At 44.0% G+C, this 72,089-nt stretch overlaps 1 protein-coding gene across 4 annotated transcripts; it reads left to right on the top strand.

Annotated features, from left to right (window-relative positions):
• The first annotated feature begins 25,652 nt into the window (after positions 1-25,652).
• LOC147451987 (histone-lysine N-methyltransferase SUVR5-like) lies at positions 25,653-65,791 on the top strand. Of its 4 annotated transcripts, none has more exons than XM_086517834.1 (12): positions 25,656-25,895; positions 26,056-26,414; positions 41,356-41,658; positions 41,745-41,855; positions 42,645-42,755; positions 42,835-45,555; positions 45,636-45,797; positions 45,884-46,000; positions 46,078-46,181; positions 64,304-64,435; positions 64,517-64,604; positions 65,286-65,791. In XM_086517834.1, exons 2-12 carry the CDS (start codon positions 26,085-26,087, stop codon positions 65,391-65,393), a joined length of 4,287 nt encoding a protein of 1,428 aa, XP_086373960.1. In that variant the 5' UTR covers positions 25,656-25,895; positions 26,056-26,084; the 3' UTR covers positions 65,394-65,791. The 4 variants fall into 4 exon arrangements, 3 of the variants coding, with proteins under 3 accessions (XP_086373960.1, XP_086373962.1, XP_086373961.1); XM_086517836.1 differs by having other exon boundaries at positions 26,012-26,414; XM_086517835.1 differs by having other exon boundaries at positions 26,006-26,414.
• Positions 65,792-72,089: the final 6,298 nt, after the last annotated feature.

Here is a 72,089-nt window from a genome sequence, read left to right as displayed (position 1 = left end):
TCGTTCAGAAAAATCTGCAAAATAGGCTTGGGATATTCTAGCAGGTCATTATGCAAGCCACAATGAGGCTAAAATTGCTTTGCTGCGTAAAGAGCTGGAGTCGAAGATTATGCATGAGGAAGATGATATGGACACTTTTCTTGTTGGTGTCAAGGATATCAATGAGCAACTTATTTCTGTAGGTGAAGTCATTTCAGACAATTCCCTTGTGCAGACAGTTCTTGATGCCTTACCAGATTCTTACCAGACTTTTGCAAGTACTTGGAGACTTATGACCCAAGGAAATCCTAAAGTTTTCAAGTTTGATGCATTATGCACATTGCTGTTGCAAGAGTCACTTTCCAGAAAAAACAGAACTAGGCAGCGTGCAGTTCAACATGCTTTTATTGCTTCTCGAAGAAAGGGTGGTAATAGCAATGCGGCCACTTCTTATGGTTATGTTGCGAGTGGCAAAACTTCTATTCCTAATGCTTCTGCTGGCAACAATTCATCTAGAAATTCTGGTTGAGTCTTATGTGAAAGGAGACCGTGTTGCTGATGTTGATGCAGAATGGGGTTTTAGCGCAGGGTGCACTTATAATCCTGTTGTCCATGATGCATGCTTGTCAGTTGCAGATTCACATGTGTGGTATTTTGACAGTGGTGCTACAAAGCACATTACCTAACATCGTGAATTGTTTACCTCTCTCTCGTCTGTCCCTCATGGGAATTCAGTCACTTGTGCCAACAATACCTCTTATCCGGTTCAGGGAGTTGGAAAGATTGTGCTTACTACTGCAAATGGCAGTTCCTTCACACTTGTTGATGCACTTTATGTACATGGGATCGAGAAGAATCTCTTGTCTATATCCGCACTTGCTAGACTTGGACATGTAGTCAAATTTGTGGATGACAGATGTACAGTTCATGATCTTAGTTTTGGTGATGAAATTGTTGCATCTGGCCTTTTGTGCCGTGGGCTGTATAAGCTCACTTTGTATGACAAGTGTGGACAAAATTTGCAAATGTTGTTGCAGATTCAAGGGCTATTTCAGATGCAAAACTTTGGCATGCACATTTTGGTCATCTGAATTTTGCCAGTTTGTTGCGTTTGCAGAAATCTAATATGGTTGCTTCTTTGATGCCTCTTGAAGCACCTGTCAAACATGTTTGTGAAGGCTGTATTTTGGGTAAGATGCAGCGTTCTAAGTTTCCAAAGGATGGTTCAATTCGGGCCACATTGCAGCTTGTGCATAGTGATGTTTGAGGGCCCATGCAAACTCCGTCCTTGGGCAATTACCTTTACTTCGTGACTTTCATTGATAATTACTCCAGGCATGCATGGGTATTTCCGCTTAAAGCGAAGTCCGAAGTTTTTATGTGCTTCAAACAATTTCTGGCTATGGCTGAAAATGTCTCGAAATGGACTATGGGCACCCTCCGTTCCGATCGAGGGGGGGAGTATATGTCTCATGAATTTAATGCATTTCTGGCTAGTCGTGGGATAAAACACCAATGTACAGTGCCTTATACAGCTCAGCAAAATGGTGTTGTTGAGAGGAAAAACAGGTCACTTACGGAAATGGCACGATGTATGGTCAAAAGTCAAGCTTTGCCACATTCTTTTTAGCTTGATGCCATCATGTGTGCCACTTATATACTTAACAGGTGTCCTACAAAAGCTTTGCAGTCTCTTACTCCATATGAAGCATGGCACGATAGAAAGCCTTCTATTGAGCACATGCGTGTTTTTGGTTGTTTGGCATATGCTTTGGTGCCACAAACACAGTGCAAAAAATTGGATGATAAGGCTGTCAAATGTATTTTTGTTGGTTATAGTGCTGAAAGCAAAGGTTGCAGGTTATATCATCCGCAAACAAAGCGTATTCTGGTTTCACGAGATGTAGTGTTTGTGGAAGATTCTGTTCAGCCCTTGTTGTCATGTACTAGAGACAGTAATGTAAGCTCACAGGACATTTATAACACTTTGTTGCCTCTTTTCAGTGGTGGACATACGCATGTAACTTCCAAGGAGGCAAATGTACAGCCTATGGGAGTTTCTGAAAATGTTACAGATCAACCTATTACTGATGCAGATGTACATGATGTACTTGATGAGGAAAGAAATGAAAATGACCAGGCTAGAGGTATGCCAAAATGGCTGGTGCACACTTTGCGTGAAGTAAATTGGATGGACCTTTGTCTAGTCGTACTCGTTCAGGCTCTCGCCGTGCATCTTATGCATCATATTGTTATGCTTTGGCTGTGTCTAGCTTATATGATGTTGAGGAGCCTCTGTCTTCTGACGAAGCACATAATTCAGAAAATTGTATGGCTGCCATGCAATTAGAATATGATGCACTTATAGAAAATGACACATGGACTTTATGTGATTTGCCTCCTGGGAAAAAGGCCATTGGTAAGAAGTGGGTTTACAAGTTGAAACACAAGACGGATGGTGAGATCGATCGCCATAAGGCTCGACTGTTGCAAAGGGTTATGCACATAAAAAATGCATAGATTATGAAGAGACTTTTGCTCCCACTTGTCATATGACTACTGTGCATTTTCTATGTGCATTGGCAGCTCGTTTTGGTTGGGATGTACATCAATAAGACATTGTTACTGCTTTCTTGAATGGTGATATATTTGAGGAAGTTTATGTAACGCAGCCTCGCGGTTTTGTCATAAAAGGACAAGAGGACAAAGTGTGCAGATGTAAGAAGGCTTTGTATGGGTTGAAGCAATCTCCTCGTGCTTGGTATGAGAAAGCTGACACTCATTTGGTTTAACGAGGCTTTCGTAACAGTCCAACAGAAAGCACATTGTATGTAAAGCGTGAGGGTGATGTACTTCTCACTGTGGTTCTTTATGTCGATGATTTGCTGATCACTGGACCAAATGAGAGACATATTGCTGAATTTAAGGCTGATTTGAATGCTACTTTCAAAATGAAAGATTTGGGGATGTTGCATCATTACTTGGGTATACAGTTTAAGCAGTGTGATGGTGGTATTGCCTTGTGTGTCAGAAAAGTTATATAGAGACATTGCTATGTAAGTTTGGACTTGAGGATTGAAAACCTATTGCCACTCCCATGGAAACAGGTTTGAAGTTGAGTCTACATGATGCTGGCGATCGTGCTGATGTCACTCTTTACCAAACTGCTGTTGGCTGCCTCATTTATGTATGCAACACGAGGCGAGATATTCAGTTTGCAGTCTCGCAGGTCAGCAGATTTATGCATAGCCCAGGGTCCAAGCATTGGCAGGCTGTCAAGAGGATTTTCCGCTACCTTAGTGGCACTTTACATCTTGGCTTGTTTTATCCCAAGGGGGGGTCATTGCCGCCAGACTTACATGCTTTTTCGGACTCAGATTGGGCTGGTTGTTTTGACACGAGAGTGTCCACAAGTGGTTTTTGTTTCATGCTTGGCAGTTCATGTATATCATGATTGAGCAAGAAGCAACCTATTGTGGCCACTTCAAGTTGTGAGGCTGAGTATAGGGCACTCTTCATAGCTACAGTTGAGTGTGTATGGCTTAGACGCCTTATGGATGATTTGGGTGTTGGACAGGACACTGCCAACACTATCTACACTGACAGTCAGAGCACATTGGCAGTTGCGAGAAAACCCAGTTTTTCATGCTCGCACAGTGACAAATACAACGGATGAGGCAAGTGACGGGTTCCAGCTTAAAACATTGGCAGAAATGGGTAAGGACTGTAACGGTCTAAATGATCTGTGGAAGCAAATCCGTGAGGCCAACGAAGCTAACAGGGCAAGTTCCCACATAAATAGCACGAGAAAAGAGAAAAATGATATATTACCTCCTATTGAAGAATTTGAGGCAAGATCGTAAGTGAACTTTGATATACATTCACAAGGGGGAGACCAGGGATCAATTAGTTCGGGGCATAGCCAACCAGACTCGCTAAAAACTCTACCCTCTTATCAAGGAGAGTATGAGGCCAAACCTGAGGTGAGAGCAATCCCATCTCAAAGACTTTCTTCTAACAAAGTGATGGATTCATAAGGGTTGATTGAGTTATTGTCCACCCCGGTGGCATGCACAATCACATTAGCCGAACTCCTAAGGTTACGACCAAACATGTGGACCACAGTAGGTAAATGCCTAGAAAAATTTGGAGTGAAAGACCCCACCTCGAAGCTTCATGAAGGGATCAGAGAATTGGACAGGCCTCAACTAAACACTAGGCCAGTACCATTAAACAAGGTTGGAGAGTATTGCGAGGGAGAAGATGGAAACACCACGCTACCAGTAGAATTTCAAGGAGTAGTGTCAAAAGCTATTCTTGACAGTGATGCAGGAGTTGCTATCGCCACCAAGGAAATCTGGAAAAAATGGGGAAAACCAGCTTTAAGAGCTACCAGAATGAAATTGTAATTGGCAGATGGGTTCATGGAAAAGCCTCTAGGACTTTTAGAAAAAGTGATTGTCATTTCGTGTGGAATCGAGTATGAGCATACATTTGCAATAGTCGATTTCGACAAAAAGAACAATTATGAGATCATCTTGGGAAGACCATTAATGAGACAATTGAAGATGGTTCAGGATTGGGGTTACGATCACATATACCTCAGACATGGTGAGACAACAACCAAAATACACCTGAAAGACCATAGTTACAAGGATGTGAACCAGACACCAGTGGAAGAATTTGATTCAGCTACAGTAGCAGGATCGACTCCCAGCATGGTTAGGGCAACAAAAAGAGCTATGGATGTGCGGAGCTTCACATTGTGGGAGCTTAAAAAGAGAGGAATGCGTCTTAGAAAGAGCGATTGAGGACAAGGATTATATTCCTGAACCTTTTCCTGAAGATGCCTTGGAACCTTTAGAATGGGAACACATACTAGCAACATTGGATGTCTGTACCATTACAGATAGTCCAACAACAAAATTTTGCGATAAGGATGGCTATGATGTGCTACTCTACTACATGGTAAGCATTATACCAGGAGGAGATGAGACAATAGAAACACCAGAACAAAAAGAGTTTTATAACTCCTTTGAGCGTCTGGAAGTAAATAATGATGCAGATAATGAGTGTTCAGACGACTCAAGTGAGCGTAGGGAGAAAACAGAGAATATCAAGTTTTATGATTTTGCTAATCACACCCTAGAAGCCAGGAACGCTATAGGAGAAAACGAGCAGGAAACAAAGCGAGGGAGAACTTTATGCCCAGGATAAAAGGTAAAACTCACTATTTGATGCTTGTAAAAGCAGTGGATTGTGTAAAAGATCAAATATCAGGAAGATTCTCAAAAGTTTGAAGGGAAGGAATGCGAGAGGAAATAAGACAAGTACGAAAAGCTAAAGCAGAAACAAAATCACAAAAATCTCAAAAATCAAAAGAAGAAACAATGAAAGACCAAGAGTGGACCAAACTAGAGCGTAAACAAAAATACCAAGAACTGAAACGGTCCTTACGAGAGGTATGGACTATTGAGGGAGATAGTGATGATAAAGGGGAATCAAAAAAGGGAAACATGAATGTACCATCACACTATCGAAAATTCACCATCCAGGACAGAAAAATCATCATGACACCACCAGTCAGGGAAAGAACCAACCAGGAATCTTATGATGGGCCGGAAAATGCAAAAAGAATAGACCTCGCGGAACCAGGTGAGAAGCCTCAGTTGGTCGATATAGCAACCGATTTAGAGCCTGAAGAAGAAGAACGGCTAACACAACTTCTCAAGAAGTATAAAGATGTGTTTGCATGGTCCTATAAAGACCTCAAAGGAGTTGATCCATCGATATGCCAACATACAATTCCTTTGAAAGCAGATGCAAAACCTAGCAAACAACGTCCTTATACATATAATAACACATTTGCTAAACGAATCAAAGAGAAGATTGACAAGCTGATGGAAGCTGAATTCATCTATGAAATCGAGCATACAGATTGGGTGTCACCCATTGTGGTAGTCCCTAAAAAGAACGAAAAACTGTGAGTGTGTGTAAACCTCAAAAAGGTAAATGCAGCCACCATGAGGGATAATTATCTCTTGCCAATCACAGAACATGTACTTGAGAGGGTGGCCAGGAAATGGGCTTATTCCTTTCTGGATGGATTTTCACGATACAACCAACTGGCAATTGCAATGGAGGATCAACACAAAACAGCGTTTGCCACAGAATGGGGAATATATGTTTATCGAGTTATGCCATTTGGCTTAACTAATGCCCCAGCTACTTTCAAAGGTTGATGACGCACGCGTTCCAAGAATACCTTGGAATATTCTTAGAAATATACATGGATGATCTTTGTGTACACTGTCTTTTACGAGAGGAACATATTGACCATTTGCAAAAGGTATTTGAAAAATGCAGGACATATCGAACTGTCTTAACCCGGAAAAGTGTATTTTTATAGTTAGACAAGGCCGCATCTTAGGACACATTGTCTCAAGAAATGGCATAACCACGGACCTAGACAAAGTCAAAGTCATAGTAGACCTACCCAGGCCTACTAATGTGAAACAAGTGCAATCCTTCATGGGACACTGTGGGTATTATCGAAGATTCATATATATGTATGCAGTCATCGCATAACCTCTGTATCGTTTGCTAGTCAATTTCGACTGGACCGAGGAGTATGAAACTTCATTCCAAAAGCTGAAGGAAAACCTTGTATCAGCACCTGTACTTAAAGCACCGGATTGGGAAAAGATATTCCATGTTCACATTGATGTTTTTGCATATGCAATCCGGAGTATTCTAGCTCAACCTAGAGACGGAACAATGGATTTTCCAGTTTGTTATGCAAGCCGACAGTTAAACAGTGCAGAAAATAACTACACAACCACTGAAAGAGAGAGTTAGGAATGATTTATGCTATAAAGAAATTTCGGCATTATTTGCTCGCAAACAAATTTGTGTTCTTCACAGATCATCAAGCTCTTTTGTATCTGGTAAATAAACCATGCAATACAGGGAGAATTGTACACTGGTTTATTATATTGCTAGAGTTTGATTTCACAGTGGTGGTAAAAAAGGGTAAAACCCATCTACGAGCGGATCATCTTTCAAGGATACACAACGGGGAAGCTCCTGAAGGAGTAGATGATGACATACCAGATGCTTATCTTTTCAATATTAAAATGATACCCAAATGGTCTAAGGAAATTGTTAGCATACTTTCCTTTGGAGGTAGGTTTGACAACACGGAAGACAGATCCAAACAACAAACAATCCGACAAACAAAAAACTTACAGTTGATTGCAGGACGGCTGTATCATCTAGGGTCGGACCAAATTCTACGATTATGTATAAATCCGGAGAAATTCGAGTGTTACCTTGAAGAAGCACATGTCCAGGATTGTGCATTTCATTGTTCAACAGTGAAAACACACCAGATACTGAAACAGTTAGGGGTTTATTGGCCAACTATGTACGCGGACACACATGCTTATGTTAACAATTGTACTATATGTAGTGCCAAAAGACCAGTGGATCACACGATATTGTTTCAGGTAAACATTGCACCTGCATGGAGTCAATATATCATTGATTTCTTAACCACAAGGACGTTTCCTGAAAACATAACAAGAGCACGGAAAAGAGCTATAGAGCTGGAGGCTGGTGACTTTCAGTTAATTGGGAACCAACTCTATAAGCGAGGAAAGGACAATCAACTTAGAATCTGTGCAAGTGAAAGTGAATACCTGCTGATTCTAGAACATGCACATAGCGGAATAAGTGGAGGCCATTTTTCAGGCGATAAGATGGCAAAAATTGTCTTAATCGCTGCAGGAATATGGTAGCCTACATCATATATGGATGCAGAAGAGTTTGTAAAGCGTTGTGACGCGTGTCAGCGCACCAAGGTGTCGATAAAGAGAGATGAGATGCCACTACGGCCAATGATGGAAGCAAGGGCATTTGCAAAATGGGGCATTGATTTTGTGGGGCCTATTTCTCCTCCCGCATATCGACCTATACCCAATATATCATTGTGGATACGGACTATCTCACAAAATGGACGGAAGCCAAGGCAACACAAAAAGCAGATGCACGGACCACTGCACAATTTTTGTATGAGAATGTTTTTGTACGATACGGTTTGCCAATAGAAATTGTCAGTGATCATGGAACACATTTTCTTAATGAAGTCATTGAATATGTGCTAGAGGAATTCATGGTCATACATAGAAAATCTGCTCCATACCATCCATAGGCAAATGGACAAGCTGAGGCCACAAATAAAACACTCTGCACGGTTCTCACTAAAATTGTGTCAGAGACCAGAACAGATTGGGATCAGCAGCTACACTCAACACTATGGGCATAGAGGATAGCTTACAAAACGTCGATAGGAATGACACCGTACAACATGGTGTTTGGCCTAAATGGTATATTACCCATAGAGTTTTTAATTCCAACTCTACGAGTAGCAAAATGCTTAGAATGGACAGGGCATGAGCTCTCTTCAAGAATAGATGACCTTGAAAAACTAGATGAACTTCGCTTGAGAGCTGTAGCTTCGATCTATGCTAAAAAGAGAAGCCAAAAAGAGTTTTTTGACAAGCATGTGCGCACGAAAGAGTTCAAAACAGGTGATTATGTACTTGTTTATACTTTGAAGCAACATGCCAAGAAACTTAAAAAGCGAGGGATGGACTCTTTGTGATTAGTGACCTATCACAAAGCGGAGCTGTTAAGCTTGCTACATTAGCAGGTGAAGAAATGCCAAATTGGATTAGTGGATGTCGATTGAAGAAATATCATTTACCACTAACACATGATATGCTTCAACAAATCCATCAAGAAAAACAACGAATGAAGGAAAAGCAGAGGGTACGAGAAGAAGCTCAAGCAAAAGCACAAGAATGCATTGCAAAAAGAAGACTTCTGCGACAACAACAACAATGTGGAGCACCATTGCGAATCAATGCCATCCGACTAACGAAGTTTGATGAAGACACAGTGGAGCCAATAATTGCAGTCAAAGTGGGTAGTAATCAAGTTGAATCGATGGCATTGCTTGATTCTGGAGCTCAAGAAAATTTAATCTCTTATAGATTATACAACCAGCTCAAGTCCACAGGTCAACTTCATCCTACTCCACAAGTGCTGGAAAGTAGTATATCACACTCGTTGCAAACATTGGGCTGGACTATATTGCATGTACAAGTACATCAATATATTTACCCACACAAGTTTTATGTGGTCAAGGATGAAAGCACACAACACCCCATGTTGTTAGGACAACCTTGGCAAAAAGAGTACAATGTGCAGATAGATTGGAATGCGAATGCAGGCAAAATTTAGCATGCACAAGAACAACAGGTAATAGCCTTTGCTCAGCAACCCCGGAATACTAAGATGCCAGCAATGCAATCACTGGAAAAAGAGCCAAAAGCAAGGGTGTCACCAAAGAACAACATGATACCCAAGGCTAACAAACAGGTAAAAGCCAACCATGCTCAGTACATACATACGAAGTCACCGACCGCAGTGCAAAGATCGAGGTTACCAAAACAAGAGAAACAAGTATGGATGCGGAAGGATAGAAATGACATGGCAGCCAAAAAACAATACAGCGGAAGAATTCAACCGAAGCAGATAGTTCAACCTAACACCAAGGAAATAACACAGATATGGATCCCAAAGAAAATGCTCAGCAACAACTCAAATGCAACTCGCATTTGGATACTGAAACCGAAACAAAAGGAACTCCCTTCAGTATAAGCAACATCGGCAGGCAGACAGCAGCATATGAATCCAACAAACCAATTTATGTGGGTGCCAATCAGCCACAAAACAGTGGCACCCAATGCAGTAGCAATAAACCCTAAACTGGCCAATACAAGCTACCAATGGAAAGCAAAAGATATACGATTTACGGCCATTCCGGCCAAGCCAATTCTCTCCAAAGAGATAACTATGGCCATATCAACAGTAGTGGCAAAGCAAGTGAGTTTTGCAAGAAAGACAATCAAACAAAGAGCAGTAGAGTTACGGTTGTTACTTGCAAAGAAAACAGGAAACCTCGACGGCGAATGCCAATAAGCATCTTGCTTGCCAATAAGCATCTTGCTTATACCCTTCTCTTGCACAACATTAATTTTTCCATGCATTGATCGAGTATGCATAAAATAGGGCCACATTACACGGCCAAGCATTAGCACAATTTTTTCAACCTATGCCTGGCACATACTCTGAGGCGATACCTTGTCGTCCGGGAGGACTCCGGCTAGGAGGGGGGGAGGCATTCTCAAATGCGGACCCAATAGCAGAAAGAGCAAAAAAAAGGGCATGATTTTCGACTATTTTTAAGGGTTGTTGTTTGATTGCAAAATTTTCTGGACTAACCCAAGTACATATGCCCTTATACAACATGAATCTACAGGTATATGGGGCCAAACGCCAAATCAAGCCCCTAGGTGTGTGTATATAAGTAGAAATAGCCATTTTTCGGGCAAAATATTGATAAAACGGAGAAATCCGGCCATAAAAATTGCATGTGAGTGTATATAATGTTTTGCGGTGATGTTTTTGATTTATTATGACTTTTGGGGATTTTTTGGGATTGATTTACTATTTTTATTTTAATTTTGCTAATTTTCGGCAGAAAAACTTCAAAAATACAAAAAGCAAGTGAAAAACGGTCGTAATGAAAAACAAAAAATATGGGGATGGTCAGTGACTATATGACAACCTATGGTACAGTGGGGGTACAATTATGAGACTGGAGCGTAAAGCGTGTTTTAGCCAGATTTTGACCGAAATGCCAAATTTCTGGTAAACAAGGCAAATGAAGTCCAAATCAAGAAATTTTTGAGCCTAAACCGCATCTCGCAAGAAGTTGGGAGCACATGTCAAATTTCATGAAAAGTGGTTCGGGGACCCCCATTATAAGAAATTTTCACTTCATTTTTATCTCATTTCCACTATTGACCTTTGAGAGAGCTTCTGTCACCTAGAGCGAGCGAAACTTCCAGCAGCTTCTATGACACGCACGACTACCCAACATGCTTCATACATGAGAGGTAGGCTCACCACCTTGAGCTTTTCGCGCATGTTTGTCGTTTTGTCACGAAAACTAGCGTAGGGTTCACACAGAAAGCAGGCAGTAGTGACCTACAACTAGAAGTGGCCACCTAACGGCTAACCCAAAAGCAATGAGACTTCATCGGCAGCTTACCCTAGCATAGGAGACCAGTCTTGGATGTCCAAGGGCAGTAGAAAACCATCGGGAAAAATCCTAATTCCTAGAATCCCGCAAGAGGCCACTAAATGGGAAATCGACGAAAAGGCGCCCAAATGCTACCAAAATTCATGGGTAGGAGCATCTCGACATGCTCGACAAGTCTATGTAGCCCACATAACCAAAAGGTGATCTGAAGCGGCACTAAACTTCAGAAACGACATTAGGCACACAAAGCGTCAAATAGCTCTCGCGACCAAACCGCATGTCCGTTTGCCACCAAACTTCACAAGCGGCTGTCCTAAACCATCAACAACCAAGTCCTATGGTGGTAGACCACCACAAGTCATCGAAGACATGTAAATGCAACCACGGGTGCTTCTAGAGCGACAAATTGCCAAATGGAGCTCCGGTGAAGCCAAAGTTGACAAAAACCATACGGCAAGGATCCCCAAGGGATCGGGAAGCTATGGAGACCAACATCAATAAATTTCATCGCTGAAAAGCACTCCAAAAGTCAGAAAACGGCTCGGAGGCTCTGAAATCCACACAAGGAGTTACTTTCTATCCATTTGACTTTTTTGTTGAAATTAGGCTTAAAAGGGACTTAGGGGGACTAGTGACAGTTTCCATGAAAAAATCATCAGGAGACATCCTATGTCTTAAGGCCATTTCTGGGCACAAAACCCAACATTTTTCATCACACACATTTTCTGAATAGCCTTTATATGCTAGCCACCAAGTTTCATCACATTTGGACCAACATTGACCTCATATGCATGAAAAAACGCAAAGTTAGGGCATAGAGGCAATAATGGGCCATAGACCTACCAAAACTTGTCCAAATCGCATGAAACTTGCACAACACATTCACAAGCACATAGCCAACCAATCTGTGTGGTTACTTGCAAAAATTGATGAAGTAGACATCCTACGCGTAAGATGTCTATTTGACATTTTTGGCCTACAGAGGGTATTTTTACATTCCAGATCTTTTCTTATCATCTACAAGAGCTCATATATCAAGTTTGAAGCCATTCTAATCAATTTTGACCCCCAACACCTTCAAGGTACACTTTTTGAGCCCAAAAACACTACACAGGGTCTCACCAACATCAAATCTTGTCCAAATCAAAATCCAAGAGCATGGCCATGTTCCACATGCCAAGGACTACCCACAGAACAAATATCAAGCCATTTTGATGAAAAAGACATCTTACGCGTAGGATGTCTCCAACATGTTTTTGAACTTCTGTGGAAAGGACATCATGGGAGCCATTACCATGGTGCAAGGAGCCCATATATCAATTTTCAACCCATTTGGATATCATTTGTCACCTGTTGTGGAGATTCTACCCAATTTATGACATAAAGCCTGAATCAGCCCAAAAAATCCACTTTTTGATGCCCAAATCCAAATCCAAGCACATAGCCATGTTGTACAGGCCAAGGACCACCAGCATGTCAAGTCTTACCAAAATTTGATGAAAAAGACATCCTACGCGTAGGATGTCTAGATGATAAAATTTTGCCAGAATTGCACTGTGAGCACATGCACGTTTGCCCAAGTTCCTTTTAAGTTTTATTTTCAATTTTCAAGTCATTTGGATAGTTAAAACTCAGTTTCTCATTGAAATGGAAAAAAGGTTAACTTCGGACTACTGAGTGCAACAGGATTTATGGCAGCCGCAAAGTCACCGCCAAAGAAGAAGCGAATGACCATAAAGGATTATTTGGAAGAAGTAGAGCCCTTTGTCATACCAGAAGGAACTCTAAAGCCAACAAGCACATGGATCCAAGAAGACCTGCTAGAGTCAAATGATCTAAAGATTTACCAAGGCGTATTCAAAGACACTGAAGGAAATGTGATAGAGCTACCAATGCTACCGCGGGAGCTCAATGAGTTCGTCAGAAGCAAGATGGCAGAGTATCTGGAGAAGATTGATCTCCACAATTATTTTGAAGCTGTGCCGGCAGGTGGTGCTGACATAAAAAGAGTATGGGAATTTGTGACTACAATCAAAGAAGATGGAGTGGCCAGAGTAACGGATCTGCAGGGCACGCCAGGCACGGAGATTCTAATCACAGAGAGAGTAGTGGCAGCTACACTAGACCTCTCCAACAAAGGGGATAGTGTAACCAAAAGAAGAGACGAAGTAAAGATATACACCGACAAGAAAGGCAACTATACCTTTGAAGACATTGCCAACCCCAAAGTGGCAATCATGAGTCAGCTGTACAATCAGTATTTCCATATGTGTACAAAGCGACCACAAAAGTACAGAATGCCGCCTGCAGCAATTGCCACAACATTCACCTGGGCAATGCAGAAAAGCAAGCCAAAGGTAATCAATTATGCAGCTTATGTATATGATAATCTGGTGAAGATGGGGAACAAGAACCCCACATACATCGTGCCGGGTGAGGTAATCACGAAGGTGATTTATGGAGCATTGCACGCCAAGGGAAGATGGCCCGACCCTCCATCACAGAACGACTGGCTGAGGCTCAAGGAAGATAAGGAAGACGAACAGCCCAAAGCACCAAGGGTGGCAACCCGTTTGAAACGCCGATTAGAAACCGTGCAAGAAGAACAGCTAGAGCTGAAGAAGGGAAAGAAGGAATCTGTCCAAGTGCCAGTAAAAGAGACAAAATCACAGAAAGCGGCACGGCTAGAGTGGCTGATGGAAAGTTTCAGGGCCGAAAGAGCCCTCAAAGGAGATTTGAATGAGCTATGGAAGCCGTCTCTAGAAGCAATGTCGGGATCATCCCGAAGGGTGCACAGAGACAGATTCGATGATTATATTAAGAATTTTGAGATTCTAGATGCCACGGTGGAAAATATCCCACATGTACCATTTACGGAAGCAGAAGTGGAGCAAGTCTGACGGCAACTGCTAGAGGAGCAGGAAGGCCAAGAGAGAGAAAGAAAGACAAAGGCGGACAGGGATTTCAAGAAAAAACCGACAACTCCACCATCTAGCCCTAAGTCCAGCCCACCACCCTCACCACCTCCTCGTAGCCCTCCACAAGAAGAGAAAGAGGAGCAAGACAAACCAGAAGACCAAAAGAGTCAAAGCAAGAACAAAGCCAAGAGCAAGAACCACAGGAAGAGGCTAAGCCTAAGAGTGAGCAGCCAAAGCCAAATGAAGCAAGGTATAACACATTTTTAAACCTGCTAGCTGCCGGATACACAAAAGAAGAGGCTGCCACAGTCGCATTTGACTTGGCGAGCACGGGGCCCAAAGAGCAAATGCAAAGCCTACGGTTAGTGGAGCTAAAGGAGATGGCCACTGATACAATGGACCTGCACCCACCCACCAATGATTGGGATGTGGTGATGACAAAGCTAACCGGGCTAAGAGCACAATCAATGGCCTCAAAAAGTGAAATGGCAACTCTCAAAGCCACTGAAGTACAGATAAAGCTTGAAGTCGACACGTTACAAAAGCAAAGCCAAAGGCAGATAGAGAGAGAGACAGAGCTGCAAGCCAGTCTAGCAAAGGCATTACAAAGATGCCAGGAAATGGAAACAGAAAATTAGGCAGCAGCTCAAAGACTGCAAGGAGCCGAAGAGGAATATAGACAACTCAGCAAGTCATTGACAGATGCAGAGAGGGAAAGGGATAACCTAACCCTACAACTTGTTGAGGAGTCCAAGGAAGTTGAGGCCATGCGAAATGCTAAAGAGAAGGCAGAAATAGACTAGGAGGCTAGCCAGGATGAGGTCCTTGAGCTCAAGGACCAGCTTAAAGTTAAAGATCAAACCATCCAGCGCGTCTACGGGCATCCCCTGCCACCAGAGTCAGAGCTACTAGCTCGACTCACACCACTATAGAGAGCCAGATCTATGAAGAACAGATGAAAGAGCTCCAGAAAGAGTTGACCTTAGAGAAGAAGCAAAAGTTGATGATGGCAGAAGGGTCGGTCGTTATGCAAACACGCATGGAAGAAGAGCAGAAAGCAATGCAAGATGAGCTAGAAAATATCAAGAGAAAGCTCGAGGAGGCGGAGAAGATAAACGCCGAGTTGAATGACCTCCTCATGAACATGGGAAAAGAAGCTGAAGCAGAGAAACAGACACTCCAAAAGCAGATAGAAGAGCTGAGAGGACAACAGGCAGAAGAGCAGGCAGGCACAGGGCCAACATCCATGGAAGGCATAGACCTAGAGAATGTGGCAGATCCTGTGGACACACCCATGCAAGAGGAAATCCTAGTAGGAACCTCTCAAGAGCCACAAGATCTGACACAAGAAGAGGAAGAGAAGCTGTGCAAGGCCATAGAGGCAGAAATCAGAGAAACGGCCAAGGAAGCCGTGGAATGGGAGCAAAGGGTTTTTAAATCCATGACCATTCAGAAGATAGACGCCAGCAACCTCCGGCGTGAATGGCTATAGCCCTCTCTCCCATATCCTTTGCTAAAGTATGAAGCCGCCACCATCAACAAGAGAATCAGAGAAGAGCCAACAGTGCCACTCTACACAACAGATATCTCCCAGCCTGAAGGGGCAAAGTTGATAGTCAACTCCCACCAGCCCAGGTGGAGAAAGGCATGGCTGACGAAATATCCACAGTACCTAATCCATTTGGTAGAGGCACCCAAAATCATCAGAGATAACCTAAGCTTCTGCCCTCTACCAAGGATGCGGACGTGGAAGGCCCAGGAGCTACTACAAAGATGCCAACCCACTTGGCTAAACTATCTGAAGCTGCCAGGCTTGAAGGCAGGTGAGAGAATAAGTGTTCATACATGGTGAAAACCCTAACGGGCACCATCAAATTGTTTACTGGCTCGCATGACCTTTCTTGCATTATGATGAGGAAGATTTGCAAAACCCTTTTGGCAGTCTTCGAGACGTTCAAACCGGGCCAGGCGACCGATAGTATCTTCTTCTTTCAAGATACTTACAGACGTGCATATGATCTGTCTAGTCAGCCTTCCAAGGAGGTGATACATGCATTGTATCAAAGGATCATGTTTCTACCATCCTATCACCTCCAGGTCTTTGAAGAAGCTTTCTACACCGGCTTCTTCACCATCAACACTGATATATTCAGCACTACTGGATTTACATGCAAGATACGAGTCGCTGCTCAAGATGCGCGAAACCATAAGATGAAGAAGCAACTCAACAGCCATGTTGGGGACGACATGAGCAAGGAGGGGGGGAGTGTTAGAAGCTGGACACACCCTACGGAAAATGACGGCTCGGCAGATTATCATTTTTTTGTAATTATTCATTTATTGAGAAAGCCCGACATTTCACCTTGTAAACATTGGGGCTTACAGAAGTTTCCGGATTGTATCCCAGTTTTGACATTTAGATTGAGTAGATGGTTGATTTGGAACTTTAGGGTTTGAGAATTATAAGGTATTTATACCACTTTTTGACCTTAATGAAAAAACCTTTGTCATTTTAAAAAGTTTGGAAGTCTGTGAGTGAGTGTATTGTGTACGAGAGAGAGTGTGAGCTTCATCTTGATGCTATGTGTGCACCGGTGGTCGGAATCGAGTGCGGAGAAGTGCAACATGTTGCCCCCGATACCTACATTGCGCGCGTACGGTCTGGTTTTGCAAGCTCCATCTACGAGCTTCATCTGGTGATTCGATGAGCATACGTTGTTCGATTTTGCATTGCAGCATATCCACACGTTCACATTGAGTATAGCTACACATTAGGCACTTTAGAGGTTACCTATTTCATGTTGTCTTCTTATGAATTATCAATTTTCAGTTCCTCTTCAGTCTCTGAAGAGTAATGTAGTCATTGAAGTGACCCTTGGGTTTCTTTGAGGCCTCCTATGTAGCTACTATAAAAACTTTCTTTTATTGTGCCCATGTTTTTGTGTGTATTTTCATGTGTAGTGGCAGGCACGTGATTATTATGCAGTATTCAAACTTGTTCGTAGTGCCTTGACTGCATCTGGAGTGTATTACAGATCGTGAATCCCATCCCATTTACAAGAAATGAGAGAGAGAGAGAGAGAGAGAGAGAGACCCATGGAGTAGATGGATTCTGTGTAATTTTTTGAAAACGAAGACCTGCAAATTTCGGCCAGACATCCTACGTGATTTTGCACCGGGTGTTTTGGGTTGGGGTTTTGGTTCATAGACCTTAGGGAGAGCGACCTATTGGTGTTAATAGGGTCTCCTTCAAGTTCTGTGGTGTTTCGAGATTGTTTGATGGGTGTTCGGCTCTAGAAAGCGTTGTAGGAAATTTACTCTTATGCACTCCTGGGGGCTGTGGCTTAGACATTGGGTAGAGACCTCCGTAGGAATTAGTTAGGAGTCGGTCGAGTGTAGGTTGACACCCTATGCTTGCTTCCACGCGCCTGCGGGTCGAGCTTCGTCCTTGGCTGACAAATCTTGTTAGGTGAGTTCTCGCTGTGCTGACGTCCGTCGCGGTGTATCCACCAACAATAGGCAACCCTCAAGCCCGGTTTTGCACTAGCCCATGTACTTACACAAGGGTTCTTTTCCAATACATGCAGATTTAGAACCTCACCAAAAGGTGCATTGTTGGTGTGCATCGTGCTTTGGTTGACACTAGAGGAATTTTGAGGCAGGAGATACATGTAGGATGACTCGTATATATTGGTCTCACCACCCCTCTTCCTCATAGTGCATACTGTTTAGTTTAGATGTCCCCCTATGCAGGGAGTGGTCCCATCGTAGAGTGTTGGGATAAAGGCGCTCTGCCTTTTGCCCAGGCCGGACGTCTGATGTTTGGCTGCCCGTCCACATGTGTACAAGCCCTTATTCATTATGTATAATGAATAAGGAGCATCTCACTCATTATTTCTTGAGGCTGCTCCACCCACACACGGTCTCGTGCTAATCCCCTTCCCTGCACGCACGGCACCGCAGACGCACGCACAATCCATGCACATGCGCACTCACAAGTGGTATCAGAGTGCTATGCCTTTGCCCGGGGCCGGATGTCCGTTGTCCGGTCACCCGCCCACGTGTGTACATACCCTTATTCTTCATATAGAAAGAATAAGGAGCACCTCATGCACACAAGCACATGCGTGTGTAGGTATGGACGAGTAAGCCCAGACATCACTCTGCATCGGTCCGATTTTGTCGAATTTGTTTTTTTGGCGATTTTCATCTACTCCTCGGCATCAGTTTCAACACCGATTTTGGGGTTTCTCGACGTCTCGATGATTTTCCTCTCCGACCTCGACATCAACGGCTCAGCACCAGCTTTGAGCATTGACGGCTTGACGCATCGATTTTGACACTGATTTGCTGCTATTCGACTAGCGCGCTTCCGCCCGGGGTGGAAGTTGACATCGAGCATTCTCTCTACAATTTTGGCACTTCCGCCTCTGGCATCGACTTTGATGTTCTCCAGTTTTTCGGCTTTGATGGCACATACTGACAAATACGGCTCTTATGGACCATTCCAAAGCGATTTTTCCTCGAGCGCACTTGGCTCTTGGACGGCGTTTTCGATCGACGTGTTTACCAATCGATGCGGTAGTATGGCACAGTCTCCCAACGGTTTTGCTCACAGGTTGCAGTGCAGCTTGTGTGGAGCACTAGAGAGCAATATTTTGCATGGTCTTGTGCAGTTTCATGCTATGTATGCGTATGTGGATACAACTTGAGCTAGCTATAGCTCACAGGTAGCTGGTTTGCAGGTTTACATGTGTTTTTGGACAGACACACGTCCATTGAGTCACTCAGTCAGGCGTGAGCTATTTTGCCAGGGTTTTGGCAGTGCTATGTATACCATTTGCGGACTTTGCTGCTAAGACACTAAGTGTCTATTTCCATGCATATTTGGTGAGATTTTTGAGTTTTTGCTCAATTTTCAAGGGAAACTCTGTTAGATTTTTTTCAGATTCTCGCCATGGTTTATGCGTATTTGGCAGTTTACTCTCTGATGGAATAGTGGTTGATATATTTCCACTTTGATAGTGATCGAGTGTTCACTCTCACTTTTGACAAGTTTTGTCAGTTTGGACACAGGTTTTGATGTTCTTGTACCCACTCTCGTAGGAGTGAGGATTACATATGCTTGTGTGGCTACAGACTCTGCTAGTCACAGGTTTCACAGGTTTTTTGCAGATCTTTGCAGGTAGTTTGTGGGATGCGTTTTGAGCTAGTTTGCTCTCTACTTGCGTATATGGTTATGTGCTTTACGCTCGATTGAGCACTTTATCCCAGTTTATGCTTGCAGAGAACAGACTGTGGAGTAATTTTATGCATGTGTGAGCTTGGTCTTGATGCGATTGGTCATGCTTTTCATGATTGTGTAGTGGTTGATATATTCTCAACTTTGTTGCCATTTTGGCGTTTACTTATGGCAGCAAACGTGTGTGACAGTGAGAGACGGCGGTCTCTTCTTGCCAATACTTGCGTTGTTGGCATTGTGGGCACACATGGCACATTAGGTGCCGTTGTTTCATGCGTATGAGATAGCAACGAAGATCTATGTATGGTGCACATGAGGTTTTTACACATGCTAGAGCAGTGGCTTCATATGCCAGTGACGATGATGTCACATTTGCCTTTAGCGTTCCTCCCAATTACATGTCTTTGAGCAGTGACACTTCTCCATGTTGGTTGCTAGATGAGGATGCAGTTTTCCATGTCACGCCGCATCGTGATTGGTTTAGCACCTTCTCTAGTGGGAGTTTTGGTTGTCTACACTTGGATCGTTCGGCGTTTGACATAGAGGGTGCATGAGACATTTGTTTGTCTTTGCCCAGTGGTGCATCATACACGCTACGACATGTGCGCTACTTTCCTCAGCTGATAGAGCTTGATCTCATGAGACAATTAGCAGCTTTTGGTTGTCAGATACTGCTTAGAGAGCAGTTTTCCATATGCATTGTGGTTCATTAGTGATTGCCAGAGGAGCCCACAACGGCTTGGTATATCCTATGCATGTGTTTGAGGCTCGAGACGGTGTAGTCTTGATTTTGTTGCTGGCATGCTTTGAGCGAGAGACGTGATGTGTCACATTCGCAGATGAGCTCCACCATGCTCACAAGACAGAGCATTTAGCTGTGAAGGACGTGCCAGTAGATTCTGTAGAGACAGAGAGCGACAGTCTCTAATGAGACACAACATGTGTTGGCATACTTTGTGCAGGCAGAGTGAGAGCAAGTTTGCTCCTTAGAGACACATACAGAGCTGACAAATATGGAGTTCTTTGATATGCTCATGTTAGAGGCTAATGAGTTGGTGCCAGGACGCACAATTTTGCCTATGGGTGACAGGGACGCAGGTTTTACAGAGCTGACAGATATGGAGTTCTTTGATATGCTCATGTTAGAGGCTAATGAGTTGGTGCCAGGACGCACAATTTTGCCTATGGGTGACAGGGACGCAGGTTTCCCAGTGTCGGTGTTGACACATCTATATGCGATGGGTAGTCATGATGATGCATAGCATAGGAGAGGCGAGTACAACCAAGTTTGCACAGATTTTGCCAGCTTTGGGCGTCTCATGTTTGACTTCTTAGTGTCGAGGCCCGATCTAGCAGTTGCAGTGGGAGCATTTGCAACAGGATTTGTCAATCATGAGATGGCTGACACTAGCATGATGCATAGTGGAGTTTTGCAGACCATACAAAGTAGTCTGCGAGATTTACATGCAGGCTCCAGCGTGGGTACGCATGTTCGCCTACCACCAGAGCCGATATGACTGTGTGTAGATCGACAGAGTGAGCCAGTGGGCATAGGTTGAGAGAGTCTCTCACCTAGTTTCTTGTACATACTAGTAGTTTAGCTCGTAGGCCTCACTTATCGATGCATCACCTTTAAGTGGAAGATTGTTGGGATAAAGACGCCCCGCCTTTTGCCCGGGCCAGACGTCCAATGTTCGGTCGGCCGCCCACATGTGTACATGCCCTTATTCATTATACATCTATGAATAAGGAGCACCTCACTCATTACTTCTTGAGGTTGCTCCACCCACACAGGGTCTTATGCTTCTCCCCTTCCCCGCACGCACCGCACCGCACCGCGCATGCACGCACTCACATATAGTGCTTAGTATAACTTTCCCTTGTCATGGAGAATGATCTCCAACTCAAGCTACTTACTTGGGCTTTTCCTCGTCTTGGAGGACTCTATCCCCTGACAAGATACCATCCAAGGAAGGACCCTGCCCAATGACAAGACATCATCTACTTGTTTTTTTGCAGTCTATCAATGACTACTGCAACATGTGATAACTTCTATAGTGTAGATAATTGTTGACCTTCCTTGTTTTTTTTTTTGGATTAGCTACCAAGCCACTTTGGGTTGCACCTTCTTCCACTTTTCTTCAGATGACTAACTAACACCGCATATCCCATTCGACATTCCTTTTTTGACTGGTGCATATGTGTTAGGAGTAGTTTTCACATTTGGTTTGGGACCTATCTCTCAAGGTAGGAGCTTTTCTTTGCAGTGATGGAGTACAATGATTTTCTGAAGTGCTTGTGATGACTCTTACTAGATTTCTTGGCAATTGGGATTCCCTGGAATGCTACTTTACTCATGGAGTATTGTCCTTCAGCCGACATCACAACATCCTTCTTCATTATTGGCCTCATGTGTTTGGATGTCGGCAATTCATTTGATGTTCAAAGGGGCAGTATTAAGCACTCCATTGCTTCACCTTGGTCTAGGGTGCATACTTGTATGGCAATGGGTCTCTTAGGGTTGCCACCCATTGCATTGCATTGAGGTTGCATCTTTGTTTTGTCATCTAGTTTTTGGTCGATTGCCCATTTTATGTCCGATGCCATTTTGGCCCTTTTATTATCAGGGAACCTCTATATATTTTCATAGGGTGTTGGGTTGGTTTGCATTACCTCCACCTTTGACCCTATATAGGTAGGAGCACATGGGAGTTTTATGGTGACTTTGTCATTTGTATCTATTGCCTACTAGCAGTCTCTGCTTATGATGGGTTGATGACCCTCACCTTCCCCCCCCCCCCCCCCGCCCTGCCCGCCCTTATCTCTCATGTTTTTTTTGTCTCCTTTCACACTCTCAAAATATATGACCCAAGGGGCCTAATGAGTAATGTCACATGCTCTATGTTGCGCTGATCATTGACTCTTCATGCTTGATAATTGTTGAGATGAGGGTGCCCCACACACACACACACACACACACACACACACATATATATATACATATATATATATATATATATATATATATAGAGAGAGAGAGAGAGAGAGAGAGAGAGAGAGAGAGAGAGAGAGAGAGAGAGAGATGTAAAAGAAGTCATGAGTGACTTTGGAAGTGCTATATTACAACTGTAGAGTGCTTGTAATGAGACAATCATGCTTACAAGATAACTTCTTTCTCTTAACAAAAAGCAACCTTTGCTTTGTATTTTGGTGATATAGCCTTAAAAACGACATCTAGGCCTTCCTAGGAGAAGAGGATAAAAAGACTTAATTGGCGAGCTTTTGTGTTATTGTTTGGAAATTTATGGTGGTTACACACTGCATCACATATTCGTTTTTGCGAAAAGAAATGAGCCACGTGTGAACCAAAGTGGTAGGCAAGAAGGCACACTTGGCTCGGAGGAACTGTTTAGGCCCCTATCACACTAAGCCACCTACCCAACTTGGATTTGCTGGGTGGGCATCTTGTTTGTGTCACATTGGGCCATAGTTTAAAAGTTGGCCTCTTGAGTCAAACAACATCCGTAGGCCAGATGGTGTTCAATCCGCTTCTCGTGCTGATGGTTTAGAGCTCAAAACCCATGGAGTGAGTTCACGGGTTGCTTTTTGAGGGTTGGCCACCACTTTGGAAAGTTGATTGGGCGGCCATTTAACAAAATCTCTACGAATGAGGGGGTGCCACATCCACTTGGCCACGTTTTGGGTGCCCCAACATGAGAGGGGCCTTCAATTGGTTGAACAACTTGGAGAAACTATTGGCATAGAAAAGGAATACGTTGTGGAATGTTCCGTGCCGACTTTCATAAATCCCACCCAAAGCTCTTGTCAACAATTCAAATAGCCGCAACAACATGAGCATTATAGGTTTCTCATTCTCTAGCTTACATACCCCACCCAAAGCTCCTGTCAACAATTCAAATAACTACAACAACATGAGCATTATAGGTTTCTCAATCTCTAGCTTATATGTAGTGTGCAAATTTTGCTGGTCTAGCCTTGACTTAGTATCTCCTTGCGGTGCCTGGCAATTGTAGAAAATGTGTCCTAATCACCCTTAGCCTCTTTTAAAAGTCCCCACCCAAAGCTCCTGTCAACAATTCAAATACCTGCAACAACATGAGCATTATATAAATTCTCATTCTCTAGCCTATATGTAATGTGCAAATTTTTTGGTCTAGCTTTGACTTAGTATCTCCTTGCAGTGCTTGGTAATTGTAGAAAATGTGTCCTAGCCACCTTCAGCCTCTTTGTCACAAGGGTATTTTCACCTCTCTCTCTCTCTCTCTCTCTCTCTCTCTCTCTCTCTCTCTCTCTCTCTCTCTCTCTCTCTCTCTCTAAGTATGTAAAAATTCTAGCCATAAAATAACGACACTTAAACAAAGACAACAATAAAGAGGAAAAAAACAAGTGATAAAATCACGAGGCTTGCGAAATGTGTTTCATAATTACTCTAGAGAGCATGCAAACTTCAAATTGTTACATAATTACTTCAAAGTCCATTCCAATAATGGCGCCAATGGGTAGACATCGCCAATTGACAAGGCACACAATTTTTCCAAGCTCTTAATGCAACACATCATCAAGAGTTTGGTCCACCGCCAACGTCAAGTTTTGCAGGGGTAGCATGTTGGTGATGGTGATGGGGATGTTGCTGAAGTTCACTACGAGCGCTAGCATGGCCAGCAAGACCCCGATCCCCCTCTTCACCATGGAATGAAGGAAGCCATTTACACCAAATTGACTCGAGCTAGTTGCCTCGTGCGTAGGCCGATGCGTATGGGCTTGATTATTGATCATAGTCCCCTCTACTTGATTAGGACGCAACTAGCTTACTTTATCTCTTGTCTGTTGCTGTCATGATAAGTTACCAACCTGCAACCCCTGCCATTTTCTTTGTCACCATCTCCCTTTAAGCATGCTACTCCGGACTCATGATTGCCCTCTTCCACATCTATTGTTTAATGCTGATCTTTAACAATTATCCGCATCTAATTCTATCCAATATTTGCGTTTAGATAGCTCCTAGCCTCAGCTCCTTTGCATCAACACCGTTAAGAGCTCTACCTTCCTTCGCTAAGAGCTTTGCCCACTTGTTGAATTTGAGTGGTCCACTGCAAAGCCAAGCGGAACTAGTACTGCATGCATGTGTATGTGAGACAAAGAAAAAGAGCGCGCGCACACACACACACACACACACATATGAGAGAGAGAGAGAGAGAGAGAGAGAGAGAGAGAGAGAGAGAGAGAGAGAGAGAGAGAGAGAGAGAGAGAGAGAGAGAGAGAGTTTGATTTTGCATATGCAAGGTGGCCGAAGGCGAGTCAAATCCAATATTGTGCAGGTGGTTACAAGTGGATGGGAGTAGTGATAGCTATGGGTGTGTATGATGAGAGAGAGAGAAGGGGAGGGGGAGAGAGAGAGAAACCATTAGAGAGCTCCTCAAGAGGTCTCTGCAGCATAGAGGACTGGCATGGTGAGTCCTATTAATGTTTGAGCATTACAACTGATCTGTGTTGGTCTCCTCTTGCTCATGCAGCAGGAAGTCTTGGCACACATTGGTTATGTCTACCCACTGGCGATTCCTCAATGCTACTCACCTTTAACACAATATGCGCTCTTACTTATGTGAGGAATTAGGGGCCCACTCAACTTTAGAAAGTAGGCGCATGTAGTTTGGGCAGCTATGGCTGGGGAGCTTTAGAGGGAGTGCATTCTCACACATGTACACATGTAGCGAGCAAGGCTGGGAGGAGAGGAGACTATACCCTGATTTACGTCTCCATAAGGTTCACTCATACCACATCCCATCATTCCCTTGACACTTTCATGTCTCTCTAATAAATGTCCCACCAATCATAAAAGACGTCAATATTTAGTCTCTCTTATGTTTTTCATTAGCCAAAAAGGTCAGTTGATTGGAGGGTCTCTGCCCAAGTCAGTTGATTGGAGGGCCTCTGCCCTTTGGGCAAACCAAAAATACATAAATAGTTTTATATTTTTAGTCCACTCATACACATTGGATCCTTCACATTTTTCAACAACCCACCACTAGCATTCATGACTCTTTCTTGAATGTTGCAATGCACTCGCCAATAAAGTATTTTAATTCTTTATTTTATTTTTTTAAAATACATGTGAGATTTTTCACTAACAAAAAGGGAACATATCACTATGGCCTTAGCCCTTTGGGCAGGCCAAAAAGCCTCAGGATCTCTTTCTCCCCCTACCCCCATCTCTCTCTCTCTCTCTCTCTCTCTCTCTCTCTCTCTCCATAGTGGGAAAAAAAAACCATAGCGTCTCCTCACATTAAAAGTCTCAAATTTGAAGAACTGTATAGAAAACGCGCTTTACATTAGGCTCTCGTGAAGATTGAGAAAAATACTAATTGGGCTTCCCTTTCTATACCTTTGCATCACACCATAGCCAAAGCGCAGGCCTAAGCCTTTGATTGAACGGCTCCGACCGAGGATAGAGTCGATTTGCGTTGTTTATGGGTGTACAAAAGACCCATTTCTGCGCTCTCTCCTCCTCCTCATCCTCTCTTGCAACACATGGTGGCATCCTAAGTAGGTCCCCCTTTCACAAGTAAGTTGGTAAATTGCCCCTCTCTTGGTGGCATGAACATCTTTTGCTTCTCCTTTGCTTTCTTTAAGTGTATGGCTGTTGGGTTTCACATGGAGTTGTTTAATTGCAAGTTCTAGATGTGGGTTGATGGGGGCACTTTCACTTGCTCCACCCTATGCAGATGCTAAGCCTTTCTGAAAAAAGATCAAAATGGAGGGCCAGGAGGGCAAAGTAGAATCAGGGGATCAAGTGGCGCCAGCTATCGTACTGCCACCCAAGGCACAGCTTCGCTTTTTTCCACCGCAAGAGACATTGGGTTTCCATGTGGATCTTGCAAGAGTTGCTCCCAATGGAGAGGGAGAGCAACTTCAAGCTTCCTGCCCTCCGGACGCATCGGCGCCAAATCGCACACTCGACACACATTCACCACCATCTACCCCTCATCTACCCCATCCTCTTAAGCATGAAGGAAATCAATGCTCTTCTTCGCCTACTTTGCTCCATGGCATGGTAGAAGGGAGAGTTCCTCTTTGGATCAAGGTATTGTCTTCCCTATCTTATGTGATATTGCCAATCCATAAGTTTGCTGCCTCCTTGTTTTTTTTTGTGCCAAACTGTTCGATATATAGGTATGAAAGAGTGTTATTTAGTTCAAGATTGATGACAATTATGAGTCTATATAACTTGCATTGCTTTCGTTGGTATATTTTTGATATCTTGGATATGTCTAGATAAATGGCGAAGTCATATGAGTGGACATGAAGTTGTTACATCGCGAAGTTTTTGTCAAGTTGTGGACAATTGATATTGTGGAATAGATGTTGTGTACAGGTGGATAAAGGTGGCTCTTTGTTTTTATCTTTTTCCTCGAACCCATTGATATTGTGGTTTTGTCTCTTAAATCAATCAGCTTGACATCTTTCGATGGAAACAAGATGAGGTATTGTAGAGAAACAAGGATTTTATTTTTAACGATTGCCAAGGGGACAACAATTGCAAGATCTTCCCTAGATATGCATGACCTGGTAAACCTCCACATGCACAAAAATTTACAAAATTATTGAAGAGAACAAAGAAGTGTGGTCCTTTGTAGCTCCTTATTTAAGTAAAAAGATGGAATGCATATAGAGAAAGAGAGATTCTTTTCTTTCGAATCCAGCGACTCGAGCTTGTTAATCTAGGATTGAAGATTGTTAGATTGACACCGATTGCAAGAGGGTTCGACGTAAACATGTAGTACATGGCCTAACTTGCACTTTGCGCATAGGTGAATTTTGAGTTTTATGGTGTGAACTATCAAAATCATGAGAAATAGAAAAGTGTGCAAGATATGGCAAATACAATCATACTATTAGAGTTTCTTTACAACAACATTTTAAGGATCGATAATATGTATCATTACTAAGTAGAGCAACGTCATCTCTAGCCTCTATCGGAGGCCTCATAATGGACTTGTTTTTGCGTGTTTCTCTATAGTACGTGACAACTTTAACGTATTTTTTTAATCTTTTAATCCACATTGCCACTTCCATGTTTTTAGATTGCTTTCAGATGTTCTTCTTTTCACAAAAAAAATAAGTGGGGAAGTTTTGCTGCAATGGGCAAAGCATTTATGATTGTTGATAGAAGCAAGAAGGCGCTAATCATCCTTTTAGGAAGGCTAAGCAAAAGGCACCCAAGGGCCGTTGTCCCTCCCCTTCCCTTTAAGTTGTGTCTTGAGAGTGTCTCATAAGCATGCAACAAATACAACAACAAAAACTCTACTTTTCAAGGAAGAGTTGAGAGCCAAAAGAGCGTTGACAATGGATTGCGGACCAAGTGGGTTGGATTCTCTATTACTAGGAAAAAGCAACATGAAGTTATAGGCGCATAAGTTGTAAACTAGGGCCTATTCTTGTAGTTCTATGTGAGTATTAAGTTCATTTCAATAAGAGGCGGCTAGAGAGTGTCTAATCATTCGATTTGAGAGTGGCAAACCGTATCTAATGGGACATTCTATTTGAAAATGGTTCCCATTTAACCATGCATGTGCTCACAAAAGTGAGCACTAGATGTACGTGAAATTGACTACTCATTCAATCTATGTTGTGAAAGGCGTTCGCCACATTGACGCTATTAAAAATATAAACTTTGAAGGTGCTACGGAGAGTCCGACTTTAGCATGGAGCCTAATGCTATTCACATTTGTCCACCTTCGGGGGATGTACATCATGTACATAGTTTCTTCGGATTGTGTTCTTACTATCAGAGGTTTATCGGATAGTTTGGGGAGATTTCTTTGCCGTTGCATGCCCTTACTTTTTTTTCCGAGAAAAAGATCCTTCTATTAGTTAATGAAAACTGCCCATAGGGCTACAACCTCCTCTGCAAGAGAGGGCTACAACAAGCATGATGGGGAGACTCTCCCAATGAAAAAACAGCATATATAAAATGAGGCTAAATCAAGAGATGGGAGGAGGGAAGAGCCACACAGGTGGACAGTAGTGCCATCTGAGCACCCCCTGGACTATGGTGTAGAAAGGCCCAGGGCGCCAAAGTCGAAGGAAAGCCTCGCGGCGCTCCCGCATGCGGTCGGAGCTGCCCTGTAGTCCCTCAAGCTGTCCTCTGAGAGTATGGATCAGCTCTAGCCAAAAGTCACGAACATTCTCAGCTGGTGGCACAGGGCGAGCCTCAAAGATGCGGAAACAGCGGGCCCGCCCGATGAACCAAAGTGTCAGGCCACTAATGAGCTCCCAACACTCCTCTCTCTCACTGCACCACTCCTGTGGAGTAATCTCTGTAGCAGGCTGGAGTGTAGGACGTCCCCCCTGCAGCACTATCATCCTGCTGGTGGGCAATAGCTCAAACTGAAGTGCTGGGCCCGTGAGGGTGGATCAAGCCGCTGCCCCCCAAGTGTACTGTCGAGCCGTGGAGAGAGCAGGCATCAGCCGAAGAACTCGTAGCCACACCTGTTGGGCCGAGGGACAGTCCCAAAGATAGTGACGGTGACTCTCCACCAAATGGTCACAAGCTGCACATGTGGCCGAGAGACCACTATGCACTAGCCAGCTCCCTACTGCTGTGGCTTTGTGTGCGACCAGCCACTGAAACAAGGTGACTCGCCTCGGCTGTCTGGAGTCCCACAATCTCTCCCAAAAGTCTGCCAAGAACTCGACGGTGAGACCCTCCTCCTGCCAATGACGTGCTACAGCGGGGAGGGCCTCTCTGTGTGCTGCTAGTATGTGCCGTCCAAGCCGAACAGTGTACTGAAAGAAGGGGACTCCTGGGTGGTCTGCAGAAGAGAAGGGGTCCCTCCATAGCCACTCACCAGGATCCCACTGTACTCGTGCTAGTGGACAGTACTCCCAAGCCCAAAGCCTCCAGTGGCCAGTCTAAAGAGCTACTGGGTCAGGGTCTATGACGCAAGTCCTCCCAAAGATGCCCACAACTCGGATCCTCTGAAAACAACACTCTGCTACCTGCGGGGCCTCTACTGCAACTCGCTATAGTCGTCCCCCACCCTGAAGCTCGAAGAACAGGGCTGGGACAGTCTCTGAGTAGGGCCTAACTGAAATGAGAACCTCTAGTCGTGTGAAGGCTCCCATCCACCGGGGTGCTATTGGCTCGAGAGGCGTGAGCCACTCAGCTGGAACTGACTCTGAGATGTCCTGACACATGCTCTGCACCCCTCTCATGCTCTGCAGAGCTGGAAACCCTGTACCTCCTCTGACAAGCCTGTGAACTCTAGCCAGTCACCTAGAGAGCGCGCTGGACCTGTTGCCATGGGACCCTAGGAAACATGAGGTCGACTACCAACCAAGTGGCCTCTCTGAGTGCTAACCATGGGGTTCCAGACGAGGGGCTGCCGTAGGCGCTCCTCCGTGCACATCAACTGTCGTTGCTCTAGGCCACGCCGTAAGAGCTCCCAAGAACGAAGCAAACTCACAGCGAAACGGTCCTCTAGTCTCCTGCTCAAACCAACTCGGCGCATCTCTGTAAAGATCCATCTGGTCGAAGGTTGCCAAGGGCCTCCTGATTGAGGCACCCTGGCACGAAGCCTCTGCAACAAGAACTCCTTCCAGGGCTCCTCACCTGGAAGAAGTCCTCTGACTATGAACTTCCCTAGAAGGGCTCTGCTCTGCTGTGCTGGATCAATGATCCCAAGCCCTCCCTGAGAACAAGGAAGCGTGATGACCGACCAAGCCACCTTGGCTCGGGCCATCTGTGTGTCACGTCCTAACCAAAGGAAGTTCCTGATCAGCCTCTCTACCTGGCTGATACAAGAACTCGAGAAGATCCAGCAGGAGGTGATGTACCACATAGTCGCCAACAACAACTGGTTGGCAACTACTACTCTACCAGCCAGCGACATACGTGCTGAGCTCCAATGTAACAGCTTTCTCCTGATGGACAAGAGAAGAGGAGCAATCTGCTGCTCGGGAGACAAGTCCAAACCAACCTGACAACCCAAGTATCGAACTGCAGTCCCTGGGGGAATCCACGTGAAACCCTCTCCTGGCATCCAATCTGGCATAGGAGCACTACCAACTGAGAAAGCCACTGTCTTTCTCCAGTTGATCAGTGCGCCCGATGCACAACAGAAGGTCTCCAAAGCCTGCTCACATCTGTGAAGATTGGCCTCCTGGCCATCTAAGTACAAGGCTGAGTCATCGGCAAACTTAGCGTCCAGTAACTCCTCTCCCCGAATAGGGAGTGCTAAGCCCCGAAACCAACCTGCTGTGACACCAAAAATCTGCTCATCGCCTCCGCATAGAACAGAAAGAGAAAGGGGGCAAGAGGGCAGCCCTGTCTGACCGAGCGTGTCAGCATGAAGCGCGCACCTCTCCCCCCTGCCAAAAGCACCTGACTGTGAGCCTGTCTGTACAAAGCTGACATCCCTCTGATCCAAGCATCTGAGAAGCCCATCGTGCGAAGAGTGCCCTCTAGAAAGTCCCAGTCAACTCGGTCGTAGACCTTCTCAAAATCGAGAAGAAGAATCACAAGGTCCTCACCACGGAGCCGTGCCAGGGCAGAAGCCTCCCAGAAAGTAAAGATGTTGTCAAGGATACTGCGTTCCTTGACAAAACCTGTCTGAGTCCCATGTATAAGGCTCTCTAGAAGTGGCTGAATCCTCAAACTCAGAGCCTTGGCAAGAATTTTGTAGGCTGAGTTGAGGATGGTGATGGGGTGCCACTGACGAATCTCATCCAAGGAGCCACCCTCCTTGGGAATGAGGTAGATCAGGCCCTCACTCATGCTGTTAGGCATCACTCCTATGTGCAAAATGTACTGAAAAGCACTACACAGATCTGGGCCAAGCAGGTCCCAGTACTCCAAGAAAAAGCTACCACGAGGAAGGGCCCTCAGAGCTGTGTGCAGCTCCTCAAGCTGAAGTGGCATCTCTAGCCTCTGGCGCATCTCCTCTGTCACAAGACATGGCATCTCTGCCCAAACCTGCTCCTTGCATGCATCCTGCCGCTCTGACTGAGGCTCAGAACTCATGGTAGAAGTCAGTAGCGACTGCACGCATATCCTCGGGCTCACAAGCAACTGACCCATCGGGCCTCCTCAACTGACTGACCTTGGCATGTGAATGCCGAGGCCCCACTGTCTCAAAAAAAGCACCAGTCACTTTGTCACCCACCTGAGTCCACTGAGATGCCTGTCGGTGGAAGGCAAACTCATGACGCCTCTCCTTTGTGCTAGCAAGCTCCTGTCGAGCCTACTGTAACTGCTCCTCCAACCATGGACTGTCTGGATGCTGCTCCTGCATCCTCTGCAGTGAAGCAATGCCCCGTCTGAGACGCTGCTCCGCCTCTCTCGCTGCAGCCCGGCGAGCCAAGGACTCCTGAAGAAAAAAGTGGCTAAGCTGAGCTAGGCCCGCGGCCACTCTGTCTACAGGTGAATCCTGTCTGTCCATACCCTCTGTCCAGAGAGCCTCTACCCTCTCTCTTAGTGTTGAGTCCAACAAGACCCTCTCTGGGATGCGGAGCATCGTGCTCCCACTCCTCTGCCTGTCTGCCACTGTGAGGATCACTGGTGCATGGTCCGAGAAGGAAGTCCCTGCCAGGATGCCCACTGAACCCCCCAAGTCACTGAAGTGGTCACTAGTGTAAAAGCGATCTATCCGCGATAGATTCACTCCTCCCACTCTGCGGTCCGATCTAGAGAAGGCAAGACTGTCTGGGGGCCTCACAAAACCTGAGTGCTGCCATGTATCCGAGACCCTCAAAGTCATACAAAACCTCTCCCAAGCAGCCAACTCGACTCCATGCACAGTAGCATGGCTGCCACCAATCCTGTCAGAAGGGTCCTCCAACATGTTGAAGTCTCCTCCTATACACCAATGGTCGGCCTGCGGCAAAGACTCAACAATCTGTGACCAAAACTCTGCACGAGCACTCGCCACATTGGGCGCATAGATGTTCAGGAAGCCCACAAGGCCACCTTAAACCTGCATAGTAATCCATCGAGCCTTGCCTGGCACAATAATCCCTCTGCCTACAATGGCCTGCTGCAATGAGTCCGCAATAGTCATACATACCCCTCTCTGGATGCCTCCAAGTCCAAAAGCAGCTGACCAAAAGGTATCATACCGTCCACGCAAAATTTGACCACAACGCCGAATGCGGCTCTCACACAGATGGTGCTCCTGGAGCATAAGGAGATCAATCTCTCCTCCCACAAGGCAACGCTGAAGCCCCTTGACGCAATCGGCCCCGTTGTCGCTGAAACTGGGGCCCACCTAGTCCCTGCACGTTCCATGAGACGATCCTCATGGGGAGCGAGAGAGAACGAATGCTGCCGCAGCAGTAAGACGGGCTATCTTCGAGGCAGGCTTGGATGGGGAGTAATCCGCATCCGAGCGGCCTCTAGATAGGCGTGACTGCAGTGAGTGCCTAGCCCAAGCCCAAGCAGAGCGAGCTGTACGTAGCGCAACCTCCTCTGTCTAGGAGTCCTCATGAATGTATACATAGCAAGGCAAACACTGCGTTTCAACAAAGAAGTACACCACAATGTACCTACATCCTGCTGAGTCTGGGGGTGTCACCGCAAACTTGGCCAATGGCCACAAAGTCTGCAGCATATCTGTAACTCCAAGTTCTCCCATGTGGTGAGAGAACTCTAAAACCTGTGTATGCAACCATCCCATCACTGAGTCAAGGGACCACTCTGTCTCGGTCCTACCACATAGGGGGAAGGAGAAACCAACTGTTGAGTCCAGGGCCTCTGTCCCCCTAGCGGCGAGGAACAAAACATGGACCTTGAAACAGGTTGCTTCATGGTCTGCTGCGGAGTCGCCGAGAAAACGAGTGAACCCGTAGTCGAAGAAGTCCCAGCGGCGTCTGATGTCAATGCTTGTCAGCCCACGAGGGATGGCTGCAAGGGAGGATGTCTGAATCTGCAGAGGGGGCCGCAAGAAGGGCTGACCCTCTCGCGCTAGGCGACTTGTGGCAAAAGTGCTGCCAAGAGATCTCCTAGCCGCCGGAGAGGGACCAGTCGCCTGAGCCGACTGAGAAACTGGAGCAGGAGGAGAAGAGGGAGCTGGGGCGAGAGGAGGAGAAGAGGGGCGGGATGGGGCGACACGTAGAGGGGCGGGGTGGAGAGGCGACAGGTAGAGGGGCGGGGTGGAGAGGCGACGGGAGCAGAAGGCGGGGAGGATGCTGCTCCTGGGGGGGGGGGGGGGGGGGGGGGGGTGCGGCTCTTGACCCACTGTGGTGTGGTGTTGAACACCATAACCTTGGTTTTCCCCAGGTTGACAGACAATCCACTGTCACGAGCAAATGTATGCAGAGCATCCAAATGACACTGCATCCCCTCTAGAGAGTCAGAAATTAGCACAATATCATCAGCATATAGTAACAGCGGAATCCATTTCCTTGCTAGCTGAGCCCCCCTTGTCTCCCTGACGCTCTACATAGTCCGAAAACTCATCCACATACATCCCAAAAAGAGTCGGGGATAGGGGGCATCCCTGCTTTACTCCAATAGTGGAGTGGACCATGTCAGACATTCCCTCAGTGGTGCGTACCCGCCCCATCATTGTCTTGTATAGAGCCAGAATACACCATATCAGCTCTGTATGCACACCCATGTCCTGTTGTAGTCTGCGCATACGTCTGGCTCTCGGCACTGTGTCAAAATCTTTGCGGAAATCCACAAAGCTACAATAGATCCTCTTGCCATGGTGTCTACCCTCCTCAATAATAGCTATGAGCATCTGAATTTGGTCAAGAGTGGAGAAACCTCTCCTGAAACCTGCTTGCCTTGGTGCTCTTATTCCCTCTCGCTCTGCCCATCTACTCAGCTCCTGCTCAAGAACGGATGCATACAGCCTAGCTAATGTGTGACCAACCATGATGGTGCGATAATTCCCGGGAATCATGGGATCTCCTGACGTGAAAATAGGCACAATTGTAGACATACTTCAAGTCTCAGGGAAGCCTTCATACATGGCTCGATTAAACATCATAGCCAGGAGCTCTGCAAGCATGTCTCTGGCATGGATGAAGTGCTTTGCTACCAGACCATCATGATCATGTGCTCTCCTTGTCTTCATCCTATCAATGGCTTTCCTTACCCTCTCGGCAATAAAGAAAGAACATGTCTCCAAGCATGTCTCTAGTGGGTCCGGCAGAGGTGGTTGCCCTGAAGCTGTGTAGAGAGATGCGGCATATTCCCCCCATGTCTCAATGGAGGTGACTGGTGGTGGTGGTGAATGCTCATGGAATAGCCTCCATGCTTCGCTTGAGTCCCGACTTATAAATAGCTGATACAGATCCCGCTCTAGCTGAGATGAATAAGCCCTTTTCTTTCGTCGCACTCCGTGACTGTCTATGTGTGGTAATACCCATGAGCACTTCCCTCTGTAATTTGATCCTTGTCTCTCTACACTCCTCATCATACCAACTGTTCTGGGGCATGCTCCCAGATCGTCTCCGTGTGGGTTGGTTGTGGGGGTATGCCTTTGAAGCTGCATCATGGAGCGTCTCTGTCAGTATTTGAGTGAGTTCATCTAGTGGCCGTCGTGGCTCTTGGGTGCATAGCTGCCTGTATATCTCATCCATATACACAGAATCCGTCTCCCTCATGAAGGTATACCGAGTGTGTGTGGGGACCTCTCCTAATGGAGCTGTGCTGAACTGAAACGTCAGGGTGAAAGACAAGATAGCATGATCAACTGCTACTCCAACTGGCCTAGTGCCCACCATGAAATCCTGAAAGAATGGAATGAGACCTGGCTGGGCCATAACATAATCCATTGTGCTGGCACCATGTCGGTGTGGAAAGCAAGTAAAACCTCAAGCTGTCGAAAACTAGGCCATTCACAATGGCCAATCTATGTGCGGTTCCCATATCTATCAAGTATCTGCCATATTCAGTGTATTCCTCATTTTGTGATAGTCTGGATAGACCCATCTTTGTAACGTCAAGCTCCCTAAGCATCTCCTCGGAAGTATCATAAAATATTGTCTGGTGGTGGGCAATCCTAGCATTGAAATCCCCTAGTATGATAATGTCACCATCCTTGGAAAACTCCCATATGTCATTACCCAAAATAGCAAAGGGGGATTGTCCTCTAGGTGAGAGAGAGAGAGAGAGAGAGAGAGAGAGAGAGAGAGAGAGAGAGAGAGAGAGAGAGAGTTGACACGGCACGGCGGAGTTCCGCGCCTAGAAGTATTGGCCCCAAAGATTGGCTCCCCTTTCGGTATTTCTTTATCATTAATCATTGCAAAGTATAACTCGCGAGGGACCTCTGCTCTTAGACTCTGCGTCAAGATGCTATGTAGAGTGAGGCCCCAAGGGCTCTTATAAACAGTACAAGGGATGCCCAAAAGCAATCAGTACAAAAGCTTTAGGTCCCAAAAGCATCTGGCTCAAAAACAACCAGCACGTTTTGTGGAAATCTGTACAACTTCCACGTCATCGTGTATGCGCAAATTGCGGACGTCCGTATAGTCTGCCACGTTAGCGCGATTTGCAAAAATCTACCACGTCATTAGTTGCAGGTAATTTTGTTAATCTTTTTGTGTCTCCATGCCACATGGGCCCCATCGGACGGAACCCTCATAAGTTGGGATAACTTTTAAAATAGTCATTTTATCCATCATATCCATCAGTTGGACATGCCACGTCATCATTTTGTGACACTCTCTCTCTGTCTCTACACATCTCTACCGCTCTCTCTCATTCCCTCTCTTCAGGGAAAGTAAAAGGAACCATCATTCAAGCTAAAAGCAATCATTAACGCAAGGAAATAATTCAGGATTTGTGGAAGTGTAAAACCTAGATCTTCACCATTTCAATTCTACTGCACCTGACATCGACCAAGATCTGCAGGTTGGCTACGGTCTTCAATGACTTTACATGTCAGGATTTTGTGGCATCCCCCCTTCTTGAAAGAAGACTAATCATGTGCGATTATATCTGCAAAACAACTCAAGTTAGATGAAAAAACATCAGAGGGTCATTCAGTTTTCTCATTCCATATTGGAGCTCTTGATTTTCATGCGTAGCAAAATCAGCCATCACACCTAGACCGGCTGATCTGTAACGGGTGTCTTGATGCACTAAAGTTACATACCTAGGCAATCTCACCCAATTAGAAATATGTAGTGGATGGCACATCACGATGCAACATAGATGATTGTTACAAGACACAGAAACATATAGTTGCCGATGAACACTCCTCCTGCAAATAATCATCCAGGTCCGGGTTATGAGCTATTCAATGATTCCCTCATCACTCCTCTCGTAAATAACCTAAAAAGGTCCGAGGCCATGAGATATATAAGCCTTTTACAACCAAACGCTCCCACGACCGCAACCTGCATTGCTTGGAGGTTCCAAGAGTAAATACTTCTCAAACAGTTTCCCATTTTCTTTTCACTACTCCTCGTGCAAATAACCAACAAGGTCTAGGCCATGAGTAAAGCACCACTAAATGTTTTCAAAAACATCAAAACTAGTATCAAAACCATAATCAAGCAATCTCAAATTGGCACGAATACAAGGTCAAAGTAGATAAAATTCATTTCAAACAAATGCCAAACAGTGTTTTCAAACAAAGTTCAAAAAGCATCTAAATACAGAGCAATTGTAAAATTCATTCAGGCTTTTCTTGCGACAGTCGAACTTTCAGGATGATTAACTTGTCTTTTGCATCAAGGTGATGATACGGTTCCGGATCTGGATTGTGTATTATTCTTCTCGTGCCAAGGCATGCCCAAGAGAGCGTCACAATTGCCTAACTTCATGATGTGGAAGTCTGCCTTTCCATGGTACCCTTGGATAGTGACTGGAAGAGCACCAATGAGAGGTACAACTTTTTGAGTTTGCCTAGTGGCTAGCTCGGCTTCAAGAAAGAAAATAAGTTCTTTGAAGTCGTTGATTTTTCCATAGGCCTGACATAATTCATTGGAACTTTCAAGATTTATTCCATAAATGTCAAGAACAAGTCCAATTGCAGTTTCAGCTGGCTTGCCAGAGGTGGTCCTTAGGATCTATTGGCTGTCTGAGTAGGGGTAGGCTCTCCGGGTCTATCTGTTCTTTGGGGACAATTATAAAAGTTACGTCCCATCCAAAACATCGGCCTTCTTGTAATAGAGTTTCTCATTGTTGTAGCGTCAAATGAGGCCTTTGTGGTTGACGTTCACGAGAATCCTGGGAATTTGTTCGTTGTGGCCGAGGATTCTGATTGTTTACCGGGGGCTTTTCTGTAGTAAACTCCAGCTTGCCTATCATAAGCTTGTATTCAACCGCAACATGATCCATCAATTCTTGCATTGTTGATTCTTGTTTAGAGAGAGAATATTCTTGCAATGGTGATGGCAATCCAATTGTATATTGCTCGCATTGGTCCTCCAAGGGAATCAGCTTGAAGAAAGTCACCGGAAGGTGAACATCTGAACTTTTTCAAGTTTCTTCATTCGGACAAAATCTGGACTTCAAACAAGGGGTCATGTAACTTTGTGCAAAAATAGTCTTGAAAGCTTGCCAAGTCCTTGGAGCATGCGGCTGGGTAGCGATTGAACTCCACCATTGCATAGCATTTATCTTTGAGAAATCCCCTAGCTCGAGAGATCTTTGATTCCTCTATGTAGTTCCCCAATGTATGGATGTTGCCATACTGCTGTAGGAACCGCAAGGCTTTCTTCCTATCTTTCACTCTAGAAAAGGGAAAAAATTTTAATGGGGTTCCACCATCCTTGAAATCTTTTGGTTGGTTTGGTAAACCCGAGATATGGATAGTAGGGATATCCATATGGGCTCCAACCATTGTACCCAAGAGGAGGTGGTGGTGGCAAGGGCGATGACAGAGGCGGTTGCACCGGATCAAGGTCAACCGGGTGTACCATGTTCGTGAAAACTCCCCCAATTGGAATAGAAGACTAAGTAGGTTGTCGATTAGAGGTTCTTGTACTTTCTGGTGCCGGAGGAGATGGTATGTCACGTGACACATCCAACCCTATGTGTCCGTGGACAAGCTGCAACATGACCAGGGTTCAGTCAGTTTAGAATAGGAAGTGATCTGGTACTTTTGTGAGTCTGTTCGGAGACCGGGCATGACCAGTCACTTAGTTTAGATGCATATCCTCTGGTTGCACACAACATGATCATCAACATTTCCATCAGAATTCATCAGAATCCATTAGGGGAATTTTTCACTTATTTATTAAGTGACTTTTGGTAGGGCAATTTTGCTAAGATAATATATAAGCAAACAAGAGTTAGCACTTTCTAGTTTAGCACTTTCTTGCAGAAGAAACCAAGAGAGCACAAGGCAATCTTGCAGCAGGCCCTCAAGGTGGCTCCTCAACAAGAACCCCCAGCAGATTCCCAGCGTTTTCTTCAACCAAAACGCCAACACATCAATAGTGTTTTCAGCTTCAGTAGACCAACGTTTTCAGCTTCAAAAAACCAGCGTTTTCAGCCTCAGCATACCAGCGTTTCAGCCCCACAAACCTGGTGTTTTTCAGGACCAAGCAAGCCAGCGTTTTCAGGACCAGCAAGCCAGCGTTTCAGGACCAGCAAGCCAGCATTTTTCATCCAGTAAAAACCAGCGTTTTTCAAGCAAGAAGTCAGCGTTTTTGGACAGCAGGAAAACAGCGTTTTTCAGCCATCCAATCTGCGTTTTTTCAGCAGCAAATCAGCAGTAGACTGTTTTCCAGCAGGTAAGAACAGCCCGTAGATAGCAGATTCAGCCAGCTGTCGTCTTCGCCATGTTTGTCCTCACCGTCGTCTCATCATAGACTCGCAACTTGCATCAGCATCTTGTACCAGATTGTGCAATCAATAGAATAGACTTCTCTCGCCATCGAGAGAAGTGCCCTTGGAGGAGGGTTTTACAACTTTCCGGTGTCGTATTCTCTTCTCTCTCTATCTCTCAGTTTCATGCACTTCCATTCATAGTGTCCATTCACTTCGTTTGTGGCCATTGCACTCTCTCATATCTTCTTTCGCTTTTGCTAGGATTTAGGCCCCTTGGCCAATATCTGCAGGCTGGCTAGCACGTCTACAGTTTGTGACAAGAACCACTTGTTTGAATTTTGGCAGAGGTTTTGAATACTGTTTGCAAATCACTTGGAATAGATTATATCTGCTTAACCTTGGTTCCCGTGGGGACGCACAAGCTTTAATGGTTGTCCAACACCTTCGTCGCAAACTGCATAGGTTCTGCACAGCCTTCAGAGGAGCTCTGAGCAAGAAATTGCTGGTGGGAGAGAGAGAGAAAGGGCTTAACTAAGGCTAAGAGAGGAAGCTGTGTGTGTAAACTGCTGTAGAGACCTCCAAAGTGGTAGCGCTACATACTTTTTATTGCTAGTGGGTGATTTTTGCACTAGTTGGCGCTGCACATGGAGAGAGAAGACTCGCAAGCTGCCAATGCTGAGCTTTCTCAAATCTCCACGCTATGAGTTATTTTTTTAATGTAATTGACTTTGGCCCTGTTCATATTGATCCGGCAACTTGTTTAAAAGGTTTTTGAATCTTAGACTTTTAAAAATAAGTGTTTAGACAGGAGTTTCTCCCATTCTTTAACAAGTTTGCCATGCTGTTTTCGACGCTCCTCCCAACTAAGTCTGCTGGCTCCTATTGGGACGTATTTCCACTCTTTGGCCGGTCACTTTTTGGGCGGCCACCATGAAATATTAAATCGTGACTTTTTTGAGCGAACTGGGGACACCATCTTATTCATGTGCTTGTTCTGATCTGTTTTGCACTGCGTCTAGCTGTTGTTCTACGCATCATACTATCCGGACACGGATAAATTTCTAGATGACACATTGCACCGGAAAATTTACCCGTCATTTAAATTATTAATTGGTACCAATAAATTCATAAATCTATTTTGTGTGCACACAAATCATTTTTATTTATTTGTAACCGTAGCTAAAAATATTACACAAGGTCTCCCTTTTAGAGGCTCTTGGCCTCTTGCTTTTACAAGTAATGAAAATCACAAAAGTCGGCTGTTTTCAGAAAATTAAATGCCCCAAAACCTACAGTGCCACTGTGATTTGGGGTGCAAATTTTTAGAAAATTAAACACCCCAAAACCTACAATGCCACTGTGATTTGGGTTGCAAATCTGTCGCAAATCTTGGCAATTTTTCAGTGTCCCGCGCTTAGATTTGAGTTGGATCTTCAAATCAGGGGCGGCCTCAGTTCCCCCCCCCCCCCCCCCCCCCCCCCCCCCCAAAAAAAATAAAAATAAAAAAAATCTGTCATGCCATATCATTGAGTTGTGACAATTGCCAGCACAGACAGACTTTTTCTGTGTTATTACTACACCACCAACAGGTTCTACATCCTCAAACTTTGACTTACCCTCTCATAGACGCCTCTCTATAGGACTAATATTGGGTTGGGCCATTGCCATTTGTAGAGCGAGATGTCCATGACCACGAGGACCTTGTTTACAGCTTCCTCATCATCAGTAAATTCGAGCCATCATTTTTTGCCACCATCAAAGGCATATTGCACGGTGAGCTTAATGGCCACTTGCTCTTGAGACAGCCCTTCATTGAGATATTGAGTTGAGGAGAGACTACTCCTACCACTTGCTAGTTGCAAACTACAACTTCAGATTCTTTGAAGAGATCTTTTTTTTGTTTTGCTTGTTTTAGCTAGGGATTGAGTTAGGATTATTTGTGCTTTTGCTTCTTGGATCGCTCTTCTGATTGCTTTTATGAATTCACGACAGTGTCTAAATGGCTTGATATGAAAGTTTGCTTTGACCTTGACTTTGAATTACTGTGGCAACCTACTTGATAAAGGTGCAGCTCAAACAAAGCATCAGTGCAATCATGTGATTTATCTAAGAAGACAAACGCTATTACCCTAATCTGCAATGCTAGTAGCTTTCATTTTTTGTCAGATATGGCAGGAATGGTTTCCTTACAACCTCACGGTTGCTTAAGTGCCACAGTAGCATTATTATGTTTGTGTTTAATTAGAGCTGTTGCTATCATTGTTGACTGGTAATGGTTGCGTGAACACAGTGGCGAGGAAAGTGGCAAGCAGGCTTGCAATGCAGCCTAGAGGATTGCCCTGGTCAAACGATAAAAGCTATGCCAACTTATGGGAGAAAATCATACATTGTTGTATTTTTTCCGAATACCAAGTCTTTTGTGTGGACTGATTGGCAGCTAGTGTGTCCCATGTTTGAAAACCCAGAGCCATTGGCATTTGGCACACATGAAAGCGGGCGTGATTCTGTGTCTGATCTGAATGCGGCAAGACAATTTATGTTACGGAAGATCAGTTCTGCCTTGCTGGATATCAGTGACCGACTTCCAGTACAGGTTTCTATCATCACATTTCAAACAGAGAGGTCCTTCTGGTGATACCAGGGCATCAATGTTTTGCACTGTTTGTTCTGTGTTTTCAGGCTGTTGTCAACTGTGCCCGTGACGTAAGATTCTGGAAAGATTTTGCAAAGGATGCTGCAAAAGCTGTCAGTTACCAAGAGCTTGGGGGTTTGCTGGTGATGCTGAAGAATGTAAGCTTGCTGGTTCAACAAATCGTGATCAAAATTTTTATTTTATTTTTTCTGAATTACAACTCTGTTATTTTAATTAATGGAAAAATGGGACAACTTTTATGTTGTGAAGTGGTTTAGATTTCTGCTTATTTGCATTTAATTTTCACATGATTGATTTCTCCAGTATTGAGCATGACATGAAAAGGAGTAGTGTGAGTTTGGCAGTCTTAATTAATGGGTACACCATACCATCATCTGGGAATAAGCTACAATCACTTAGCTGTTATAGGCATAGCCCAATCACGAAGTTAGAAGTCCATAGGATCTACAGCATAGAGAAGAAAATGTCGGTTTGTGGTGTGCCTGTTCAGGTTCAACATGAAAATGATCTTTGTTTAGATACTTTAGAATCTAAAATGCTGAGGTGCTATTTTTAGATTTTTAAAGAAGGGGCAATCCCTTAATCATCCTCTCTGACCTTCTGAAATATATAGTGCAAACAGGATTTGTGTGAGTCATATATTGAGGCTATGATTTATCATAAAGCTTCCAATGGACATTCATTGATGTGAAGGGGGGAGGATAGGTAGGAAAAAAATCCTAATGAGACATCTATGTGGACGACCAAGTGTTTTAAGCATCAATTTAATATGAATGCACAGATATCATTTGAAATATCTGTTTACTTTTATGTGACAATCTAGGACTTCTTGAATCTCTTCCTATGCTCTCCCAAGTGCGTTTGGGCTTAGGGTAGGTATCTCTGTCTCATTTGAAAAGCTGATGCAAAGTAACTTTTATTTTCAGATGATCTTGCCCAATTTCATAAAAGAGTTCTGGCTGCAAAACTATGTTGAGGATTGGAAGCAGCAGTGTGAGAGGGTAGAGACAGCAGCTTCTATGGAGAAGCTTGCGAAGGTGAAATTTATTAGGCCATTTCTTGGCAGTCCTTTTTTTTTGTTAGATATTCAATGTAGTGCTGTTGTGGTGTCAATAGGAGCTTAAAAGTGCGGTAGTTTGGGATGAAGTAGGGAAGCTTTGGGATCAAATGGAACAAACCAATATGGATTCTGAATGGACTACTTGGAAGGAGAATGCCAATTCTATTGATCTCAATGCACCTACTCATAGCATTATGGCCCAGAACAGGCCTTGTAATTTACCACACGGCATTTCGGAGGGAAGTCATAGGCAGGGCTCGCCAGCTTATGCTGGTATTGAAGATTCTGAGCAGCAGGATTCCAAACGTATAAAAATTGAGGATAAGCCCAACATATCAGAACTACCGGCAGACACTTTGATCCAACGTGGCATTGGTAAAAATACATATATTTTGTCTTTGTCAGCTGTAACCAATAGTACTCAAAGCTGGGGTTCAAGGAATGAAGGAGCTGTTGTTGAACCAGTTGATGACCAAAAAAAGGGTAAGCTTCCAATGCTGGATAATCCAGGAGATGATTCAAGTGGGCTAATCTGCATTGGGACAACAAAATTTGGCAGGAGGTGCACTCATAAAGCAAGGGATCGTTCAGTTTTTTGTTTAAAGCATACTTCGAAACTTGGCAATGGTGAGAATTTTGCATCGATGCCCTATGCAGCAGCCAGCTCAGGTAGCATGGGGTTGCAGCCACATGAAGCAGAACAAGCTGTTCTTGGCAACCGGAAAAGAAAACTTGGGACTGCTAGTGCAGGTAAGCCTAGTTCAAGCAGCTCAAAGGCTTCAAAGCTGGCTTCAAAAGTAGCAGCTCAGTTTGCAGGTGGTACAAGGTGTGTTGGCTGGTGTGCAAATGGTACACAGTGTTCACACCGTGCTAAGCTAGGAGTGAAGTATTGTGAGAAACATCTTCCTACTTCAATGAAGGGCCACCAGGAAAGAATTCAAGCAAGTAATGCTACTCAAAGTACTCAAATTAATGAGAATGCACTGCGTCTTTCCCGGCTGAGAGAACTGGTCAATGAATATATAAGTTTTCGCCTTGGAGAAGACGGAGCTCATAGTAGTCAGCATTCAAACACTTGGCAAAAATTTATTGATGCTATTCGCTTAGAAGTTGATTCTAAATTGAATCTAACAGAATCATTATGCTCGTTAATATCTTCAGAAATGGAGAGCCTGAAAAATCACTTTGAGCAAGAGGTCAGTGAAACCCAAAAGGCTTCTTCAAGTTCGATTCCAAGGCCCATAGAGCCGGGTAGCTGTTCCATGCCAAGTGCAGGAGAAGTTGCTTTCGAACACCTTTCCAATGTGGAGTTATTGAAGCAGGTTAGTATGAAATGTACCATGTCAATTCCAAGGTACAGATGCAAGCTTTGCGCCCAGGAGTTTGTTGAGCTTAACGTATTGGGCCAGCACTGGCGTGCTTGCCACAAGAAAGAGGCACAGCAGTATTTTAGAGGCTTCGCTTGCCAGCATTGTAATCTTCCGTTTACCAACAAAAAAGCCTTGTACAGACACAGAAACAATCATCATCCAGGCATGTCTTCCCAAACAAAATCACTTTTAGCACTCTGCAACATTTGCAGCCGACAATTCATGAGTTTCGAGGATCTCTGGCAGCATGTAATCTGCTCCCACCCTGATCAAATGTGTGCCTATTGGCCAGTGACAACTGACTTTAACTCATCCCTTACTCCCTGGAAACCATCAGGTCTGGAAGTTTTTGACTTTGGTAAGTGCTCTGATTGTGATAACAAATTTTCCACCTATGCTGAGCTGCAACAACACAGAGAAAGCGCCCATAAAAGCTATGAACTTAGCTCTCATATGGAAAGCCTTAGAAGGATTTCTAGCCCAACAGATGAACTCAAATACAAATGTAAAATATGTGGCCTTCGATTTCGCCTTCTCCCAGACTTGGGCCGCCATCATCAGGCTGAACATAAGCCTGCTCAACTCATGCGCTTGAAAAACGGTAACGACGATGCATTGTCATCCAGCCCACTTGAACAGATAAACTCTATCATGGGGGGTGAAAAATCCAAAAAAAAGCTTCAAAAGCTTGACATACGAAGAGCTCCAGCAGGGAGTTTTAAAACTGAAACCCCAGTGGTGGCTCAGCAGCATGCAGTATCTTGTGATCAGACTATTGCAGATGTTGAAGATTACGCAGGACCAAAGCTTGAAGGTTTTCCATCTAGCAGTGATATCCTTGCTGTTGCAAGATCTGTGTGCTGTAAAAACAAGCTGTACAGTGTTTTGCTCAAAAAATATGTTTCACTGCCACATCGCTTGGCTTTAAAAGCAGCGAAGCTATGTAGTGAGGCAAATGTAAGGTTAGAGTTTTATCGTGATGGATATGTTTGCCCATATTCTTGCAAGGAAGTTGCCTTGTCATCTGATTCCAAACCTTTGACTGATTCATCCTTTTCATTTGGGAATGGTTTATCTTCACTACCACAGTTCAGTCAACCTTTTCCGAAAAACAGCTTTCTTCTCACGAACAAGGACATTCTGCTGGATGAAAGCCATGTAGTGCTTACTGTTTCACCAGGTGTCAAAGAACGTATCCATGATAAAATGGTACTTTGCGAAGATCTAAGCTTTGGGAAAGAGAGAGTACCCATTCCTTGTGTGGTAGATAGGGACGTATTAGGACCATGCAATTGTCCCGCGTGTGTTGAAAATCAAAACAACCAGCCAGAAGCACTTATGCCTTGGTTGAATTTCAGCTATGTCACAAAAAGAACTCTGGACCCTTCCTTGGGCCTTGACACAGAGGTGAGTCATCCTTACACTTTACCTTAGATGTCGGAGTGCAAGAGGCTCAAATGCTGAAGCATGGTTTCTGATCTGTATAGAGCTCAGGCTTGGGATGTGGCTGTCAAGGACTTCAATGTTCGCCTGCCCAGTGTGAGCATGTCTACATATTCGACAATGACAATACTGATGCACAAGATATTAATGGGCAACCCATGGTTGGACGATTCCCCTATGACAGTCAAGGGTGCATTATATTGGAGGTAGGTGGCTCATTTTAATGTGGTATCCTAGTCCATCTTATTTAAAACTACTTGACATCCTCAAAAAAGCGTCGAGTTTATGGCAGGAAGGCTATCTGGTCTATGAGTGCAATTCTATATGCAGTTGCCATGAAAGTTGTCACAATCGTGTTTTACAGAAGGGGGTTCAGGTTAAGCTGGAAGTATACAAAACAAGGCACAAGGTATGCTGGGCAATGTCTTTTGTTTTTGCTAGTTCATATTTTACACCATTATTGACAAAGTTTATTGTCCATGTCAGGGATGGGCAGTAAGAACTGCTCAACGTATTGCACGTGGAACGTTTGTTTGTGAGTACATTGGTGAAGTTCTTGATGATTGTGAAGCCAACAAACGTGGCGAAAGGTATCTTTCATTCGCAAGGGCATCTATTGATATGACTTGTCTGTTGCATGGTTGTTGAAGACTAGTTCTTGTGCAGAACTCCTTTTTGTGATGCATTTGTCAGATCAAGAACACACAAACTAAAGACGCATGCTTATAGGAAGCGCAGGCCCAACTCGCCTCCCGATGATACTACAATTGCAGAAATTATCAACCCTTACGGCCCAAGCCAAGTTCTTATCCAGCATAATTCCATATCATGGGGAGCCTGGGACTTCTGTTATTGTTGGTTTGCATGAGTAGGAAGCTGGCATGTACACTTAATCCAGGCGTGATCCTCCATTGTGCTCAAAGAGTGCATGATAGTATGTGACACTGACTTGTCAACTATCTAACTCTAACTGGATGGGTGTTTCTACTTGGGTGCTCAAAGTGCGTGCCTGCTCCCAAGCTCTGATTGCCAATCTGCCTGCTTCTAGTCCTAAGCTCCCTTGACCTACATTTGGACGACACCAATGTACACCCTGCTGTACACAGGGAATTTGATGTGCACATCACATACTCTCCCTCTTGGAGCTCATTCCTAAGCTAAAAACAAATCAAGAAATACTTGTAGAGATCATATATAGTCCCTTTTTTTTCTTTGATTCAATCTTTACTTGATTTTAAGCCTACTTGAAGCTAAAAGAACCTTTTTTAAGTTCATGCTGGAAGATAATATGTCCTCCTCTACCACCTCTAGAGGAAAAACTAACCAGAGTCTCATTTGTCAGACATCTTATGTGATCTACCACAATTGGACTCTAGGCCCTTGGCAGCTCTATCTGCACACCCGTACTGGTGTGCACTGTGGACTTGGTGGTATGGGACACCAACCCTTGTGGCAGAGGCTAGCCCGCTTGGTTGCAGCCTCCCAGGCTCGAGGGTGAGCCCGTATTGGATCTATGGCTGGAAGGTGAGCTTGATGTTCGCTCACAACGTGTGTTTAGGTGTGAGTTTGTGTGTGCTGGATGGATCCCGGCTAGGGATTAACATTGGCATCAGTGCTACTCCCCAGATATTAGGATGGGCGCCTGCAATATGTTCGGCCAATGTGAACCTTGCCCTTTGGTTATGAAGTCCTATAAATAGAACTTGAGTCTCATTTGTAACACATCTTATGTGATCACCACAATTGGGCTCTAGGCCCTTGACAGCTCTACCCGCACCCAGACAACTCTACCCGCACCCATATTGGTGTGGGCTTGGTGGTATGGGACACCGGCCCTTGTGGCAGAGGCTAGCCCGCTTGGCTGCAGGCTCCCAGGCTCGGGGTGAGCCCGTATTGGCTCTATGGCTGGGAGGTGAGCCTGATGTCCACTCACTACGTGTGTCTAGGGGTGAGTTTGTCTTGCGTCATGTCATGGGTGCAAGATGGATCCGGCGAGGTACTAATATAGAGGATAAAGCAGAGAGTTCTAAAGCGGTAGAGGAGTGAGCAAAGAAAAGAAAGACAAAGGTAGGACTTGTTTTGGATTTCGTGGGGGCGACATTAGACCATGGGTATGAGAGTACAGAGCTCTGCAGAGTGTGGAGCAAAGACGAGATTAGGAGGCCTTGATATTTTTCGATGGAGGAGCTGAGGCCAACTTCATTTGACCGGAATTGGCAGTTCGACTTGGAATTACTCCTAAAGAAAGGGGACTATATGTGGATGCAATTCTAGCGGTACCATGGCATGACGATACCATTACACTTGTCATTGGAAAACATGGTTTGCACTATCCGTGGTATTTAGGGCATGAGGACTTCCATATCATGCCTCTTGAGGGGTGTGATGCAGTTTTAGGGATACCTTGGTACCACAAGAACTGTGTCGTGGTATTATTGGGCAAGAAAAGCTACATTGAAAAATGAAAAGGGTAAAGAGGTCATCCTTGATAAAAATTCAAGGGACGATTCTGTCCCACTTGGATGTTGGTATCAGCTTCGGCCATTTCTAAAGTAATGAAATCTAGTCTTTTTGTTTACTCGATTTTTATGAGAGATTTGGAAGAACCAAGTAGCAAACCTTTCAGATTGACCCGTCCATTTAATTAAGTACTTGTCATAAGCCTTTTGGCGCAAATGACGGGTACGATGATCTAAAACTGCCTCTGATTCTATACTCAGTTTGCATATCTTGCCATACATTTTCCTCTATAGGCACAACAACGTCGGCTTCCTTCGCCTAATTTTTCTTTAAGGCGGCGGACATGAAACACCGGATGTACACTGACATCCGAAGGAAGAGCCAGTTTATAGGCAACTTGGCTAATTTTCTTTGTAACAAAAAATGGACCACAATATCTAGCCGAAAGCTTATAATGCTTTCCCGTTCACATGGTCTTGGAATCCTTGGGTATCTTCAGATAGACCCATTGTCTGTCACAAACGGGAGCGCATAACAATATAAAATATACTCGGATAAATAGAATTTATCACTTAATACTGAAGCCAAAGGATATAGAGAGAAATAATAGAGAGAGAGAGAGAGTGAGAAGATCGACACAGTACTGGGGACCAAAAGATTGGTTGGTCCCCCCCCTTAAAGAGAATCCTTTATTAGGGAGAATCTTTTTACTGTTACCATATACATGTGGTAGTGATGTGTGTGAACACACTAGGACCGCCGGGGCATTTTTTCCCTCTTTAGGAGGTTTTTCCCCCCGTGCATTGTATATACGCCCATCACTCTAGGGCTATCTATCTTTCCATTGCACACTAAGTAACACACTCTCTATTGTGTGCCTTGAGCTTCCTTCGTCTTCTCCAAGCTGTGTGTGTTTCTCTGCAACCCTAATTCCAACAATTGGTATCAGAGCAGGTCACGTCCTCCCGGGCTTAGTCGCCAGCTGCTCCAGCACACGCCTGCTCACTTTCTCCGATTTCAGTGAGCTTTGGCGAGCGTTCGCAGGTCGATAAATATTTTGGATGAGCTCAAAGAGCTCGGTCTGCTCAGAATTTTGATTTGGGCTCATTTCGAGCTCCGTTTCCACTACGGGCAGTACTGCACAGGCAATTTCGTCATTTTGTGCAGATTTTCTGTCAGTGCCGTTTTCTGCATAACAGGTGCCTTATAGTCTTCTACGGTTTGTGCTATATAGCACAAGTTGTTCCCGCTCCATTTCTCCTATTTTCGGGCAGTTTTCACATCAGGTGCAACATTTACCATGGCTGACAACAACAACACAGATGTGTTCAAGATGTTTGCTGCTGAGGACAGGTTGGATGGGGACAACTAACCTATGTGGGCTTATATGATGCAACATGTTCTTGTGTCAAAAGGTGTCTGGAACATTGTGCAGGGCATTGATGTACGTCCTGGTTCTGAAGATGTAGGCGATGTTGAGGATGTTGCAGGTCTTGCTGCAAGGATTGCAGCTGTTAGAGTTGTTTTGCCTACCGCAGAACAAGCTCGTTGGGATGTTAAGGATGCGCAGGCTCATGCATTGATTGCGTTGTCTGTGAAGCGCACCATTATTCCTCACATCCGTTCAGCAAAATCTGCAAAACAGGCTTGGGATATTCTAGCAGGTCTTTATGCAAGCCGCAATGAGGCTAAAATTGCTTTGCTGCGTAAAGAGCTACAGTCGAAGATTATGCATGAGGAAGATGATATGGACACTTTCCTTGCTAGTGTCAAGGATATCAATGAGCAACTCATTTCTGCAGGTGAAGTCATTTCGGACAGTTCCCTTGTGCAGACTGTTCTTGATGCCTTACCAGATTCCTACCAGACTTTTGCTAGTACTTGGAGACTCATGACCCAAGGAAATCCTGAGGTTGTCAAGTTTGATGCATTATGCACATTGCTGTTGCAAGAGTCACTTTCTAGAAAAAACAGGACTAGGCAGCGTGCAGTTGAACAGGCTTTTATTGCTTCTCAAAGAAAGGGTGGTAACAGTAATGTAGCCACTTCTTATGGTTCTGCTGCGAGTGGCAAAAATTCTGTTCCTAATGCTTCTGCTGGCAGCACTTCGTCTGGCAATTCTGGTGATAAGGGCAAAAAGAAGATGCGTTGCCATTATTGTAAAGCCAATGATCACTTGATCAAGTCGTGTCCTAAGTTGAAGGCCAAAGAGGCTAAGAAGAAAGAGGGTGGTTCCACTGCAAATGCTGGTTCCACTACAAATGCAACCATTGTTAAGTCTTCTGTGAAAGGAGATTGTGATGCTGATGTTGATGCAGAATGGGCTTTTAGCGCAGAGTGCACTTACAATCCTGCTGTCCATGATGCATGCTTGTCAGTTGCTGCAGATTCACATGTGTGGTATTTCGACAGTGGTGCTACAAAGCACATTACCTCACATCGTGAATTGTTTACCTCTCTCGAGTCTGTCCCTCATGGGAATTCAGTCACTTGTGCCAACAACGCCTCTTATCCAGTTCAGGGAGTTGGAAAGATTGTGCTCAATGCTGCTAATGGCAGTTCCTTCACACTTGTTGATGCACTTTATGTACCTGGGATCAAGAAGAATCTCTTGTCTGTATCCGCACTTGCTAGACTTGGACTTGTAGTCAAATTTGTGGATGACAGATGTACAGTTCATGATCTCAGTTTTGATGATGAAATTGTTGCATCTGGGCTTTTGTGCCGTGGGCTGTATAAGCTCACTTTGTATGACAAGTGTGGACAAAATTTAGCAAATGCTGTTGCAGATTCAAGGGCTATTTCAGATGCAAAACTTTGGCATGCACGTTTTGGTCATCTGAATTTTGCCAGTTTGCTGCGTTTGCAGAAATCTGATATGGTTGCTTCTTTGCCGCCTCTTGAAGCACCTGTCAAACATGTTTGTGAAGGCTGTATTCTGGGTAAAATGCAGCGTTCTAAGTTTCCAAAGGATGGTTCAGTTAGGGCCACATGCAAGTTGCAGCTTGTGCATAGTGATGTTTGTGGGCCCATGCAAACTCCGTCCTTGGGCAATTACCTGTACTTCGTGACTTTCATTGATGATTACTCCAGGCATGCATGGGTATTTCCGCTTAAAGCGAAGTCCGAAGTTTTTATGTGCTTCAAACAATTTTTGGCTATGGCTGAAAATGTCTCAAAATGTACTATGGGCACCCTCCGTTCCGATCGAGGGGGGGAGTATATGTCTCATGAATTTAATGCATTTCTGGCTAGTCGTGGGATAAAACACCAATGTACAGTGCCTTATACACCTCAGCAAAATGGTGTTGCTGAGAGGAAAAATAGGTCACTAACGGAAATGGCACGATGTATGGTCAAAAGTCAAGCTTTGCCGCATTCTTTTTGGCTTGAGGCCATCATGTGTGCCACTTATGTACTTAACAGGTGTCCTACGAAAGCTTTGCAGTCTATTACTCCATATGAAGCATGGCATGATAGAAAGCCTTCTATTGAGCACATGCGTGTTTTTGGCTGTTTGGCATATGCTTTGGTGCCACAAGTGCAGCGCAGAAAATTGGATGATAAGGCTGTCAAATGTATTTTTGTTGGTTATAGTGCTGAAAGCAAAGGTTACAGGTTGTATCATCCGCAAACAAAACGTATTCTGGTTTCACGGGATGTAGTGTTTGTGGAAGATTCTGTTCAGCCCTTGCTGTCATGTACTAGAGACAGTAATGTAAGCTCACAGGACATTTATGACACTTTGTTGCCTCTTTTCAGTGGTGGAAATACGAATGTAAGTTCCAATGAGGCAAATGTACAGCCTATGGGGGTTTCTGAAAATGTTTTAGAACAGCCTATTACTGATGCAGATGTACATGATGTACTTGATGAGGAAAGGGCTGAAAATGAGCAGGCTAGAGGTATGCCAAAATGGCTGGTGCACACTTTGCGTGACAGTAAATTGGATACACCTTTATCTAGTCGTACTCGTTCAGGCTCTCGCCATGCATCTTATGCATCAGATTGTTATGCTTTTGCTGTGTCTAGTTTACATGATGTTGAGGAGCCTCTGTCTTTTGATGAAGCACAGAATTCAGAAAATTGGATTGCTGCCATGAAATCAGAATATGATGCACTTATAGAGAATGACACATGGACTTTATGTGATTTGCCTCCTGGCAAAAAGGCCATTGGTACGAAGTGGGTTTACAAGTTGAAACGCAAGCCGGATGGTGAGATCGATCGCCATAAGGCTCGACTTGTTGCAAAGGGTTATGCACAACAAAAAGGCATAGATTATGAAGAGACTTTTGCTCCCACTTGTCGTATGACTACTGTACGTTTTCTATGTGCATTGGCAGCTCATTTTGGTTGGGATGTACATCAATCAGACATTGTTACTGCTTTCTTGAATGGTGACATATTTGAGGAAGTTTATGTAACGCAGCCTCCCGGTTTTGTCATAAAAGGACAAGAGGACAAAGTGTGCAAATGTAAGAAGGCTTTGTATGGGTTGAAGCAATCTCCTCGTGCTTGGTATGAGAAAGCTGACACTCATTTGGTTAAACGAGGCTTTCGTAACAGTCCAACAGAAAGCACATTGTATGTAAAGCGTGAGGATGATGTATTTCTCATTGTGGTTCTTTATGTTGATGATTTGCTGATCACTGGACCAAATGAGAGACATATTGCTGAATTTAAGGCTGATTTGAATGCTACTTTCAAGATGAAAGATTTGGGACTGTTGCATCATTACTTGGGTATACAGTTTAAGCAGTGTGATGGTGGTATTGCCTTGTGTCAGAAAAGTTACATAGAGACATTGCTATGTAAGTTTGGACTTGAGGATTGCAAACCTATTGCCACTCCCATGGAAACAGGTTTGAAGTTGAGTCTACATGATGCTGGCGATCCTGCTGATGTCACTCTTTACCAAACTGCTGTTGGCTGCCTCATTTATGTATGCAACACGAGGCGAGATATTCAGTTTGCAGTCTCGCAGGTCAGCAGATTTATGCATAGCCCAGGGTCCAAGCATTGGCAGGCTGTCAAGAGGATTTTCCGCTACCTTAGTGGCACTTTACATCTTGGCTTGTTTTATCCCAAGGGGGGATCATTGCCGCCAGACTTACATGCTTTTTCGGACTCAGATTGGGCTGGTTGTTTTGACACGCGAGTGTCCACAAGTGGTTTTTGTTTCATGCTTGGCAGTTCATGTATATCATGGTTGAGCAAGAAGCAACCTACTGTGGCCACTTCGAGTTGTGAGGCTGAGTACAGGGCAGTCTTCACAGCTACGGTTGAGTGTGTATGGCTCAGACGCCTTATGGCTGACTTGGGTGTTGGACAGGACACTGCCAACACTATCTACACTGACAGTCAGAGCGCATTGGCAGTTGCAAGGAACCCAGTTTTTCATGCTCGCACAAAGCACATTGAGGTGCATTACCACTATGTCAGGGAGAGGCTCTCAACAGGAGAGATCAGCTTGGCTTATGTGCCAACACAGGACAACCTTGCAGATCTTTTCACAAAGGCATTGTCTCGTGAGAAGCTTGAAGCTTTCCGCAAAGCTTTGGGCTTACTCCCCTTTGTGGACTGATCCTTTCCTCAGGGCATGGCACTTCCCTTTACTCATGTGCCCGCTCTCGTTCACCGCATCACTCGAGGGGGGATTTGTTACCATATACATGTGGTAGTGATGTGTGTGAACACACTAGGACCGCCGGGGCATTTTTTCCCTCTTTAGGAGGTTTTTTCCCCCGTGCATTGTATATACGCCCATCACTCTAGGGCTATCTATCTTTCCATTGCACACTTAGTAACACACTCTCTATTGTGTGCCTTGAGCTTCCTTCGTCTTCTCCAAGCTGTGTGTGTTTCTCTGCAACCCTAATTCCAACATTTACAAGCACAAGAACCGGAGAAAACCCCTCCGTTCTAATTCTCTGACTCGATGGTCGTTCCTTCCCTTAAGGGAAATCCGAGAGACGAGCTCTCAAGGAGTTGACACTCTGCAGACAATTTCCGAATTCCGTTCCCGGAACTCCCAAGCGTAGGCCGAAGCCTTCTCGCTTCTGCTTCGTGATGAAGTACCTGTAAACACACATGCAAACACGTGACAACAATTCGTATGGCGAATCCACAATAGATACCTGTTGCTCTTGCGCGGGAAAAGCGACTTCCGTGCTTCGTAGTCTCGTGATCTCTTGCGTTATCTGGCGGCAGAGTCTTCTCTTGCTGACGTTGGTAACCCCCTTTCATGAGGGCATGTGGTGCTTTTATAGCTCCTTGACCATGGCACGAATAGCTGCTCGCGTAGAGTTCGCGGCGGTTTTTTTTTTTTTTTTTGCTGCGCTGCTCTACCTGAAGTAGGGAGAGAGAATTTGCTGGCTGGTTTTGTTGCTTTATTTTCTAAGTGGCTACCCACTTATTAAGTGGGCAGCCGGCATATTTTAAAATTGGTCTGAACCAGCCCAAACACTCAGTAAAACCTTATAAGTTTAAAACAATGCTTTTCACAACACTTCCTAGGCGTCCTTGGATGCAACCACATGCACAAATGCAATGTAGACTTAGATTCCTCGCGGGAAAGCGTTTACTCTTCCCGGAAAACTCGTTCAAATTTTCCGCTTTTTTAGAAAAGCTTCTCAGAACTCATCTTTATTCTTGTGCTTGCGTCTTTACGCGTATTCTTCTTTCCAGTTCGGATTTCCTCTCGACTATGGATATCCCCTTTCCAATGCACCCGTCACCCACCTTGTGACGCATCATGAATACCCATCACCTAGTCCTTTCCTACCGAACTTACGGTACAATTCCCTTCACGATGCTCTATGTCACCCATCCTATGACGCATCAGAGATGTCTGTTCCCGGATGGTCGGATACTTCTTTCCGATGCTCCCTATCACCCATCCGATGTGACGCATCAGAAGTACCCGTTCCTGGTGGCCTTACAGACATTCTCGTTCTCAGTGCTCCCGTGATTACTTTCAATGACGCACTAGGAATACTCTGTACTCGGATGTCTCAAGTGAGAAAAACCCTCTCACTTAAATTTCCAATAATTCATTTAGAATTATGTTCTTGGTGTTCCAAGTGAGAAACCCCTCTCACTTATAAATCCAATAATTCATTTAGAATTATTTTTCTATCAGATAAAGCCAATTTAGCAACGTTGTCCCACTCACTTATAAACAATTGTCCTCAACTGTAGAGGTCCAACTGAACTGCCGGGGAGAAGCTGGAAAAATTCCAAATCTTGCTCAATGGTGAGTTGAGCTGGTCCTTTTCTCAGTATAGAACTTAAAAAGTAAATTAAACAAAAATTTCATAATTCAATACTTACCTTACCAGTTCATGTCCTTCCTCTAGTACTTCGAGGATCTCCTTCACCATTCGTCAAACTTACGAGCCATGTAAGAACTCGTCATTCGCGTCTTTCCGAGAATCTGTTAACTCAATTCCACCTTCTCAATCCCGAGAAGAATAATCCTCCTAAAAATCAATTTAGGTCTATGTCTTTGGGCATAACCTTGCGCTATTAGTCCGGAGGGTATTAAACCTCTTGTGTCCTCCCACATAGGGAATGCCCAAGTCATAGAGCATTAAGCCCGATGTCTTTCTTTCACAAACAGAGTTCGCTAAAGAAGGTTTTTGTTTCGGGCCGTCGCTCAACGTAGACAGACGGTCCTAATCCGAAGATTCCTTGTGCACGGCCACACTTCTTTCCAATCTTTTCCTCCTGCGAGTTATTACCACCAGCAGTGTTTTCTAGACGCCCATTAGAGTCTCTTCCTTGCAGAATCATAAAAAAAAAAGATTCACCTTGCGAGCATCAATGATGCCTTGCAAAATCTCAGGCAGATAGGATTCTAGCCATAGCATTTTCTAAACGTACGTTCAAACCCGGTTCACAATAGAGCGAACCCTCTTTGATTCTCAGGGATGTTCTCCCATATGTAATTCTTACCATTTTGAAACGGTTGGCGAACTATATTCTTACGAACATAATAGTTCGAATTTATTCCATCAGCGTGTAAATGCTACTTGACTTGCTCATGGAGAAACATATACCGCAACCAAAAGTTGCTACTGTAATGGTAAAAGCACATAGCGTACTGAACGATCAACGATCATCAGAAAACCTCTTCTCTGTAGAGACTCAAAAGTCCTTCTACCGGACACATCTCAAATAGAGATTCTCGTGTCGGAATGTCCTTGGCGCAAAAAGGCTCTCAAGAGAGTATAACAAACTCTCGTCCAGTTCCTTAGCATAGGTCTGCATCTTCGTGTGTTACCCATGTACCCAAAGGTGTACATAAGTTGCTGTGAGCCTGGGAATTTACCTTCCCTTCGTAAGATCCTTAGAGCGAAGACGCTTAACCTGACGATCCCTGGGCTCAATCTTAGAGCAAAACCCGCTCATCAAATAAACTAGGATTTCAATCCTTGGATTCCTCGAGCACAGGCCGTAGTCGTCACTTGTTCCTTCCCTCGTAAAGAGAGTATTCCTTCACTTGTGCGAAAAGCACTACCATGTCTTCCCTTACCGGGTAGGGGGTGTGGGCTTAAAGAGTACTCAAGCTTCATGATTCTTTGCTTGAAAGCTCAGAATGGTTCCTTCATAATTTCCTACCCGCAATAGCAGGTAATTTGTTGGAGAACTACCGGATACCAGATCAATCATGGACCTTCCGGATGGTTAAGCAAAGCAGTTCATCGTATAAAACAATGTTCTGACTCAACCTTACTCTCATAAACACTTGAGAGTGATTGTCCTGGTTAGACACGTGCATATCTCGTGCATAAAAGCCATACGCAGTTGATGAGTTCCTTAAAGATTTAACTTTGATGAAAGACCTGCCCTCTCACTTAAAGTTTGAGGGTCTTCTATTCAAAAACTCAGGAGTTAGATTGAATTCCCTTACTCCAAACTTTCTCCGGATAGCAATGTATCCTTCGAGGAGACGTAACAAAAATTCGTTGTTTCTGTGCTCAATGATTCTTGTCCCACTGCGGGGATTGTATTCTATGTACACTAAGGTGTACACTTCAGCTTTTATTGCTGACTCCACCATCTGCTGCAAAGTATCTTGCAGATGCGTTTACAAATTTCGGGCAAAAGTCCTTCGTTAAATTTTCATCTTTCCTTCCTCAGAGAGGATCAAGAATGGAGCTACCTTGGCAAGAGTGAGCCATTACTTAGTTTGACTCGCTCGTGTTCCTATTGGGCAAACCAATCCCAATCTTCTTGAATGCCTTCCTCAAAGCGTAGAGGAAAAAAATTTTGTCGGAAAATTCAGCCTTGAATTGTTGTAAGTTCCTTGCAGAGATTTGGTATACCACTAAGTACTTGCAATCCCCCTTGAAGTGTTTGGTCACATGCCTCACCTTCGACACTTCTCAGAAATTGCCGTTTGCAAAGACAACTTCAAATTGTCAAATGAAAGCAGTAGCTTTCAGGACATCTTCCCTTCCGTCCAAGTATCAAACTTGACTGGCCCATACTTAGAGAGAGAGAGAGAGAGAGAGAGAGAGAGAGAGAGAGAGAGAGAGAGAGAGAGAAGGTAAGAGCTCTACGCATCGACGTAAACACATCCTTCATACCCTTCTCGAGATGACGGGATTTCTTGGCTATGGTTCTGGATTGATGTTCATGGATATCTTCTGGGTTCTGAACGATCTTGAGAATTCCGCTCCTTCAATTCTCTAGGTTCTTGAGCATCATGCTCTTGTTGCCTTCTCAAAGGATCCCAAGTCTTGTGTCGACTTCTTGCAGAGAGAAATTTTTTTTTTCCAACTCTGCGAGCTTTTCCTGCAGGACTTAGGTTTTTGCCTGCTTACTTCTCTCTTGGCTTGTCATGGCTTCTTCCCGTATCTTCCCAGAGTCGTCCTCCTTTACAGAGAAGGAGAGGAGACCATGCTCTGATACCACTGTCACAAACGGGAGGGCATAACAATATAAAATACACTCGGATAAATAGAATTTATCACTTAATACTGAAGCCAAAGGATATAGAGAGAAATAAATAGAGAGAGAGAGAGAGTGAGAAGATCGACACAATACTGAGGACCAGAAGATGGGCTGGTCCCCCCCCTTAGAGAGAATCCTTTATTAGGGAGAATCTTTTTACAAGCACAAGAACCGGAGAAAACCCCTCCGTTCTAATTCTCTGACTCGATGGTCGTTCCTTCCCGTAAGGGAAATCCGAGAGACGAGCTCTCAATCCTTTTTCCGTCTGTACTCGGAGTTGACACTCCGCAGACAATTTCCGAATTCCGTTTCCGGAACTTCCAAGCGTAGGCCGAAGCCTTCTCGCTTCTCCTTCGCGATGAAGTACCTGTAAACACACACTCAAACATGCGACAACAATTCGTATGGCGAATCCACAATAGATACCTGTCGCTCTTGCGCGGGAAAAGCGACTTCCGTGCTTCGTAGTCTCGCGATCTCTTGCGTTATCTGGCGGCAGAGTCTTCTCTTGCTGACGTTGGTAACCCCCTTTCATGAGGGCATGTGGTGCTTTTATAGCTCCTTGGCCATGGCACGAATAGCTGCTCGTGTAGAGATCGCGGCGGTTTTTTTTTTTTTTTTTGCTGCGCTGCTCTACCTGAAGTAGGGAGAGAGAATTCGTTGGCTGGTTTTGTTGCTTTATTTTCTAAGTGGCTGCCCACTTATTAAGTGGGCGGCCGGCATATTTTAAAATTGGTCTGAACCTGCCCAAAAACTCAATAAAACCTTATAAGTTTAAAACAATGCTTTTCACAACACTTCCTAGGCGTCCCTGGATGCAACCACATGCACAAATGTAATGCAGACATAGATTCCTCGCGGGAAAGCGTTTGCTCTTCCTGGAAAACTCGTTCAAATTTTCCGCTTTTTTAGAAAAGCTTCTCAGAACCTATCTTTGTTCTTGTGCTTTGCGTCTTTACATGTATTCCTCTTTCTAGTTCGGATTTCCTCTCGACTATGGATATCCCCTTTCCAATGCACCCGTCACCCACCTTGTGACGCATCAGGAATACCCATCACCTAGTCCTTTCCTACCGAACATACGGTACAATCCCCTTCACGATGCTCTATGTCACCCATCCTATGACGCATCAGAGATGTCTGTTCCCGGATGGTCGGATACTTCTTTCCGATGCTCCGTGTCACCCATCCGATGTGACGCATCAGAAGTACCCGTTCCTGGTGGCCTTGCAGACATTCCTGTTCTCAGTGCTCCCGTCATTACTTTCAATGACGCACTAGGAATACTCTGTACTCGGATGTCTCCAGTGAGAAAAACCCTCTCACTTAATTTCCAATAATTCATTTAGAATTATGTTCTTGGTGTTCCAAGCGAGAAACCCCTCTCACTTATAAATCCAATAATTCATTAAGAATTATTTTTCTGTCAGATAAAGCCAATTTAGCAACATTGTCCCACCTATAGAGTCCCGGGAGATCTCTTTTGATTAGCATAAGTAGTGACTCATTCACGAGCTGTTCTTATACTATCCTTAGCCAATTCGAGCATTTCTTGCATGTCATACAGGAAATCACGAGCTTGGCGTTCCTTGACTTTCTTTAAGCCAATATCAATTGGGGATTTAGGCTCAAATCCATACATCAGCATGAACGAGCTAATTCCAATAGCAGATTGCTTGCTTCTATTATAGGCAAACTCTAACTGTGGAAGATTCCTTTCCCAATCAGACTGCCTATGAGAGACATAGGCTCTCAACATGTTCTCTTAACGTTTGATTCATCCTCTCAGTTTCCGTCGGACTCAGGATGGTCAGAAGATGACATACTTAACTTCATCTGAAGATGAGCAAACACATCTCGCCAAAATTGTCCAGCGAACTTAGTATCTGGATCACTGACGATATCCTCTGGCAGACCGTACAACTTATAAAGCTGATTGACAAATAAAACCGCCAACTCATGGCTTTTTACCATCGACTTCGTTGGTATAAATTTCACCATTTTTGTAAGTCTATCGACCACAACCCAAATGGCGTCATTGCCCTGACTAGTATTTGGCAAACCAACGAAGAAGTCCATGGAAATACTTTGCCACTTAGCATCTGGGATTTCCAATGGATGTAGTAGGCTAGGTTTCTTAAGGCGCTCTGTCTTATTGGCCTGACACTGAGTGCATCTCTTCACATAGCTCTCTATTTAAGAGCGCATCCTTGGCCAATAGAAGTATCGCTTGACCAAAGCCAAAGTTCTTTCGATGCCTGGGTGCCCAGCGCTAGGAACATCGTGGCATTCAAACAAAATCCTTTGTCGAACCTCATCGATTTCCGACATGTAGACTTTTTCTTTTCTGAACAATAGTCCACCTCTAATGGAATATTGTCGCTGTCTCGTCTCTCCAGCACGGCTCACTTGGGTCTCCGGACCCATGGTTACATGGGACGGCGGGTCGGAGTCGGGAACGGGGATGGGGACGGGACTGCAAAAGTCGGGAAACGGGGACGGGGGTCAGAAGGGCAAAAAAAAAAAAAAGTTTTTTTGACATTTTTTGACCTACACATGCCACACACATAGAGCATCACTTTGACCACATGAGTCATATCGACGCAAATGTGCTAATAAAACATCGATAAATGAGGACCCAAAGGGTGGCTTTTATAGCCATTGGGGTGCTTCAAAGTTCAGACATATGGCTGTTGGAGAGGAACTAGCCACTAGAAACGATCAGTTTTTCAAATTTTAAAAAAAGTTGACTGTCATCCCCTGCCGTCCCCTCCCATCCCCTGCTGTCCCCGGGACGTTTTGATTGCGTTCCCACTTGGCAGGCCATTGCCGTCCGTCCCCACCCGCCCCCGTCCCGAAACCGGGCTCCCGCGTCTCTAGGCTCCGTCCCCTCCGTCCCCTGTTACTATGCCCAAGCCTGTACGGGAGTCATGCCTTGCGTTGACCTCGTTCCATATCTTGCCAAAATAGCTATCGGAACGACATAGCCCTCGGAGAGAAAGATAGAAATCCGTCGAGATTTCAGCCATAGACAAGGCATTAACCTCAGGAATCCTGCTGAGTGCATCGGCAACTCGATTGTTGGATCCTTTTCTATAACGGATCTCAAAGTCAAACTCTTGCATAAGTTCAACCCATCTAGTCTTCCGGCCTCTGAGATCACCCCGATCACAGACATAGCGCAAGGAGTGATGATCTGTCCATGCAACAAACGTAGAACCATACAAGTAGTGCCGCCATTTCCTCAAGGCGTAGACTACGGCGTAAAGCTCCTTCTCATACGTTGGATAACGCATCTTTGCGTCAAGAAGTTTCTTACTTTCAAACGCAACAGGACGTCCATCCTGGTATAACACCGCACCAATGGCATAATCGCTAGCATCCGTTTCAACCACAAACGGTTTGCTAGGATCCACAATGTGCAATATTGGCGCAGTAGTCACCAAGTGCTTTAGTGTCCGAAAGCTCTCGTCGAGACGCTCATTCCAGACAACAGGGGGGTTACCTTTACGGTGAGGACCCAAAGTCTTCGGCCCTTTCACCCCTCCTTTTAAAAGTTGCGTAGGCGGAGCAACAAATTTAGAGTAATCCTTGATAAATTTGCGAAAGAATCTTGTAAAACCTAAAAAGGACTTTGCTTGGCGTACATTCTTCAGAATGGGCCAATTTCTCACTTTATCCAACTTTTCAGGGTCAACGCGAATTCCATTGCGAGTAATGATGTGACCCAAATACAGAAGCTCTTTCTTGAAGAATTCACACTTGGAAGCCTTAGCATAAAGCTTCTCAGTTCTTAGTATTTCGAGAACAATGCGTGTATGCGCTAAGTGCTCAGACAAACTTCGACTGTAGATCAAGATGTCATTGAGAAATACATCAACGAAGTTGCCTAGAAACGGTCTCAACAGATCATTCATCATCTGCTGAAATGTAACTGGAGCATTGGTCAAACCAAAAGGCAAGACCAAAAACTCATAGTGACCATAACGCCTAAGGAAACCTATGTAGGAATATCTTCCAGTTTGATCCGTATCTGATGATAGCTTGATCGCAGGTCTATCTTCGTAAAATATAGCGCTTCATGGAGCCGATCTGTCAAATCGTCCATACGTGGGAGCGGATACTTGTTCTTGACAATGAGCTTATTCGTCCCCCTTGTAATCCACGCAGAAGCGCATAGTGTTATCCTTCTTTTGAGAAAGTAACACTGGGGCTCCCCACGGGGATTTACTTGGCCGAACAAAACCCCTGTCGAGATAATCTTTCAGCTGCCGTTGAATCTCGTCCTCCTCGGTTTTACTAAACCGATAAGGTTGCTTTGAGAAGGGCTGACTACCAGCCACCAATTCAACGCTATGATCTACTCCTCTCGAAGGCGGCAACTCAGGAGGTAGATCATCAGGAAAAACATCCTTGAAATCAATCATGATTTCTTGGATCGGATTGAATTCGTCGGAATCCCCAAGTTCAACAGAAGAACATGAAACATTTTTACGGAATCCAGTGACAAGAGTACCAAGCACTAATGAATCAAACCAAGCAGATGGTACACATTGATAGAAGTCAACATCTTATCTTTATACATTTCCAAAGCAGTAACAATTGGTATTGCAAAACCATTATTTATAGAAATCTGATTACAAAGCGACACAGATACATGAGGCATGTCATATTTAACAAAAACAAGAGAGTGATGTGATTTAATGAAAATAAAGCATCACTTGCAGAGCTAAATACGAGAAGAAAAACACGAGGTTACATCAAAACAGCTCGTCCCCAACCAACCGTTGCTCCATAGGTGTGCACAAGGTCCAACTGGTAACTAAGCCCGCTCCGATACCATGAAATGAATACATCGAGTGGATCTCCTGGCTACGAGGACCGCCTACAGACACGGTCAGACGAACCACCCGACCATAGCCACCATCCGGCATCTCCCTCGTGCTGGGAGCTTGGGGCCAGTGTCCGAGGACGTAGACGTGCACCAGTAAGACCGGGTGTCCCATACCACCTAGCCTCACCTCCTCGAGGTGACCTTCTGCACTCCTAGCCTCGCGGGCTAACCACTGGCACTCTGCCAGTGGGGGTCGATAACTGCAAATGAGGCCTTGGAAGTTGGCCTCCCTTTTATAATAATGGTCGGCCACACTGGCCAGGTTCAGGTTCAGGTTCACACTATGTCCGCCCGGACACTGGACGTTTATCCTGACCGCATTTGGGCTAGATCCCCTCTCCTGTGAGCGTGACATAAGAGTTTGTCTGCAAAGCAACCTCTTGATTCCAACATTATGCTACCGAACCGGTCACCTTACAAAATGATCAAAGCCCAAAATGAAGAAATAATGAGCCCAAGTGAAAAGAGGTTTTTCGAGAGCATAGGGAGCTTCTGTGATGACATTATCGTTTTCTTCAAGAATGAAGAAGAACAGAGAAAGCGTCTCTTACATATAATTTGACAATCTTAATTGATCACAATTTGGACAAAAACTTCACTATTTGATGAATGTATACTTGGATGAACTAAGAAGGCCAGACTCACCTACAAAGAAAAATGCATTCATCAACTAATTGTAGTTATCCACAGGACAATAGAAACCATCACACATATACATCCTTGCATCCATGGTTGCATGCATCTATACAAACTGTAATAATATTGGATAATAGTCGTTAAACACCCTTCCTCCTAAAGGATAAGAGGAACGCTTGAGCAAAATCATCATTTAACGTGGGATAGAAAATGCTGCCTACTATAATGTTACACAAGCCCACCAAAGGAAGCATTTTGGCTACGCCCTTCCTAAAGGATAAGAGGAGCAAAATCATCATTTAACTTGGGATAGAAATTGCTGCTACTTATAATGTTACACAAGCCCACCGATGGAAGCAAACAAAACATTCTTTTTTGGTTACACCTTTTTTTGGTTACTTCCTTCCTAAAGGATAAGAGGAACGCTTGAGCAAAATCATCATTTAACTTGGGATAGAATCTATAATGCTACACAAGCCCACCAATGGAAGCAAACGAAACATTCTTTTTTGGTTACACTTTTTTTTGGTTACGCCCTTCCTAAAGGATAAGAGGAATGCTTGAGCAAAATCATCATCTAACTTGGGAGAGAAAATGCTGCTTACTCTAACGTTCACAAGCCCACCAATGGAAGCAAACGAAACATTCTTTTTTGGTTACACCTTTCTTTTCAGTGGCGCCTTTTAAGTATTTAATAGCTGCTACTGTTATCGATGTCAAGGCTATCGATTTCCAAAAGTCTGTTTTGTGTAATGACAGGTATGACAAGGAAGGATGTAGTTATTTGTACGACATTGATGCCCATATTGATATTGGACGTCGTGGGAGGCCCAAGCCATTTGTTATAGATGCAACCAAGTATGGTAATGTGGCCAGATTTATCAACCACAGGTAATGATTGAAGCGGGACCTGCAGAATCTTATGATTAAAATCTAGTTGGTTCTAATGTTTTGTATCGTACATTGTTCCAGCTGCTGTCCAAATCTTGTCAACTATCAAGTGTTGGTGGAGAGCATGGATTGCCAGCTTGCCCACATTGGCCTTTATGCAACCAGAGATGTAAGTTGTATCATAAAATCTTTCCCTTGAAATTAATTAAGAAGGTTAGTGCGGGAGTATGTATGTTATTATGGCCATAAAGGTCTTGTTGTACGCGAATTTCAAAATTATGTAGTGTTGAAGTGCAGATAGAGAGAGAGAAGGGTTTTGGTCCACAAGGAAAAAATTAGGGGCTAGCCCAATGGCTATTCTACAACGTATTCAGAATTGTTTGGCTATTTTCCAAAAATTATTTGTCAAAAGAGTAGCCCAAAATTTCCAAATTTTGGTGGCTTTGAGTGATAAATTTGCCAAAAAGCTCTGTAAAGTCCCTTTCTTGTTAAAAATTCAAAAGATTATGGATAAGACAGTTGCCTACCCATCTACGCTCACAAGTTCTTGATGAGGTCTTATTCTTTACTTGTTCTGGAGTCCATATCTGTTGACGAGTTCAGTTTTGGAAACAGAGATTGAATATGAGTGAGGTCATATGCATAGCGTACACAAGGAGAACACATGGAGATGCTTTATGATAAAGAGACCATTCAGTTTGTTAAAGCAGTGCATTGAAGCACAACCTGTTCATTTTATACATTCCCTCTCTAGAGTTTTGGGGCCTTGACTTAAAGTCGATGCCTTGGGATTGTTCTGCATATATATAGATGCATACTCAAAAGGTTTTTGTTTGAATTGTGTTATCAGATCAACATTGGAGAGGAGCTAGCATATGATTATCGATACAAACTGCTACCTGGGAAAGGCTGTCCCTGCCACTGCGGCGCAATTGAATGCAGAGGAAGGCTATACTAAGACCGAGTCTTCTCAGTCTTGGAAGCCAGGAGGATTTTGTATACAAAGGGCGCATGGACATGAAGAGGCTTTTCTTTTTTTGGGGGGAGGAGGGAAAGGGACTGGAAAGCAGCAACCCAGAAACATTTGCTCGAAAGATCAATCATTACGCGCGACGGAGAACCCGGGACTGCCTTCTCATACCTACCTTGTCAGGCTGAAGCAATCGTCGGGAACACATGTTGCTGTCTATGTGGGCTTTTGAGGATGATTTACAACCACGCTGGTGTCGCAGCCGGCCTATTGACGTCTTTCTTTTTTGTTGCCACCACGATGTGTTTTCTGTTTGATGCTTCGACACATCACTAATAGTCATTTGTATCATCTCATTATAAAGGTTTGATCACCTGTTTCTCATATTTTCATCAATTGCATGCAAGCTTCTTGCCAAATAGGCCCTTGCTTGATATTTAGGTGATTATCGCTGTTGCCACATTTTGCAACAAGGCTAGGCCTTTCTTCAAATGATCAAGTGAATGTGCAATCAAAATACAGGCACTTTCTTGACAGCTTTACTTTTGTCATTCTTCTTTCCAAGACCTCTTCAAAACTGGTATCGTTTACCATTGTTGATACCTCATCAACACATCCCAGGCTCAAAATTTTTTTCATTCAAAATGCCTAGGTCTTCTGACAAGTAAGCAATAGCAAGCCTACTGTGAAGTTATGGGCTAGGGAAAGGACAGTGTCCTTTCCTCAGAAAAAGGTGACCCTGCCATGGCGACCGGCGGAGCCATGCACGGGAGCATTTTTCTCAGGGAAAGGACACTGCAAGGGGGGCCAGATTCCGCCAGATTGGATGCCATATTTGTGCCCATGATTTGCAAAAAGTCTCGTAATCAGGGGAGGGTGCATAATAGTGTGTGCTTGGTGTGAAAAAGCTAAGAAGATTGTGAGTTGATCCTCAAAGAGCTTGGAATGTTGCGTACTTGACGAGGAATCTAGAGACTTAAAGATTTACATGGCCTTTTTGTCATACTACTGTCTTTTTGGGCTTTGTCCATGTGTGAATGTGTGTGTGTCTGTGTGTGAGAGAGAGAGAGAGAGAGAGAGAGAGAGAGAGAGAGAGGGAGAAGCTTTAAACGTCGTAGCAACAATCATAAGAGACTTCAAAAGATATATCCGACAAGTCTTGAACTCAAGACATGTTATTCAAGAAGGAACTGGATCCACGGAGGAAGGAGGTGCTTTCATATATATCATGCCATGCTTGTCACAAGAAGATTTAGAAATTTTATCATGTAGGATGCTTTTTCAGTGTTTTTCATACAATGCATAACATCATGAGCTTATGCTCGAGAGGCACTGCATACCTAGCTAGGTATGCGGTGCCTCCCTCACATAAGCTCATGATGTTGAGGTAAGTTACAATGTGGGAATTATTGTGAGAATTTATCCAAAACGTCTTGTGTGTGATCCATAATAAGTAAGCCATTATTTAAGCCCGTTATCTTATATTATATTCCTTATTTAGATAGTATTTACAATCTTGTTTCTTTAATTGGCTTCACTTTTCTTTGTCTAATGCGAGCATTACTTACATACATGTAAGCAAGTTGGAAAACTCGATGTGAGGATCAATGTACTAGAATGCAAAACAATTTCCTTATAGTTTATGTCTGAGTCCATGGGTAATGTGTAGGCTAGTGGATTTTGAAATACATAGAAAGCCTACTCACATCCTTTTCCTTAATTCAAAAAAAGGGAAAAGGAGGTGGGGGTTTGTAAATATTGTGGCTGCATGGTGACTATTCCTTGTAATACTGCGATCGCATGGCGACCCGCGGAGGCGGGGAGCCATTGGCGGGAGCAGTATTGCAGGGAATGGTCACTAAGTGACCATTCCCGGCCGTCAAGGGTCCGGGGGAGGGGGCCCAACACTGCTTGCTGAGAGAAGAGGTGCAGTAGTCCAGCAATGACCAAGTTCAAGCAATCGGCGTGTGCACTGTGCAAGACTGCAGCCCAAATCACATATTGTGTGCGCACTATGCAAGACTGCAGCCCATACATTATGTGTGCTGAGGTGGCTCTTTGGCATTGGATGAGCGTAGTGGGACTGGCTCTTCTTCATTCTCTGTGCTAATTGAGCGCGTAGCTATTCAGTGACTGGGTACAATACGTCCAGGTTTTCCAGCTGCTGATGTGTCGTACATCGGACAGCCCATGCTCAAATTACGGTTAGTAATCGATTGCAGATGGAGGGCCAGGATTCTCAGCCCTCCGACCCCAGACCTTGACGGTATGGGGGAGGGGAGCCAACACCATGATGGGTGCTATGAGGAACCGGGTACAGCTTGCAACAGGCTATAGCAGACGAGTAGAACCGGTTGCATGCAGCAAGACATGTGCTAGGGTAGAGAGAATTTTGCTTGCTGATTTGGTTGGTAGAGATAGTGATTCAAAATTGCACGAGATCGATGGATTTATTATGGGTGTTGATAGGGCGCACAATCATTGGAAATGAATAGAAAATATTTTCCATGTTGAGGTGTGGTACAATCATTGGCAATTTGTGATGACATTCCGTGGGCTGATTTGGGAGAAGTTGATTGGATAAATTCTTGGAGATTACGAATGCTGAGTTGTCAACAATCCATCAAATGCATGCAATTTTCTCACAAGGAATGTATAGCAGATCGACGTGCCTGATTTGTTGCCTTGCAACCCTTGAGCTTATGAATAGGCCCGCTAAGTTAAAGGGGGGATGGGATTTATGGAGAGTAAGTTTAAATGAGTGCCAAAACTATATTATCCATTATACATAATCACAAATGGTTTATATATTAGGAAAGGCCCCAATAAATAATAAGGTGAAAGGTGCACATCGCACATTTTCATTTGAAAACATAACAAAAGAAAAACACACAATATACATACATAATCTCGAATGGTTAAACAATAAGGTGAAAGGTGCACATTGCGCATTATCATTTGAACACAAAATAAAATAAAAATAATAAAATTAAAAATGCATGAAAAAACTAAAACAAAAGAATATCTTAATGCCTTCATAAAAAAAGATAGATTGAATAAGCATAGAAAATAATAAAACAATTTAATGAAATGAATCTTTGTGAAATCTTTAAATGAAAAGACACTTTCAAAATCGAAATGTAAAAAATATATTAAATCAATACTTTACATCCGTGATCAAACTCCTATGAATACACCCTTTAACCCTTTGATCTTTGAAGCCTGTTTTAGCACGCCAAAAAAATGAACACAGCTTTGGGAAATAGCATTCAAAAGGACCCGATTTCTTTTTCTTCAAGACCTCTAAAGCGCTCTTGAGGGACATATGTTTAACAATTAGAATTGAACGACCTTCACCCATATGGATACTAAGGCCTTTAGCATGCAAATAATAGCAAACAATTGATGAGCAAAGAGATGTTGATCACAAGAATCTATAATTGGAGTTAAGATGTCGGAATGCAATAGAAAAAGTGAAACAATATAATGCAAACTAAGGTATACGGTGAGGGAGCAACGAGAGCTATAGTATAATTGGTGACTTCAAACAAATATTTAAGCAAGATTGTGGCAAAAAATAGTGACCACAGTAAGAAATTTGTCATATATGTTTTGGTAACCAACACGACCAAAATGGTCTATGACATTATTATAGTAGGCTTTGGATCATCTCCCTTACTAATGAAAGGTTCTAGAAAAGGCTCACAAAGCCTCGTTTTTGTTGGTTATAGCTCTATTGGACCCTTAAGTTCAAAGTTATGGTAGCATAGTTAGAGTCCAAATAAGCAGCTTTGTTAATATTAAGAGAGGAAAAACACAATTTTTGGTAGAGCAATGGTTGCATGCACGCACACACGCATGTGCAAATGTGCAATACACACACACACATGTACATATATACATACATATATGTATACATAATTACACACACACACACACACACACACACACACACACACATAGATATAGATACAAATATACATATATATATATACACACACATATACACACACACACACACATATAGATGTGTGTGTGTGTGTGTGTGTGTGTGTGTGTGTGTATATATATATATATAGATGTGTGTGTGTGTGTGTATATATAATTATGTATACATATATGTATGTATATATGTACATGTGTGTGTGTGTGTGTGTGTGTGTGTGTGAGAGAGAGAGAGAGAGAGAGAATGCTTTTGTGTGTGTGTGTGTGTGTGTGTGTGTGAGAGAGAGAGAGAGAGAGAGAGAGAGAGAGAGAGAGAGAGAATGCTTTTGTGTAGAGGGAGACATAGCATAAGAGGGATGATAGAACCTAGAGGTAGACTATCACTGTGTGTATATGTCGGTGTTGGAAGATAGACTAAAGGGTGAGAAGCTTCCACCTAGAGTGTGTGTGTGTGTGTATGCATGTGTTCAAAAAATGGAATAGTCGAGAAATTTTGATGGTTAATGCTATGGAGCTAGCCCACAGTAGCAACTTGAGAGAGAGAGAGAGAGAGAGAGAGAGAGAGAGTTTGAGGGTTGCTAGGCTACCAAAGTGTAGGAAGCACCAAAAATAATCCATAAGCTCCCCCTTTTGCTTTGAAAGTATGTTGTAAAGGTTGAGCTCCCTTGCCTCCAATGCAAGTCCGATGCATGCTCTATCGTTTGTGACTTCACCCTTGCTTTCTGGAGGGCATCCGAAGGTCTTTGATAGATCATAAATCACTCCACAACTGAAGAGGAAAACAAGGTGCCTGTTGGTTGCAAAGCAAAGTGCATATTTGGATGTGCAAAGCATGTGGATGCGAGAGTCTTAGAAAGGAAGATTTCATCCTTGAGCGTTCAGTAGAAGATGAAGCTTACATTAAGGAAGGATTTGTTTGAACCCTTTGGATGGGATCAAATACTGGCAACCCTTGATGTTTGTGTAAATGAGGCAACCAATACCAATTTTTTTAATGAAGATGTCTATGATATAATTCCCTTATTTACAATAATGGTGTTGAAGGAAGCTAACAAAGTTTGTGAGTATGAAAGAAGAAAAGGTGAAACAGATAGCTACATCATGGAGCACGGTGCCAAAGTGCAAACGAAGGAAGCAGAGCAACCATGCAAATATATCATCATTGACATACCTGAAGAGTCAATAAAAGTTGTTTCAAAGAAGCCGATTCCAGAAAGAGCACAATCATTGAATGCTCAACAAACACAAGATCAGGACAAGAACAGGGATAAGAAAGAAGATCAACTGTCTCCTACGACGATCAAATTCCGCATATGTAGAGAAATGGGACTCAAAATCACATGTTCAACTGTGGTAGATCCAAAAGAAGCAAATAATCTAATGTCTTATGATATGTGGATAATGATGGGAAGGCCGCCAATCACCGAGCTAAAGGAGATAGTGTACACAAGTTCAAAAATTCTGATTCCTAGCTTTGGCATGGCAAAAGCCATACTCAATTTGAGTACCGGAGAATATAAAGATACTTTTCACATAATCGACTCCCATCATATCAAAGAGAGTCTGATCTTAGAGTCTGATCTTGACAGAAATCTGGAGGAACATCTTCTTTCAACCACAAGGAAAATCTTCAACAACAACACCATCAAAAGCCCCAAAAGCATCTCAAGTCAATGCAAAAAAGGAGCAACTAAGCATAACAAAAAAAGGTAAAGCTAAGGTAAAATTTGAAGTATATCAACCTCGCAAGACAACTTTACCTTCAACGAGCCTCCATGAAACTTCCCCCTGTAGCCTCTACATCAAGAGCTACACCATCAACAATGCAATGGAGACCAAAGCAAATATTCTATCAACCAAAGTTTCCATAACAAAAAAGCATACAGAAGAAGCCGAAGAGAATCAATCAAGTGCTAGTATCCAAAGAGCACATCCAACTCAAAGACCCAGTTTGGATACATGAAGCACACAAATATGCTTACCAAAAATTTTAGCTCAATCTGGAACAACCCAAAGAAATCATGCAGCACAAGCTTCTAGCAATAACAACCAAAAGCCAACAAAAGACAATTGCAATCAAGGCTGCTACAATCTACAGATGGATACCTTGTCAGCAACTACAAAATCAGGGCTTCTATAATGGAAACAATCAATTATGGATATCAAAGCCTAGTGTCCATCAAGTCATCGAGAAAAAGAAGAAAATACAAAAGACGACCACACAAGGACCAAAGACAAGGTGGGTTTCAAAATTGATTGTGGAAACTCAACACAAACAAACCACACAGATTCAATCGCTTCTCATGCAAGATAAAGTAAAGGCTACATCAATCCCTACAAGAGCTGAAGGACTTGTTTCACAAAGAAGTGTGAATATACCACAATCAAGTCATGAGGAGCCAAAATATGCCAACCTACTCGACAAAATGGTGGCATTCAATGACCAACACAATGGAAGAGGCCTAAAATTCCAAAACTTATGGAACTAGGTTTCTGGCTTTGAACAGGTAAGTCCAAGTCGCCATTCAATAACATGGCATAAAAGTCAGAGTCGGGCAGCTAAGCCACTAAATGAGTGATGGGTAGTCCCAAAGCTTCATGTAATATTCTCTGTGATCTAAGCATCTTAGCTATTCTAGGTATTGCTCAAGCTAGAAGAGTTGAGCATAATTACGTTGATGGAGCAAAAGATGCCGTGTGCACACCCAGACAACTCAACACCACACAAGGAATTTACTT

This window comes from Adiantum capillus-veneris, chromosome 8 (assembly GCF_014529385.1).
Source record: "Adiantum capillus-veneris isolate H3 chromosome 8, ASM1452938v2, whole genome shotgun sequence".
In the NCBI taxonomy this organism is placed as follows: Eukaryota; Viridiplantae; Streptophyta; class Polypodiopsida; order Polypodiales; family Pteridaceae; genus Adiantum; species Adiantum capillus-veneris.
The sequence above is the reverse complement of the archived record's forward strand: the minus strand, read 5'-3'. Positions and strand labels throughout refer to the sequence as shown.

Excerpts from the sequence above, each read along its gene's own strand:
- LOC147451987 (XM_086517834.1), top strand. The coding sequence starts at position 26,085 with ATGGAGGGCCAGGAGGGCAAAGTAGAATCAGGGGATCAAGTGGCGCCA. Across the intron at positions 64,436-64,516 it reads GCCAGATTTATCAACCACAG|CTGCTGTCCAAATCTTGTCA; the intron begins GTAATGATTGAA and ends ACATTGTTCCAG. Across the intron at positions 64,605-65,285 it reads GCCTTTATGCAACCAGAGAT|ATCAACATTGGAGAGGAGCT; the intron begins GTAAGTTGTATC and ends TTGTGTTATCAG.